This window comes from Heterodontus francisci, unplaced genomic scaffold (genome assembly GCF_036365525.1).
Source record: "Heterodontus francisci isolate sHetFra1 unplaced genomic scaffold, sHetFra1.hap1 HAP1_SCAFFOLD_43, whole genome shotgun sequence".
Taxonomy (NCBI): domain Eukaryota; kingdom Metazoa; phylum Chordata; class Chondrichthyes; order Heterodontiformes; family Heterodontidae; genus Heterodontus; species Heterodontus francisci.
Window position 1 is genome coordinate 12,348,023 of NW_027141852.1, and position 72,089 is coordinate 12,420,111.

Below are 72,089 nucleotides of genomic sequence, written 5' to 3' on the forward strand. Positions count from 1 at the left end.
CAAAATATACTTTATTCATAAAAATCTGGAAAAAAACACTGCAGCCTCACAGCTCCAGCGACCCGGGTTCGGTTCTGGGTACTGCCTGTGTGGAGTTTGCAACTTCTCCCTGTGACCGCGTGGGTTTCCGACAGGTGCTCTGGTTTCCTCCCACAGGCAAAGACTTGCCGGTTGATAGGTAAATTGGCCATTGTAAATTGCCCGAGTGTAGGTAGGTGCTAGGAGAATTGATGGAAGGTGGGGATGTGGTAGGGAATATGGGATTAATGTAGGATTACTGTAAATGGGTGGTTGGTGGTCAGCACAGACTCGGTGGGCTGAAGGGCCTGTTTTAGTGCTGTATCTCTCCATGACTCTATGACATTCCAAAAAGTGTGAAAGAAATCAGTTTTCTTCAACACAGGAGTGAGTTGCCTCACAACCCTTCCAATCCACTTCACCTGCCATGTACATTTTACAGCAAAACCATATTTGGTGTATACAGCCCGATGGGTTTCCCATGGGTCCAGTTCCTTAGTTCACTATGGCAGGAGGACCTTACACAATGGTCTTTCCACATTGAGCCTTTGCAGTGGCTACCCCAAGCTTTAGTGTGTCCCTCAGCACGTAGTCCTGGACCTTGGAATGTGCCAGTCTGCAAAACTCGGCCGTGGACAACGTTTTGCGCTGGAAGACCAGCAAGTTTCGGGCAGACCAAAGAGTGTCTATCACCAAATTGATGGTCCTCCAGCAGCAGTTGATGTTTATCTCGGTGTGCGTCCTTGGGAACAGACCGGAGAGCACAGACTCCTGTGTTACAGAGCTGCTTGGGATGAACCTCGACAAAAACCACTGCATCTCTTTCCACACCTGCTTTGCAAAGACACATTCCAGAAGGAGGTGGGCAACTGTCTCTTCCCCACCTACTCAGCAGAGATGACATCTGTGATTGAAGCAAAAAGCAGAACCGACCTGACGCACAACATGAAACCAGCAGCCAGAACATTATATGACTTGAAATTAGCCAAGGCAGTTGTGCAAAAGACAGTGAGACACTGCACAAATAAACACTGGACAAAATCACAAATGTAACAATGCTTTCAAAAGCAAATCTCCCGAGTATGCTCACACTCGTCTAGCAGAGGTGACTTTGCTGGCTCAGGCACGTTTGCAGATTGGAAGATGACACATTCCCAAGGGTATTCTGTATGGGGAGGTAGCCGGAGACAGAAGACCAGTTGGATGCCCAAAGCCCCACTTCAAGGATGCCTGCAAGCAGGACATGAAGGCCCGAAACATCGATTTTCACACATGGGAGACACTGGCCAACAACAGAGGGAAATGGTGATATTACCCCTGGACTGGTGTGTGCATCACCATGACGATCAGTGACTACAGCAGTTCGACAGCAGGTGCCGACATGGAAAACAGCGACACCTGATAATCCCACCTCATATGTGTCACTTGTGGAAGAACCTGCCTCTCACAGATTGACCTCTTCAGCTATCAAACAAAGTGCACCGTGGGAAACTATCCCATCACCAATGGATTTGCTGCAAGTCCATCATCTCACATAGAAGGAAGGATGACGACGACGACATCTACAACCAGGGCGGCCCATCGTGCCTGTGGCAGCTCTTTCATTTCCTTTCAACTATTTATCAAAATTCCCTTTTCAACCTTACGATTGAGTCTCCTTCCACCATTCTCTCAGGCAATACATTCCAGACCAAAAACAACAACAACTTGTGTGTAAATTTATAGAGCACCTTTAACGTAATACAGCGTCCCATGGCACTTCACAGGAGTGTCGGAAAGCAAATTTGGACCCCAAGCCACACAAGACCGTATTAGAGCAGATGGCCAAAAGCTTGGTCACAGAAGTAGCTTCCATGAGTGTTTTAAAGGAGGGAAGAGAGGTCGAGAGGCAGAGAGTTCAGGGAGGGAAATCTCAGGCTTCGGGCCTGGACTGCTGATGTCACAGCTGCCAGCGGTGGAGCGATAAAAATCAGCGATGCTCAAAAGACCAGAATTGGAGCAGGGCCGGAATCTCGGGGGGAGTGAACCAAATAAAATCCGGTCCTTTGTATCCCCCTCACAGCTTACATTCCCACTTTGCTTTTTGTCATCAATCAATTTTCCTCTTGCAGTTCTATTTCACACCAAGAGATGGCAGTCTCATGCCATTTCACAGCAAGCTGCAAACAAGCTTACTTTACTACCAGTCTAATACTGTGTTGAGTGGACAAGGATGTGTGTGGTGTGCAGCGTGTGGTATGCAGCAAGGTTAGACTCAAACCAAAGAAGCTGCATCACTCCAAGCGGAAGGGCCGCCTGCGCATCAACACGAGCAGAATTTCTTATCCACAGCTGTTACGTAAGTTTCTAAATTCACTTGATAAAGTCCTTCAAAATACTCCGACAGGGGATGCAGAGACCAAGTGGGCCCACATCAGAGATGCCATCTATGACTCAGCTATGATCACCTATGGCAAACGTGTGAAGCAGAATGCAGACTGGTTTAAATCACACTTTGAAGAGCTGGAACCTCTCATCGCCGCTAAGCACATTGCACTGTTGAACTACAAGAAAGCCCCCAGCGAGTTAACATCCGTAGCTCTTAAAGCAGCCAGAAGCGCTGCACAAAGAACAGCCAGGCACTGTGCAAATGACTACTGGCAACACCTATGCAGTCATATTCAGCTGGCCTCTGACACTGGAAACATCAGAGGAATGTATGATGGCATTAAGAGAGCTTTTGGGCCAAACATCAAGAAGATCGCGCCCCTCAAATCTAAATCAGGGGACATAATCACTGACCAACGGAAGTAAATGGACTGCTGGGTGGAGCACTACCTAGAACTGTACTCCAGGGAAAATGTTGTCACTGAGACCGCCCTCAATGCAGCCCAGTCTCTGCCAGTCATGGATGAGCTGGACGTACAGCCAACAAAATCGGAACTCAGTGATGCCATTCATTCTCTAGCCAGCAGAAAAGCACCTGGGAAGCACAGCATTACCCTGAAATAATCAAGAGTACCAAGCCTCCTATACTTCCAGCACTCTACGGACTGCTTTGCCTGTGCTGGGACGAGGGAGCAGTACCACAGGACATGCGCGATGGCAACATCATCACCCTCTATAAGAACAAGGGTGACCGCGGTGACTGCAACAATTACTGTGGAATCTCCCTGTTCAGGATAGTGGGGAAAGTCTTCACTCGAGTCACTTTAAACATGCTCCAGAAGCTGGCTGAGCTTGTCTACCCTGAGGCACAGTGTAGCTTTCGAGCAGAGAGATCCAACATTGACATGCTGTTCTCCCTTTACCAGCTACAGGAGAAATGCCGTGAACAACAGATGCCCCTCTACGTTGCTTTCATAGATCTCACCAAAGCCTTTGACCTCGTCAGCAGACGTGATCTCTTCGGACTACCAGAAAAGATTGGATGTCCACCAAAGCTGCTAAGTATCATCACCTCATTCCATGACAATATGAAAGGCACAATTTAGCATAACGGCACCTCATCAGACCCCTTTCCTATCCTGAGTGGCATGAAACAGGGCTGTGTTCTCGCACCTACATTATTTGGGGTCTTCTTCTCCCTGCTGCTCTCACATACGTTCAACCCTTCAGAAGAAGGAATTTTCCTCCACACAAGATCAGGAGGCAGGTTGCCCGTCTAAAAGCGAAGACCAAAGTACGGAAAGTCCTCATCAGGGAACTCCTCTTTGCTGACGATGCTGCATTAATATCTCACACTGAAGAGTGGCTGCAGAGTCTCATCGACAGGTTTGCGGCTGCCTGCAACGAATGTGGCCTAACCATCAGCCTCAAGAAAAAGAACATCATGGGACAGGACGTCAGAAATGCTCCATCCATCAATATCGGTGACCACGCTCTGGAAGCGGTTCAAGAGTTCACCTACCTAGGCTCAACTATCACCAGTAACCTGTCTCTCGATGCAGAAATCAACAAGTGCATGGGAAAGGCTTCCACTGCTATGTCCAGACTGACCAAGAGAGTGTGGGAAAATGGCGCACTGACACGGAACACAAAAGTCCAAGTGTATCAAGCCTGTGACTAAGTACCTTGCTCTACGGCAGCGAGGCCTGGACAACGTATGTCAGCCAAGAGCGACGTCTCAATTCATTCCATCTTCGCAGCCTCCAGAGAATCCTTGGCATCAAGTGCGGGACCGTATCGCCAACACATCCCCAGCATATACACCCCAGTGAGCCAGTGGCACTTGAGATGGCTTGGCCATGTGTGCACATGGAAGATGGCAGGATCCCCAAGGACACATTGTACAGCGAGCTCATCACTGGTATCAGACCCACCGGCCGTCCATGTCTCCGCTTAAAAGACGTCTGCAAACGCGATATGAAGTCCTGTGACATTGATCACAAGTCGTGGGAGTCAGTTGCCAGTGATCGCCAGAGCTGGCGGGCAGCCATAAAGGTGGGGCTAAAGTGTGGCGAGTCGAAGAGACTTCGCAGTTGGCAGGAAAAAAGACAGAAGCGCAAGGGGAGAGCCAACTGTGTAACAGCCCTGACAACCAATTTTATCTGCAGCACCTGTGGAAGAGTCTATCACTCTAGAATTGGCCTTTATAGCCACTCCAGGCGCTGCTTCACAAACCACTGACCGCCTCCAGGTGCTTACCCATTGTCTCTCGAGACAAGGAGGCCAAAGAAGAAGATTCTTCCACCTCTCTGAGATTTGGCTACATATTTTCTCCTCTATCTCTTCCTGTCTGTTTAGAGGCCTGTAGGACACTCCCAGACAAGTGATTGTCCCCTTTTTGTTTTTAAGTTCTACCCATATGGCCTCATTTGAGGAATTTCTAAGATATCATCCTTCCTTACTGCAGTAATTGACTCCTTGATCAACAGTGCAATGCCACCTCCTCTTTTACCCCTTCACCTGTCTTGCCTGTAGATTCTGTACCCTGGAATACTGAGCTGCCAGTCCAGCCCCTCCCTCAACCATGTCTCTGTGATAGGAATAAGATCATAATCCCATGTGCTAATCATCGCCCTCAATTCATCTGCCTTATTAGTAAGACTCCTTGCATTAAAATAGATGCAATCCAGCCTTGCATTTTTCACTTGTGCCATAGCAGGTCTATATTTGCTCTGCCTTCCAGTCTGACTCAGTTTCTCTTTTAAATTTGACTGTGTTTCACCCCCTACTGTACCTCCACTCTGTATCCGACCCCCCTGCCAAATTAATTTAAACCCCCGCTACCCCCCAAAACAGCACTGGCAACCCTCTCAGCAAGTATGTTGGTCCTGTTCCAGTTCAGGTGCAACCCGTCCAACTTGGACAGGTAGGTCCCACCTTTGCCAGAAACAGACCCAGTGGTCGAGGAAACTAAGGCCCTCCCTCCTGCACCATATCCTCAGCCAAGCATTCATCTGCTCTACCCTCTTACTCCGATACTCATTAGCAATTGGCATTGGGAGTAATCCAGAGATTACAACCTTTGAGGTCCTGCTTTTTAATCTGCTATCTAGCTCCCTAAATTCTGGTTGCAGGACCTCATCCCTCTTTCTACCTATGTCATTGGTGCCAATGTGTACCATGACCTCTGACTGTTCACCCTCCCCCTTGTCCTGCAGCCACTCTGTGACATCCTTGACCCTAGCACCAGGGAGGCAACATGCCATCCTGGAGTCACGTTTTCAGCCACAGAAATTCCCATCTGTACCTCTTACGATAGAATCCCCTATCACTATAGCTCTTCTACTCCTTTTCCTCCCCTCTTGTGCAGCTGATCCACCTGTGGTGCCACAGACTTGGTTCTTGCTGCATTCCCCTGAGAAGCTATTTCCCCCAACAGTATTCAAAGTAGAAAATCTGTTAGAAAGCGAGATGGATCCAGGGGACTCCTTCACTACCTGTCTAGTTCTTCTATTCTGCATGGTGGTCACCCATTCACTTTCTGCCTGAGCAGTCTTTACCTGCGGTGTGACCACCTCCCTATATGTGCTATCCACAATGATCTCAGCCTCGCGGATGCTCCACAGTATCTCCAGCCACCGCTCCAGATCCGAAACGTGGATTTCGAGTAGCTGCAGCTGGAGACACTTCCTGCACACGTGTTCGCCCTGGACACTGGAAGTGTCCCTGACTTCCCACATTGCACAGGAGGATCACTCCACATTGCTGAGCTGCCCTGCCATGACTTACCCTTAATTTATCCCCTTAAATTACCCAAAAATTAAATTATTTACACTAGGGACCTTGATTCTCCCCCAAAAAACACGACCTCCTTTATTGAAAAAACTGTAGACCTTTCCCTTTACTTTTCGTTACTTACCCAGCTATTTAGAATAACTCCCTAACAGCAGATACTCACCAACCAATCACCTTGCAGCCTTCCTGTGACATCACTGCTCACTTTGTTTTCAAACTCCGGCGTGCCTGGACTGCTCTCCGCTTCTCACCCGGAAGGTGAGTGACTGGGCCGCAATCCTCAGGCTCAATTTATCGGCTCCACTCTCGGTGTTCTTCCCACAGGTCCGCTCCTCTCCCGGAAGGTGTGTGACTGGGCCACGATCCTCAGGCTCAATGTATCGGCTCCACTGTCGGTGTTCTCCCCACAGGTCCAGACCTCTCCCGGAAGGTGAGTGACTGGGCCGCGATCCTTGGGCTCAATTTATTGGTTCTGCTCTCGGCGTTCTCCCCACAGGTCCACTCCTCTCTGCTCCGCTCCCGGAAGGAAAGTAAGTCTGGTATCTGTGACGGACAATGAGGAGAAACACAATATAAGGAGATGGTGAAATACATTTTACTCTTTAGACGATATTATTTATTATATTTCAGCTGTTCCTTGTTTTACAAATATTTTTGCGGGTTTTTCAAATTTGTGAATGGGTTTCAGCTCTGACAATTTGCCGCTGCCAATCTCCGCCCCATTTTCTCATTGCCCTTTGATGATCGGCAAAATAGCAGCTCCCTGATTGGTGACATGAACCAGCCAATGAGACTCAACAGACAGTAACCAATCAGAAGTAGCCGGACTGCATTCCTCCAGAAGGTAAAGCAGGGAAGTGCGGGAGGAATTCCTCACTCTTTGTGAAAGTATTTGTGAGATTGTGGAAATGTCTGGAAGAGGAGCAGGGGAGAGACCATGATCCTGTCTCAGGTAAGTTTTTGAGTAAAATGGCTGTAACCAATTCTGTAACTTCAGGCCAGGGAGTGTGTAACATCGTTCGGGTGGTAGTTAAAGATAATGATGGAGATGCACCGGTTGATCGTACCTTCTTCATTAAGAAAATCCTTATTGATTGCTGTGGATTCCAAGCTGTAAGCATCTTCTGCCTGCAGGACTTCCCCAGCTGTGGATATTTTGACGTGACGTTCAAGTACGTGGCGGATGCATCAAGTTCCTGAAGGTGTTCAAGGAGAAGGGAAACCAGGCGCCGCTGTCGATCCTCACAATGGAGCCGCTCTTCACACTGCCATCGCAACGTGACCGGGTGGTGAGAAGCCACCTCTACAACCCCCATGTTCCTGTCATGGATGTACTCACCTTCCTCACCAGGGACGTCGAGGTGGCCGGCGGCAGCACTGATGTCAAGGACCCATTTGGATTTGGACCAGCTAGCGGCAGGTCAAGGTGACCTTGAAGGTCAATGCCAACGGAGCCATCATGCAAACTCCCTCCAGCTTCACTTTCGGGGGAAGTCGAGGCTTCATGGTCTATGCGGAGCAGCCCAGAGTTTGTCGTACCTGCGGCAAATCTGGTCACGTGGCAGCTAACTGCAGCACAGTCGTCTGCAAGAACTGCAAGAAGGAAGGCCATCACACCAAGGACTGTAAACATTGTAAGTACTGCAACCTGTGAGGTGGGGCAGGCCACCTCTACAAAACCTGCCCCAAACGCTGCCTCAGTTATGCTCAGGCAGCAAGGACCAAGGAAAGACCGGGTTAAGGAACGGTGAACATGTCTGGTGCTGGGAGGGAAACAAGCAATCCTCCCCACAGCGATGAAAGTCTATCTGAGAAAGAGAAGAAAGGGGAGGCAGCTGCAACCAGAGACCCAACACCTACTCCGTGCCTGGAAACTCCTCCTCTACAGACAGAATTAATGGAGGAGGAGGCAGCAGATGGACAAACAGGTCAGTGGCAGGTGGTACAAAGGAAGACCACAAAGAAAAAACCTCCAAAAAAAGAACAGGTCACCACCCAAACCAGTGGCAAGAGGAGGCTACCGTCTGAGACAGACTACAGCAGCTCCTCCTCACTGGACGAAGAAGGGCCAGAACGATGGCACCTCCAAAAGAAGCAGCAGAACTCAAAGGAGCTGGAAGATAAAGCCCCCCAGCTCTGGGGCACTGGAAGCTGTGACACGCCCAGCGCACCCCAAACCAAAAGCATAGAACCCAAGGAGATGCTCAGTGCACCCCAGCTCCGGGAGACCGAGAGCAGCGAAGTGTCCTGCGCACTCCAGCTCCAGCTCCGGAAGTCAGGAACAGTGATGTCTTTGAGGAGGGACCGAGGGGAAAGACACCAACAGCAGAGGACAACCCAAGCCTTGCTGCCTACAAGACCCGCCCCCCACCCGCCGATGTCACCCCAGTGGAACAAAACCCTCATGAATAACCATGAGGGGTTTCTGGGCTCAACGAATGTGAAACAGCTTGCGTACACTATGGGTATGCAGGAAAATACTCAAGGACTGGGACTAGCAAGGACACCTGGTGTGGTAAGCAACACCCAACTTTATAGTGGATACAAAGATTGCTTCGATTAACATGCATTGTGTTAAATCCACCACGTGATGTGTTTCAACCTTGGATGACTTCGCAAAGGTCAAAGCCGGCGTACTGTTTCGTCAGGAGTGTGGAATCCTGCACCGCAGCACTTACAGGCAATGGTCACGATGGTGATCCCATGGGACATCGATCTGGTCCAGGGGAAATGATTCCTGTTCCTCCGGCCTGGGGATTCTGCTGCGGGGAGGCAATTTAACCATCTCTGAAGTTAAGATGCTGGTGGGCGGTCGCCTTCTCGTAGCAGATGTAATGTACAACAATGCTCCGCTCCATTTAAGCAACGTATATGCCCCGGTCCAATACAGTGAGCGGCTGACCATCCTCCAGCAACTCACACTGCTACTAGTGACATCCAGGCCGATCATTCTTGGAGGTGACCTCAACTGCATCATTGATGCAGCTGGACAATCTGGCAGTGACGACAGAAAACTGGACGCTACGCCCAGATTCTTAAAAAATGCCAAACTGCACAATGTCTTCAGCAAACCTGCAGACAGAGAGCAGCGTAGATACACCTGGTCAAGATCGGACGGGTCTGCCCGTTCCAGGATTGACTTCCTGTATGTGTCCCCTGCTTTCACGGTCAGATCCACCGACGTCTAGCCGGTGTTCTTCTCCAGCCACTGCCTCTTACTGGCTGACTGTCACTTACAGGATGACCAGCCGGTTGGCAGGGGGACATGGAAGCTCAATGCTACACTACTAACCTCAGAGAACATTGAGCAACTCAAAAGAGATTGAAAAAGTTGGAGAAAAGTGAGACCCTCCTTGAGTATCCGGTGCACTGGTGGGAAGTGATCAAGGTGAATATCAAGAGGTTCTTTATCTCCAAAGGTGTTCAGAGGGCGAGAGAGAGACAAAGGGAAATGTCCCAACTCCCGAAAAGTATGCAGAATCTGCTCCGGCTGCAGTCGATGGGCGTCGAGGTCAAGGAGGATCTCCAAGAGGTGTAGAGCCAGCAGGCCTCGCTCTTTGCCACGGAGGCCTCCAAGATCATCTTCCGGTCCAGAGTCCGCTCCATTGAGCAGGATGAGACGTGCTCGCGTTTCTTCTTCCAAAAGGTACACTGAGAGAGCTCTGTGATCAGCAGCCTGAAGGAAGAGGATGGCTCAGTCACAACTTCACACTCCGACATACTAAGGATTAGCAAATCCTTGAATGCTGGGCTGTAAGACGTGAAGTCTATGGACAGCACGTCCTCCCAGTCCTTCCTGTCATCTATCACAGAGGTCTGAGATGACAGCATTCAGGAGAATCTGGACAAACCGCTAACTCTGGACAAGATGACAAAGGCCATCAAGTCTTTTGAGACGAAGAAAACTCCCGGAAGCGACGGCTTACCAGTTGAGTTGTATTCGGCCCTGTGGTACTGGGTCAGCCCAGACCTGCTGGAAGTGTACGAGAGTATGCTCCTGGCCGGCAGCATGTCAGAATCCATGAGGAAAGGCATCATCACCCTCATCTACAAGCAGAAGGGGGAGAGGGCAGAAATCGGAAATTGGCGGCCCATCTCACTGCTTAATGTAGACTACAAGATTCTGTCCAAAGTCATCGCCAGTCGAGTCAAGTCTGCTCTGGAGTTGGTGATTCACCCTGACCAGACCTGTACTGTACCCAGCAGGAAGATCTCTGATAGTGTCGTGCTACTTAGGGATACGATCGCCTATGTACGGGTCAGGAGGGTGGACACCTGCCTCATCAGCCTGGACCAGGAGAAGGCTTTTGACAGGATATCGCACACATACATGATGGATATGCTCTCCAAAATGGGGTTTGAGGAGGGAATCTGCAATTGGATCAAACTGCTCTACACAAACATCAGTAGTACAGTCCAAAAAATTGGGTGGTAATCAGAAAGTTTCCAATCAAATCTGGAGTCAGACAGGGCTGTCCTCTTTCCCCTGCCTTGTGTGTTTGCTGTATCGAACCCTTTGCTGAGTCTATTTGGAAGGATGCGGGCATAAGAGGGGTGACAATCCCAGGCAGCGGAGTCACTCAGGTCAAAGCCTCCCTGTACATGGATGATGTTGCTGTAGTCTGATCGGATCCGCTGTCCATTCACAGACTGATGAGCATCTGCGACCAGTTCGAACTGGATTCGGGAGCCACTGTTAACCATGGCAAGAGCGAGGCCATGTTCCTTGGAAACTGGGCTGACCGATCCTTTGTCCCCTTCACCGTCAGGTCAGACTACCTGAAGGTGCTGGGGATATGGTTTGTAAGGGCCGGGACGCGCACCAAAACCTGGGAGGAGCGAGTAGCCAGGTAACAACATAAACTGAGCAAGTGGGAGCAGCGATCTCTCCCTATTATGGGTAAGAACCTGGTCATCAGGTGCAAGGTGCTCACGTTGTTGCTGTAAGTGGCATAGGTCTGGCCCATACCCCACTCCTGCGCTGTGGCGATCACCCGAGCCAATTCCCGCTTTATCTGAAGACGCAAAATGGACAGGGTCCAGAGGGACACGATGTTCAAACCTCTGGATAAAGGCGAAAAAATGTACTCAACATCGCCCTCAACCTGATGGCCGCCTTAGTATGTGGCTGCATCAAGCTGTGCGGAGAGCCCCAGTATGCAAACACCAACTGTCACTATGTGCTGAGGTTCTATCTGACCCCGGTGTTGCGAAGGATGGATCTGGTCACATTGCCACGGAACGCTCCATCCAGTTGGACTGTGCGTTCGTGGAAATGTTTGTGTGGAAAAACACCTTTGACCACCAATCCATCAGGCAGTGGTCTGCACGAAATGTCCTCAAGTATATTTTTGGAAAAGAAAAGTCTGGAAGAGGAAAGACCGGCGGGAAAGCTCGGTCCAAGGCCAAGTCTCGCTCCTCCTGGGCTGGACTGCAGTTCCCGGTGGGCCGTGTTCACAGGCTCCTGAGAAAGGGCAACTATGCTGAGCATGTGGGTGTCGGAGCCCCGGTCTATCTGGCTGCTGTGCTCGAGTATCTGACCGCTGAAATCCTCGAGTTGGCCAGTAACGCGGCCCAGGACAACAGGAAGACCCGCAACATCCTCAGACACCTACAGCTGGCTGTCCAGAATGACGAGGAGCTCACCAAGCTGCTGGGAGGGGTGACCATCACTCAGGGCTGGGTGCTGCCTAATATCTAGGCCATGCTGCTGCCCAAGAAAACCAGCGCTCCTGGCACCAAAATCAAGGCAATCTGCCAGGATTTTATCAAATACCCAAAGGTTCTTTTCAGAGCCACCCACAGTATCATTCTTGTAAATCTCCTCTGTACTCTCTCCACAGCAATTATGTCCTTTCTGTAATGTGATGACCAGAACTGTACGCAATACTCCAGCTGTGGCAAAACCACCGTTTCAAACAGTTCTCGCATTACATCCCTGCTTTTGTCGACCAAGAAAGGAAAGCATTCCATATGCCTTCTTCACCACTCTATCTACCTATCCTGTCACTTTCAGGGACCTGTGGACATGCGCTCCAAAGTCTCTCACTTCTTCTACCCATCTCAGTATCTACCCGTTTATTGTGTATTCCCTTGCTTTGCTTGCCCTCCCCAAATGCATTACCTCACACTTCTCCAGATTGAATTCCATTTGCCACTTTTCCGCCCACTCAATTAATCCATTCATATCATTCTGAAGTCCACAGCCATCCTCCTCACTATCAATTGCACGGCCAATTTTTGTGTCATCAGCAAATTTCCCAATCATAGCTCCCACATTTAATTCCAAATAATTAATTTTTTTTTGAAGAGATACAGCACTGAAAGAGGCCCTTCGGCCCACCGAGTCTGTGCCGACCATCAACCATCCATGTGATCCTAATCCTACACTAATTCCATATTCCTACCACACCCCCACCTGTCCCTATATTCCCCTCCCACCTACCGATACTAGGAACAATTTATAATGGCCAATTAACCTATCAACCAGCAAGTCTTTGGCATGTGGGAGGAAACTGGAGCACCCGGAGGAAACACACGCAGACACAGGGAGAACTTGCATACTCCACACAAGCAGTCCCCAGAATTGAACCCGGGTCGCTGGAGCTGTGAGGCTGCGGTGCTAACCGCTGCGCCACTGTGCCGCCCGTGTGGGAATATACACCACAAACAGCAAGGGACCCAACACTGAGCCCTGTGGAACGCCACTAAAAACCGCTTTCCATTTGCAAAAACATCCGTTGACTACTATCCTTTGTTTGCTGTCACTGAGTCAATTTTGGATCCAACCTGCCACATTCCCCTGTATCCCATGGGCTTTCATTTTATTGACCAGACTGCCATGTGGGACCTTATCAAATGCCTTACTAAAATCCATGTAAACCACATCCACCGCACTATCCTCATCAATGTTCCTTGTTACTTCCTCAAAAAACTCAATAATGTTAGTGAGACATGACCTTCCCTTAACAAATCCATGCTGACTATCCCTGATTAATCCGTGCCTTTCTAAGTGGTAGTTTATCCTGTCCCTCAGAATTGATTCGAATAATTTACCCACCACTGAGGTCAGACTTACCACATCCTTTTAAAATAATAGTACAACGTTCGCAGAGCTCCAATCCTCCGGCACCTTCCCCATATCCAGTGAGGATTTGAAGATGATCCTCAGCGCATCCACTATTTACTCCCTGGCTTCCTTTAACAACCTCAGATGCAAACCATCCGGCCCTGGTGATTTATTCATTTTGAAGGATGTCAGACTCTCTAGTACTTCCACTCTCATTATGCTTATCGTATCTAATATTTCACACTCCTCTTCTTTTACTACAATGTCTGCATCATCCCTCTCCTTTGTGAAGGCAGAGACAAAAAACTAATTAAGAACCCCGCCCACATCTTCTGGATCCACACAGAAGTTCCCTTGCACATCTCTGATAGGCCATACCCTTTCCTTAGTTATCCTCTTGCTCTTAATGGACTGATAAAACATCTTTGGGTTTCCTTCAAGTAGTTGTATCCAGTCCACATCCACCAAATCACCTCTCAGTTTTGTAAAATTTGCCTTCCCCCAATTTAGAACTTTTACTTTTCGAGCTGCCCTGCCATTACTTAGCTTTACAAACTCATTATTGCTCGTGTAATAAGTGTAATAAGTAGAATAATTTACCAGTTACTCACCGATCAGCTTCTTCCCCTCTCCCATGGAGGCTGAAAAGGCAGAAGAGACCAAAGAGCACCTCCTTCCCCCAGTCAGTGAAGTCCCTCACACATCAACTCACAGCTTTACACTCTGTCCAAACAGCACTTTCTAATTTGTAATTATTCATAAATTACACTAACGAAAACATTAGTAACCTGACCAATTACAAGGTAGCTATTTGAGGGTTTTTAAACAAAGAGCTTTTTTCCCTATCCCAAAGGCTCTTTTCAGATCCACCCACAGTATCTGAAAGGGCTGATTACTGTCTGAAGTCTGCTGTACCCACACCTCTGTCTATCCCTCTTCATCTAGAACAACCAGCATCATCTTCCATTCCTTTCACCATCATGTGTTTAACTCGCTTCTCCTTATAGACAGTCAGATATCAATGTAATAATGAAATGATCTGTGTCAGTGCTGGCCATTTCCCTGTCCTGATTTCAGACCCTACTCTGGACACTTGTTTCCCATTCCAGGACCTTCTTGTATTAATATTCAGCACCACCTGTCAGTCAGAAACTTGTCTCAATGAACCGATCCTTTTACTGAACTTCCAACTGCTGCTGTCTATTTCTCGAGGGAAAGAGCTGCTCACTGTATAAGGATGTGAGGGGAATGTAACCCGGCTGCTGGTGAGACGGTCCCGTCTTCTCAATCAAAAGCCTTTTATTTTACTACAGTGATTCCCAGATTCCCAGCTGGTCTGTTGAGGATTTTGTTTTCACAGAAATATCTTGTTAAATACAAATCTGATTCCAACATGTCAGTAACAGGACAGAATGGGAACCTTTTAAAAGGATGAAGCAACTATTTCAGTGGCTTCTCACTGTCCCCCTGAAGCCTGTGTGAAGGGGAATTACCAATAGTCTGTAATTTATTACTTCCACACCGAGTTTGAGTTATTTGTCGCGTGAAAGATTGCTGAACGGAGTCTTTTACTGTCAGTTACGGATGAGAAGTTGACAAAAATTGGCAAAATAAAGCTGTTCATAAAATAGCACCAGCAATTTGAGTCGGTAAAAGCAAAATTGTGTTTTAAAAGTTTATTTAAACCGCTACGGGAAAATAGATCTTTATGTACTTTTCCAGTCGATCACTTCTTTTCCACAGTGAAATTGGCGGCTTTCACAAATTAAAATATTCTGCCAGGTTGACAGGTTCAGCCAATGAATTTTTGTATTTTGTGCTTCGATATTCTCTGATTGAATCATTCATGTAAACTAATGGCTGTGTGGCCTAATGGATAAGGCGTCTTCGGTATATTCTATGATGTTATCAGAAGATTGCAGGTTGGAGTCCTGCCACGGTCATTTTGACCCAAAGGGATTATGCAGGGATTTGGGGATTGAGTCGGGGACTGAACAGATTGGAAACCCGACATGGACTCAATGTGGCGAATGGCCTCCTCATGTGCTGTCACTGACTTTATGAGAAGAGGGTGACCAATCAGAAGTGGGCTGGGGTGACAGCGGGTTCAAACTGCAGGAATTCCAGGTCCCTGAATGACTGAGCTGAAACTGCTTAATTTCACTGCAGGAAACACCGTCTCGGGGGAAATAACATCACAAATAATTCCATTTGACTAATTATTCAATTATAAAACAATGTGAAGGTGTGATGTTACTTTTCACTGTGAGGGGAGAATCCGCCATCTGGGTAAATCAGCAACTTTATAACATCGTCTGTAAGTTTAGAAAAGAAACGATGAAAACTCTCCCCATAACCCTGGTGTGGTGGAAAGGCTCAATTCAGAGATTGGAATATAACGAGAGCACAACATAAATCATTAACTGATATTTCCGGCAAAAAACACACCCCAGCTCCCGTTCCCATGTCACTGCTGTCCCTATGAGGCGGTGGGTGACTCTGAAAAGAGACTTTGTTTTGTGTTTCTGCAGGAAAACCACAAAGATCCTCCCAGGCAGTGAAACTCATCTTCCCAGAATCTCCATACCAGATTGAAACAGAAAACACAAAGACAGTGAGAAAGTTCCAGAGAGTTACTGAGCATTAAAACCAATGAAATAAACCAATTCTAGAGAGATGTTGGTGCAGTTTTTTCAGAGCGATTGTGGGTGGCTCTTAAAAGAGCCGTTGTGTTTCGAGTGTTTTCACTACATGGTGGAGTTTTACTTGGAGTTGATGTACTTGGTCACTCACTTTGTCCCTTCTCACATTCCGAGCGCTTTGTTGGGTGGAAATATTTATTCAGGCAGTTTCAACAGCTCAGAGCCGACATTGAGTCAGAAATCAGAAATGGGAGTACGGGACACAGACAAGGAATTTATGCTGGACCTTTAGAAATCTCACTGGTTATATGCCTCAGTTAGAGCGTTGTGTCTAATTCCATGCTCCACACTTTAGCAGGAATGTCAAGGCATTAGAGAGGGTGCAGAGGAGATTTACTGGAATGGTATCAGAAATGCAGGAATTCAGCAAATGTGGAAAGAATAGGGGTCTGGGGTGTGTGAAGCTGGGGTCCTTCTTCTTAGAGCAGAATGGCAGTTAATAGTTGTGTTCAACATTGTGAAGAGTTTTTATAAGAATAAAGAAGTTTGACTGCAATTAGACAGAGACTTGGTGAGATCACACATTATGGGCGACACAGTGGCGCAGTGGTTAGCACCGCAGCCTGACAGCTCCAGCAACCCGGGTTCAATTCTGGGTACTGCCTAGGTGGAGTTTGCAAGTTCTCCCTGTGTCTGTGTGGGTTTTCTCTAGGTGCTCCGGTTTCTTCCCACAAGCCGAAAGACTTGTTGGTAGGTAAATTGTCCATTATAAATTGTCCCTGGTTTAGGTAGGTGGGAGGGAAATATAGGGTCGGTGGGGATGTGGTAGGAATATGGGATTGGTGTAGGATTAGTATAAATGGGTGGTTGTTGGTCGGCACAGACTCGGTGGGCCGAAGGGCCTTTTTCAGTGCTGTATCTCTCTGTGACTCTCGAGATGTGGATGCTCGTTGGGGATATCCAAGAGAGAGATCGATAGGTTTTTGGATACTAAGGGAATCAAGGGATCTGTGCTAGTGTGGTAAGATGGAGTTGATGTAGGAAATCAGCTGTGATCTTATTGAATGGCAGAGCTATTTCGATGGGCCGAATGGCCCACTCCTATTTTTTATGTAACGTTCCATTCCTCTCAGGGAATATTTTATTTTCAAAAAGAGAAATACTGCACACACTGGAAATCTGAATAATAACAGAAGATTCTGGAAACACTCAGCAGTTCCAGCAGTATCTGTGGAGAGAGGAAGGTAGGAGCAATGTTTCAGGTCTATAGAAGGGTCACAGAACTGGACCACTAACCCGAGCTTCTCTTCTCCACAGTTGTTTCCGGACTGGCTGAGTGTTTTCAGTATTTTAGGCTTTTTCTTTCTGTATTTCATCCTTTTCCCACTTGACTATTTGCTGTGAAACTTTCAGCGTTGTGCTCAATTCTTTGTGTCGTTGTGTTTCCTTTATTTGAAGTAATGTAAATAGTATCCTGAAATGAATTTGCCAAATGGTTGGGCAAATTGTTACAACCAGTTTTTGAGCAAGTTCTCCACATGCACAGTGAAGGATTCCTTCACATTTGCGAAGACCATACAGGACTTGCATATCGATAGCAATGCCGTGTCCATGTGTCATTTGACATTGCTCGCCTATTCACCAATGTACCACTTCAGGAAGCCATAGATATTTGCACTGCAGTGCTATATCATGGTGATCTATACCCGTCACCATTGTGTGAATCTGTATTCATTGAACTTATGAACTCGGCAACTTGCACAGTTGATTTCAGTTTTATTGACACCATGCATTGCTGGTGTTGCCATGGGATCCCATCTAGGCCCAGCTCTCACAAACATCTTTGTTGGATTCCATGACAAAACTGTTTTTAAGGGAATGACACCTAACCTCCGACCGCTTGCATATTTCCAATATGTAGATGATACGTTTGCTAAATTTGAATCCGCAGCTGCGTGAAATAATTTCCTTGCACGTCTTCATGGGCTCCATCCGACACTCAAATTCACCTTTGGAATGGAGCAGTCAAATGAGCTCCCTTTCCTTGATGTACTAGTTGAGAAATCTGCTAAGGGGTTTTCTACCACGGTCTACCGCAAACATACCTTCACTGGTCAATACACGCGTTGGGATTATTACAGTTCCACGCGCTATAAAATTGGTCTTATCGACAACCTCATAAATAGGGCTGAGCCATTTGCTCACCATGCAAGCTTGATGCTGAAATAGGGCGAATCAAAGACATCCTGCATTACAATGGCTACACTGATCAGATCATTTCTCACTGTATATCACACAAACTTATAAACGGGCTGAAGGACGTCATTTTGAGCCCTGAAAAGTGCCCAGTCTCCCTCAAATTACCCTGGAAGGGTAATATATCCCCAGTATTTGAGTAACAGGTGAAGCGAGCTGTTTCCTGCTGTTACTATGCAGGAGCAACAAGTGTGGTGTTCGCCACTAACAGGATGCTGCTGTCAAGCAAAAGAGACATCCTGCCTATCACACAAATAAGTAACGTGATATATGAATTTCAATACCTGTGTGATGCTAGGTTTCTAGACCGTACATCCCAAAACTGGCGGATTGTATCAAATAACATGTCCCTTCCGCTGTTCGCAATGGGCCCAACCCAACCAACCCGTGCTTGGAAAACTCAAAACACAGTATCCAACATGAGATGTGATTCCACAATAGGACAACATTTGCTAAATAATTCTCAGTGTGCTAAGAATTACACTGACAACCGATTTAAGACTGTCAGTAGGGCTCGCAGTGTGGTGCACTGGTGTGTACTGTAAGCTACATATATTAATACACAGGGCCCTGTTCTTTGCAGACAGAAAAAACATGCACACATGTTGTGCCAGTTTCAGCTAAACAAAATAAGTGACAGCCATTCACTGGCTCATTCCACAGGGCAATGCCGTGACCAGTCAGAGTCAAGCTGCCTGGTTTAAATTTCAGACAAAGCTGGGCAGTTATCTGTCAGTTACCATAAACTGATGCATTCTGAATGGCAATGCCTCGACCAATCAGAGTTCACTTGCCAACCAATCAGCACTCTCTTCTCATACAGAAGAAAGTTGTTGTTTTCCCTTAAATTGGTATTCTTGTGGATTGCCCTGCTGAGTGCAAGACGAAAACAACTGGCTACCAAAGTTTCGACAACATGTCACTATTTTCACGAAATGATTACTTTTATTTTCAATATAAAAATATAAAGCAATATGAGTGTAACATTTACAGACAAATTCTATTACCTCACATTGCCTGATTCTTTCACACTGACAGACTATGTGAACTACTGTCCCGATTTTGCAGTTCTCACTTCCAGTTAGCAAATGTCAGCAATCTGTGATACAGTGCAGTTTACAGACCAGACCGTCAATCACAACATGCAATAATTGTTCAGCTTATGTTGGACTGGTGGGATTTAGAAATACTAGGAATTGAGATCAGCTGTTATTGTATTTAATTATTTGTTTCATGGGATGTGGACGTCGCCAGCCAGGCCAGCATTTATTGTCCATCCCTAATTGCCCATGAGAAGGTGGTGATGAGCTTCCTTCTTGAACCACTGCAGTCCGTGTGGGGTAGGTACACCCACAGTGCTATTAGGAAGGGAGTTTCCAGGATTTTTACCCAGCGACAGTGAAGGAAGGAATGGCGATATAGTTCCAAGTCAGGATGATGTGTAGCTTGGAGGAGAACTTTCAGGTGGTGGTATTCCCATGCATCTGCTGCCCTTGTCCTTCTAGGCAGTAGAGGATGCAGGTTTGGTAGGTGCTGCCTGACTAGCCTTGGTGCATTGTTGCAGTGCATCTTGTAGATGGTACACACTGCTGCCACTGTACGTCAGTGGTGAAGGGAGTGAATGTTGTGGACGGGGTGCCAATCAAGCGTGTTGCTTTGTCCTGGATGGTGTCGAGCTTCTTGAATGTTGTTGGAGCTGCACCCATCCGGGCAAGTGGATAGTATTCCATCACACTCCAGACTTGTGCCTTGTAAATCGTGGACAGGCTTGGGGAGTCAGGAGGTGAGTTACTCACCGCATGATTCCTACCCTCTGACCAGCTCATGTAGTCACACTATTTATAAGGCTACTCCAGTTCAGTTTCTGTTCAATGGGAACCCCCAGGAAGTTGATAGTGGGGGATTCAGCGATCGTAATGCCGTTGAATGTCAATGGGAGATCGTTAGATTCTCTCTTGTTCGAGATGGTCATTGCCTGGCACTTGTGTGGCGCGAATGTTACTTGCCACTTATCAGCCCAGGTCTTGCTGCATTTCTACATGGACTGCTTCACTATCTGAGGAGTCGCGAATGGTGCTAAATTTTGCAATCATCAGTGAACATCCCCACTTCTGACCTTATGATTGAAGGAAGGTCACTGATGAAGTAGTGAACAAGGTTGGGCCGAAGATACTACCCTGAGGAACTCCAGCAGTAATGTCCTGGAGCTGAGATGATTGACCTCCAACAATCACAACCATTTTCCTTTGTGCTCGGTACGATTCCAACCAGTGCAGAGTTTTCCTCTTGATTCCCATTGACTCCAGTTTTGCTCTGGCTCCTTGATGCCATACTCAGTCAAATGCTACCTTGATGTCAAGGGCAGACACTCTCACCTCACCTCTTGAGTTCAGCTCTTTTGTCCTTGTTTGAACCAAGGCTGAGGTCAGGAGCTGAATGGCCCTGGCGGAACCCAACTGAGCGTCACTGAGCAGGTTATTGCAAAGCAAGTGCCCCGTCGATGACATCTTCCATCACGATACTGATGATTGAGAGTAGACTGATTTGGCAGCAATTGGCTGGGTTGGAATTGTCCTGCTATTTGTGTACAGGACATACCTGGGCAATTTTCCACATTGCCGGGTAGATGCCAGTATTGTACCTGTGCTGGAACAGCTTGGCTCGGGGCGCAGCACGTTCTGGAGCACAGGTCTTCAGTACTATTGCTGGAATATTGTCAGGGCACGTAGCCTTTGCTGTATCCAGTGCCTTCAGTCGTTTCTTGATATCACATTGAGTGAATTGAATTGGCTGAAGACTGGCATCTGTGATGCTGGGGACTTCAGAAGGAGGCCGAGATGGATCATCAACCCAGCACTTCTGGCTGCAGATTGTTTCAAATTCTTCATCCTTATCTTTTGCACTGATGTGCTGGGCTCCCCCATCATTGAGGTTGGGGATATTTGTGGAGCCACCTCCTCCTGTTGGTTGTTTAATTGTCCACCACCATTCATCATTGGATGTGGCAGAGTGTAGATCTGATCCATTGGTTGTGGGATCACTTAGCCCTGTCTATTACATGCTGTTTCTGCTGTTTGGCATGAAAGTAGTCCTGGGCTGTAGCTTCATCAGGCTGATGCCTCATTTCAAGGTATGCCTGGTGCTGCTCCTGGCATGCCCTCCTGCACTCTTCATTGAATTAGGGTTGATACCCCAGCTTGTTGGTAATGTTAGAGTGGGGGAATATGCCGGGCCATGAGGTTATAGAATGTGGTTGACTACAATTCTGCTGCTGCTAATGGTCCACAGCACCTCATGGATGCCCAGTTATACATTGCTGGTTCTGTTCAAAATCTATCCCATTTAGCACAGTGGTAGTGGCACACAACATGATAGAGGGTATCCTCAATGTGAAGACGGGACTTCATCTCCACAAGGACTGTGCAGTGGTCACTCCTACCAATACTGTCATGGACTGATGCATCTGCGGCAGGAAGATTGGTGAGGATGAGTTCAAGTATGTTTTTCCCTCTTGTTCGTTCCCTCACCACCTACCGCAGACCCAATCGAGCAGCTATGTCCGTTAGGACTCGGCCAGCATGGTCAGTAGTGGTGCTACCGAGCCACTCATGGTGATAGACATTGAAATCCCCCAGCCAGACTACATTCTGGACCCTTGCCACCCTCAGTGCTCCCTCCAAGTGGTGTTCATTAGTCTTTCGCTGTCTCTTGCTGGTTTGCTCAGTACCTTTCTCTGTCTGTTCCTTTCTGAGTCCTGATAATATCTTCCTGCTTTTCTGTGTGTCTTTCTCTGCCTGCCTCATTGTCGGTGCTGTTACTCCGTGTCCTTGTGTCATTGCGCAGTGAGGGTGAGTCCGTCAGCATGTGTGTTGCTGAGTCCGGGATTCTTGAGAAATCCGACTACAATCCTATTTTTATAAAAACATTGGGGAAATGAACATATTTCACTAACGGGCAGCCAAAATTTAAAACAGCAGTTAGCAGAGTGGCGCAGTGGAAGCGTGCTGGGCCCATAACCCAGAGGTCAATGGATCGAAACCATTTTCTGCTATTTACGCTTCGTAATAATGCAAACTGTTCACTTTCAAAACATCAAGTATTTCCCCATAATAACAAGATGCTTCTAAAGGCACTCTATTGCAATCAGCTTCTTCCTTCCAGTGAACACATCAATCAGTAACAAATCACATTTGCTCACACGAACACAAGCTGCAAACACGGACCAGCCGAGTCTCTCCCACTTTGTCAACCCCTTCCTGCAGAGCCTCCTCTCCACCACAATGTTGGCCACAATAAAACCAGGACAAATGGTCACAGTGAGGAGACGGTCAGTCACAGAAAATAAAACAATAACAGGGAAAACCTTTACACAACAACAGGGGACATCTTTACACAACAACAGGGGACATCTTTACACAACAGAAAACATATTTACACACCAGGAAATACCTTTAGACAACAGGGAGAACACAATCATACAAATGCCTTGTTTCTCCATCTCAGTCTCGTTGTCTCTCTCTCTGTCCCTCAGTTTTGCTTCCTCACAGTCTATTGGTTTTCTGTGTGTTTTTCCCTCTGTCCCGTTGTCGATGGTGTTACTCAGCGTCCTTGTAACATTGTGTAGCCAGGCTGAGCCTCCCAACACCTGTATTGCTGTAATAAAAACAGAAAATGCTGGAAATGCTCAGTAGGTCTGGCAGCATCTGTGGAGAAAGAAACAGTTAACAGTTCAGATCTGTTTCCTTAGCTCACATTAACTTCGTTCTCTCTCCACAGATGCCGCCAGACCTGCTGACTATTTCAAGCATTTTCTGTTTATGTTTCAGATTTCCAGCATCCGCAGTATTTTGCTTTTGTACGTGTGTTGCTATGTCTGGGACTGTTTGAGTGCAATGCTATTGCTTTATAAACAGCGTTGAAACAAACATTTATCTCGCTAACACACAGCACTAATACACAGCTGGATATAAACAGCAGCCTGCAGCAGAGGGCGCAGTGGAAGTTTATTAACACAAATAATTCACCAACACTATTTACTGCTATCCCCAATCACACCACGCTTCGTCTTAACACGTTTTACTCTTTATTTGCATCAACATCTTCCTTCCAGTAAACACTTCAATTTGGAACACAGCTTCCAAATCACCTTTATTCACAAACCCGAACACACACCAGCCCAGACTTTCCCCTTCCTGTCAACCCATTCCTGCATCACTGCCTCTCCACCAACAGTTGTTGCTAGAATCATACAATCATAGAATGGCGACAGCACAGACGGAGGCCATTCAGCCTGTCGAACCCGTGCTGGCTCTCTGTTAGAGCACTAAAATAAAAGCAAAATACTGCGGATGCTGGAAATCTGAAACAAAAACAAGAAATGCTGGATTCACTCAGCAGGTCTGGCAGCATCTGTGGAAGGGTCACTGACCCGAAACGTTAACTCTGCTTCTCTTTCCACAGATGCTGCCAGACCTGCTGAGTGAATCCAGCATTTCTTGTTTTTGTCTCTGTTAGAGCAACTCACCTCATTTCACTCCCCAGTCAGTTCAATTTTGGAGGTGGGAAAACTTCTCGAAAGAATAATTCGGGACAAAATTAATAGTCCCATGGACAAATGTGGGTTAATTCAAGAAAGCCAGCATGGATTTCTTAAGGGAAAATCATGTTTAACTGTCCTGCTGGAGTTTTTTGATGAGGTAACAGAGAGGGTTGATGAGGGCAATGCTGTTGATGTGGTCCACATGGACTTTCAAAAGGTCTGGCAGCATCTGAAAGGTCACTGACCTGAAACGTTAACTTTGCTTCTCTCTGTACAGATGCTGCCTGACCTGCTGAGTATTTCCAGCATTTCTTGTTTTCATTATGGCACAGAGTTCCCTTTTCAAACTTACAGAATTAACCACAATAGTGTACTCTGAGATTCAAGTTAAATATCAGCCCAATATTTACACACATTATGAGTTTATAAGTTTCAGTATTAATTCCCATAGTGCATCCTGACATATACATTAGATATAACATTACATAAGAACAGAAGAAATAGGAGCAGGAGTAGGCCATTCGGCCCCTCAAGCCTGCCCTGCCATTCAGTAAGATCATGGCTGATCTGCCCCAGACCTCAACTCCTCTTTCATGCCAGCTCTTCATAGACCTCAACTCTCCAATATTTCAAAAAATCTATTCACATCCTCTTTAAATACTTTCAGTGATTTAGTCTCCAATACTGACTGGGGTAGAGAATTCCAGACATTCACTACCCTCTGAGAGAAGAAATTCCTTTGCATCTCAGTTTAAATGAGTGTCCCCTTATTCTGTAGCTATGTCGCCTAGTTTGAGATTCCCCCACTAGTGGAAACATCTTCTCAACATCGACCCTGTTAATAAAAACAAGAAATGCTGGAAATACTCAGCAGGTCTGGCAGCATCTGTGAAGAGAGAAGCAGAGTTAATGTTTCAGGTCAGAGACCCTTCTTCACCCTGTTAAGCACCCTCAGAATCTTGTACGTTTCAAAAAGATCACCCCTCATTCTTCTAAACAGGAATGAATAACCTGTTTAGCCGTTCTTCATAAGTCAACCCCTTCATCCCAGGAATCAGCTGAGTGAATCGCTTTTGAACTCCTCCAATGCCAGTACATCCTTTCTTAAGTCTAAATCTCAAGTGCGTCATCAGATTGAGAGAATCTGAAAGATAGCATAACCTGAGATACAAACTGAGATTTCAGTTTAAAACTCCCCTGGATTGTGAAACTAAAAGATACAATAGCAATTCAATTTGTATAGACTGTGCTTTGGATCATATTCCAGCCCTCATACAGTATCAGACTGGAAGATACTGTAGCAATTCCATTAGTGCAGACTCAGCTCTACATTACAGAGCAGGGAACATATTTAAACAACCAGGAACACTTTTACACAAGACGGATCATATTTACACAACTGAGAAGATCTTTACCCAACAGGGAACCATTTTACACAATAACAGAGAACATCTTTACACAACAGCGAATATAGTTACACAACAGAGAACATATTACACAGCAGGAAATATCTTTAAAAGAACACAGGGAACATCTTTACACAACAGAGAACACAATTACATAAGTCATCAGTCTTTCGCTGTCTCTTGCTGGTTTGCTCAGTACCTTTCTCTGTCTGTTCCTTTCTGAGTCCTGATAATATCTTCCTGGTTTTCTGTGTGTCTTTCTCTGTCTGTTCCTTTCTGCGTCCTGATAATCTCTTCCTGGTTTTCTGTGTGTCTTTCTCTGTCTGTTCCCTTCTGGGTCCGAATGATCTCTACCCGGTTTTCTGTGTGTCTTTCTCTGCCTGCCTCATTGTCGGTGCTGTTACTCTGTGTCCTTGTGTCATTGGGCAGTGAGGGTGAGCCCGTCAGCACGTGTGTTGCTGAGTCCGGGATTCTTGAGAAACCCGACTCCAATCCTATTTTTATAAAAACATTGGGGAAATGAACATATTTCACGAACAGGCAGCTAAAATTTAAACCAGCAGTTAGCAGAGTGGCGCAGCGGAAGCGTGCTGGGTCGAAGGATCGAAACCATTCTCTGCTATTTATGTTTGGTCGGAAGACAAACAGTTCACTTTCAAAACATCAAGTGTTTCCCCATAATAACAAGATGCGCTCGATTGCGATCAGCTTTTTCCTTCTCGTGAACACATCAATCAGTAACAACTCACTTTTGCTCACACGAACACAAGCTGCAAACACGGACCAGCCGAGTCTCTCCCACTTTGCCAACCCCCTTCCTGCAGAGCCTCCTCTCCACCACCAGATGGTGATGTTGGCCACAATAAAACCAGGACAAATGGTCACAGTTCGGAGACGGTCAGCAACAGAAAATAAAACAAAAACAGGGAAAACCTTTGCACAACAACAGGGGACATCTTTACACAACAGAAAACATATTTACACAACAGGAAATACCTTTACACAACAGAGAGAACACAATCATACAAATGCCTTGTTTCTCCATCTCAGTTTCGTTGTCTGTCTCTCTCTCTCCGTTCCTCACTTTTATTTCCTCACAGTCTATTAGTTTTCTGTGTGTTTTTCTCTCTGTCCCGTTGTCGATGGTGTCACTCAGCGTCCTTGTAACATTGCGTAGCCAGGCTGAGCCTCCCAACACCTGTGTTAGAGAACATAGAACATAGAACAGTACAGCACAGTACATGCCCTTCGGCCACGATGTTGTGCCGAACCTTTAACCTACTCCAAGATCAAAACTACCTACATACCTTTCATTGTACTATCATCCATGTACCTATCCAAGAGACGCTTAAATGTCCCTAATGTATCTGCTTCTACTACCACCGCTGGCAGTGCATTCCACGCACCCACCACTCTCTGTGTAAAGAACCTACCTCTGACATCTCCCCGAAACCTTCCTCCATGACCTTAAAATTATGCCCCCTGGTGATAGCCCTTTCCACCCTGGGAAAAAGTCTCTGGCTATCCACTCTATCTATGCCTATCATCATCTTGTACCCCTCTATCAAGTCACCTCTCATCCTTCTTCGTTCCAATGGGAAAAGCCCCAGCACCCTCAACCTTTCTTCGTAAGACATGCCCTCCAGTCCAGACAGCATCCTGATAAATCTCCTCTGCACCCTCTCTAAAGCTTCCACATCCTTCCTATAATGAGACGACCAGAACTGAACACAATATTCCAAGTGTGGTCTAACCAGGGCTTCATAGAGCTGCAGCATAACCTCGCGGCTCTTAAACTCAATCCCCCTGTTAATGAAAGCCAACACACCATACGCCTTCTTAACAACCCTATCAAACTTGGGTGGCAACTTTGAGCGATCTATGGACATGGGCCCCAAGATCCCTCTGTTCCTCCACACTACCAAGAATCCTGTCTTTTAGCCTGTATTCTGCATTCAAATTCGACCTTCCAAAATGAATCACTTCACACTTTTCCAGGTTGAACTCCATCTGCCACTGCTCAGCCCAGCTCTGCACCCTGTCAATGTCCCGTTGCAAGCTACAACAGCCTTCCACACTATCCACAACTCCAGCAACCTTCGTGTCATCGGCAAACTTGCTAACCCAGACTTCCACTTCCTCATCCAAGTCATTTATAAAAATCACAAAGCGCAGAGGTCCCAGAACAGATCCCTGCGGAACACCACTGGTCACCGAGCTCCAGGCTGAATACTTTCCATCTACTACCACCCTCTGTCTTCTATGGGCCAGCCAATTCTGTATCCAGACAGCCAACTTTCCCTGCATCCCATGCCTCCTTACTTTCTGAATGAGCCTACCATGGGGAACCTTCTCAAACTCCTTGCTAAAATCCATATACACCACATCCACTGCTCTTCCTTCATCGATGTGTTTTGTCACATCTTCAAAGAATTCAATAAGGCTTGTGAGGCATGACCTGCCCCTCACAAAGCCATGCTGACTGTCTCTAATCAAACTATGCTTTTCCAACTAATCATAAATCCTGTCTCTCAGAATCCTCTCCAATAATTTGTCCACTACCGACATAAGACTGACTGATCTATAATTCCCAGGGTTACCCCTATTCCCTTTCTTGAACAAGGTAATAACATTTGGCACCCTCCAATCATGTGGTACTACTCCAGTGGACAGTGAGGACGCAAAGATCATCGGCAAAGGCGCGGCAATCTCTTCCCTCACTTCCCGTAATATCCTTGGGTATATCCCGGCTGGCCCCAGGGACTTATCTGTCCTCATGTCTTTCAAAATTTCCAGCACATCCTCCCTCTTAACATCAACCTGTTCGAGCATATCAGCCTGTTCCACGCTGTCCTCACAAACGTCCAGGTCCCCCTCACTAGTGAATACTGAAGCAAAGTATTCATTTAGGACCTCCCCTACCTCCTCCGACTCCAGGCACAAGTTCCCTCCACTATCTCTGATCGGCCCTACCCTCACTCTGGCCATCCTCTTGTTCCTCACATAAGTGCAGAACGCATTGGGATTTTCCTTAATCCTACCCGCCAAGACTTTTTCATGTCCCCTTCTAGCTCTCCTCAGTCCATTCTTCAGTTCCTTCCTGGCTACCTTGTAACCCTCTGGAGCCCTGTCTGATCCTTGCTTCCTCAACCTTAAGTAAGCTTCCTTCTTCCTCTTGACTAGCTGTTCCACATTTCTTGTCATCCAAGGTTCCTTCACCCTACCATCTCTTCCTTGCCTCATCGGGACAAACCTATCCAGCAGTCGCAGCAAGTGCTCCCTAAACAACCTCCACATTTCTGTCGTGCATTTCCCTGAGAACATCTGTTCCCAATTTATGCACCCCAGTTCCTGCCTAATAGCATTGTAATTCCCCCTCCCCCAATTAAATATTTTCCCATCCCGTCCGCTCCTGTCCCTCTCCATGACTACAGTAAAGGTCCGGGAGTTGTGATCACGATCACCGAAATGTTCTCCCACCGAGAGATCTGCCACCTGGCCTTGTTCGTTGCCAAGCACCAAATCCAACATAGCCTCCCCTCTAGTCGGCTTATCTACATATTGAGTCAGGAAACCTTCCTGGACACACCTGACAAAAACTGCTCCATCCAAACTATTTGCACGAAGGAGGTTCCAATCAATATTAGGGAAGTTGAAGTCACCCATGACAACAACCCTGTTACTTCTGCACCTTTCCAAAATCTGCCTCCCAATCTGTTCCTCCGTGTCTCTGTTGCTATTGGAGGGTCTATAGAAAACTCCCAATAAAGTGACTGCTCCTTTCCTGTTTCTGACTTCCACCCATAATGACTCAGTAGACAAACCCTCCTCGATGACCTCCCTTTCTGCAGCTGTGATACTATCCCTGATTAACAATGCAACTCCCCCACTTCTTTTACTTCCCTCCCTATTCCTTTTGAAACATCCAAACCCGGGAACATCCAACATCCATTCCTGCCCCTGTGATCTCCAAGTGTCCGTAATGGCCACAACATCGTAGCTCGAAGTACTGATCCATTCTCTAAGTTCATCACCCTTATTCCTGACACATCTTGCATTAAAATAGACACACTTCAACCCATCATACTGGCTGAAACTTTGCCCTGTCAACTGTCTAACCTTCCTCACAGACTATCTGCACTCTGTATCTGCCTGTTCAATAGCTACCCCATCCACTGATCCGTAGCTCCGGTTCCCATACCTCTGCCAAACTAGTTTAAACCCTCCCGAAGAGCTCTAGCAAACCTCCCGCCCAGGATATTGGTGTCCCTCCAGTTCAGATGCAACCCGTCCTTCTTGTCCAGGTCCCACCTTCCCCAGAAGGTATCCCAATGATCCACATAACTGAAGCCCTCCCTGCTACACCAGCTCTGTAGCCACGTGTTCAGCTGCACTCGCTCTCTGTTTCTAGCCTCACTAGCACGTGGCACCGGTATCAATCCTGAGATTACTACTCTGCTCGTCTTGCCTTTTAGCTTCCAACCTAACTCCTATATTCGCTTTTCAGGTCCTCATCCCTTTTCCTAGCTATGTCATATGTACCACGACTTCTGGCTGCTCCCCCTCTTCCTTAAGAATCCGAAAGACTCGATCTGAGACATCCCTGACCCTGGCACCCAGGAGGCAACATACCATCCGGGAGTCTCGTTCGTGACCACAGAATCTCCTGTCTGTTCCTCTAACCATTGAATCTCCTATCACTATCGCTCTCCTATTCTCCACCCTTCCCTTCTGAGCCGCAGAGCCAGGCTCAGTGCCAGAGACCTGGCCGCTGTGGCTTTCCCCTGGTAGGTCCCCCCCCCACAACCGTATACAAAACGGTATACTTATTATTGAGGGGAACGGCCACAGGAGATCCCTGCACTGTGTGCCTATTCACTTTCCCTCCCCTGACGGTCACCCAGCTGCCTTTATCCTGTGACTTCGGTGTCAGGACTTCCCTATAACTGCTCTCTATCATCCCCTCTGCCTCCCGCATGATCCGAAGTTCATCCAGCTCCAGCTCCAGTTCCCTAACGCGGTCTGTGAGGAGCTGGAGTTGGGTGCACTTCTCACAGGTGAAGTCAGCAGGGACACAAGTGGTGACCCTTACCTCCCACATCCTGCAAGAGGAGTATGCAACTGCCCTAGCTTCCATCCCCTCTGCTCCAAATTGACAACAGAGAATAAAAAAATATAAAGGAAAACCTTACCTTACCAAACCCTCCACACAAGAGTCCTTTTTTTTGGTTGGAGGAGGAGGATGGGTGGGAGACACGACACGTGTAGTGTTTCGGGTTTAGCCACTGCCCGAATATATAAGTTCACTTACCCAGCAGTCCCCGTGTCCGTGTCCGCCGAATCGCCAGGTAAGTACTTTATAGTGAAACGTACCTGCCCGGCTGCCCCCAGGCTCGCACTATCACCGCTACTGCTGATCAAAGGTGTTGCTGTAATAAAAACAGAAAATGCTGGAAATGCTCAGTAGGTCTGGCAGCATCTGTGCAGAGAGAAACAGTTAACAGTTCAGGTCTGTTTCCTTCGCTCACATTAACTTTGTTTCTTTCTCCACAGATGCTGCCAGACCTGCTGACTATTTCAAGCATTTTCTGTTTATGTTTCAGATTTCCAGCATCTGCAGTATTTTGCTTTTGTACGTGTGTTGCTATGTCTGGGACTGTTTGAGTGCAATGCTATTGCTTTATAAACAGCGTTGAAACAAACATTTATCTAGTTAACACACAGCACTAATACACAGCTGGATATAAACAGCAGCCTGCAGCAGAGGGTGCAGTGGAAGTTTATTAACACAAATAATTCACCAACACTATATTTATGCGATCCTCAATCACACCACCCTTCATCTTAACACGTTTTATTCTTCATTGACATCAACTTCTTGCTTCCAATAAACACTTCAATTTGGAACACAGCTTCCAAATCACCTTTATTCACAAACCAGAACACAAGCTGCAAATGCTGCAAACACACACAAGCCCAGACTTTCCCCTTTCTGTCAACCCATTCCTGCATCACTGCCTCTCCACCAACAGTTGCTGCTAGAATCATACAATCATAGAATGGCTAAAGCACAGAAGGAGGCCATTCGGCCTGATGAACCCATGTTGGCTCTCTGCTAAAGCAACTCACCTCGTCTCACTCCCCAGTCAGTTCAATTTCGGTGGTGGGAAAACTTCTCGAAAGAATAATTCGGGACAAAATTAATAGTCCCATGGACAAATGTGGGTTAATTCAGGAAAGACAGCATGGATTTCTTCAGGGAAAATCATGTTTAACTGTCCTGCTGGAGTTTTATGATGAGGTAACAGAGTGGGATGATGAGGGCAATGCTGTTGATGTGGTCTACATGGACTTTCAAAAGGTCTGGCAGCATCTGAATGGTCACTGACCTGAAACATTAACTCTGTTTCTCTCTCCACAGATGCTGCCAGACCTGCTGAGTATTTCCAGCACTTTTTGTTTACATTTCAGATTTCTAGCATCTGCAGTATTTTGCTTTTATTGACTTTCAAAAGGAGTTTGATACAATGCAACACAACAGACTTGTGAACAAAGTTATAACTCATGGAATAAAAGGGACAGTAGTAACATGGACATGGAATTGGCTGAGTGACAGGAAACAAAGAGTAGTGATCAATGGATGTTCTTCGGGCGAGAGGAAGGTTTGTTGTGGAGTTCCCCAGGAGTCAGTGTTGGGACCCTTGCCTTTCCTGATATATATTAATGACCTAAACCTTGGTGTACAGGGCAGAATTTCAAAGCTTATGGATGATACGAAAATTGGAAGCATTGTGAATTTGTAGTAACAATTCTGTGATTCTGTGATTCCAATATTCAAGTCATTTATATATATGGTGGTCCTGACACTGACCCTTGTGGACATCACTGTCCACCATCTTCCATTCTGAAAAACAACTAAATACCACAACTCGCTTTTCTTGATATTTCATACATTTTTTAATCTAAGCAGATACTGACCCTCCTATTCCAGGAGCCTGAGTTTTGTTACCCAGCCTTTTATGTGGTAGTTTGTCAAACGCTTTCTTAAAATCCATATAGACAACATCCATTGCTTTCCCTTCATCAACCATTCTGTTACTTCATCAAAAAAATCAGTTATTTATTAATAGATGCAGTACTGAAACAGGCCCTTCGGCCCATCAAGTCTGTGCCGACCAACAACCACCCATTTATACTAATCTGACATTAATCCCATATTCCCAGTCACAGCCCCACCATTCTTCTCCCACCAACCTGCACTGGGGGCAATTTACAATGGCCAATTTACCTATCAATCTGCAAGTCTTTGGCTGTGCGAAGAAACCCACGCAGTCACAGGGAGAACTCAAACTGCGCACAGGTACTGAACACGGGTCGCTGGAGCTGTGAGGCTGCGGTGCTAAACACTGATCGCCCAAAATGACCGTGGCAGGATTCGAATCGACAATCTTCTGATAACCTTGTTAAATACAGCGAAGTCAGACGCCTTATCCATTAGGCCACACAGCCAATAGCGAAAAAGTAGCAAGGTGCTGAACCTCTCAGTTTTCGGTCTACCCAAACCAAGTTCAAGGCCTGAATAATGAACCAATTGCCTCATTCGTACTGTGAAAAATACAATGATTTAATAGACAAAGTTTTGAAACATTCCTGCCCATAAATCTTGATAACAGAGAGTGTGTGGATCTCCTGACTCAGAATGTTTCATGGATACAGTCCTCAGATCCGACAAGGAACCCCTGAACATCCACAGTAAAGACAGTGTGGATGAGGAAATGTAAGAGCTGGGAGCTGAAACTCAGGGACGGCCGAGCTCTCCTCTCATTGAGCTTGTGTGTCTGCTCTGCTCGCCGCACTTCCGGCTCTACTTTGTTTCCAATGAAAAGATGAAAAGGGCCGTTCGGTTTTCCTCTCACTGACAGCGTGTTTCACTCGGGTTAATATAACCCGGGACTTTTGCTGCTGAAATGAATTCTGCAAGGTCCCAGCAAACACACCGGCTCCCTCCTTTCTCCCCTCTTTCTATCGGATTGTTTTACCAGGAGGGGCTCAATAATAACAAACCCCCTGCAGGGAATGACCGCAAATTGAGCATCCAAATGGGGCAAGTGGGCAGCTTTCTGGGTTCTAGGTTCCCCCTACCCCGCCCCTCCCTCCCTCCAGTCCAAGCCCCTCTTCACTTTCTTTGGGACTTTGATGAGGGTGAAATGGGGAAAGTTCCCATTGATGTTTGAATGCTGAATTGCTGCAAAGTTCTGCGCACGCGCGACATAACCCCGCCCCCCAGTGGGACGTCACAATGAGGAGTGGAGCGCATGCGCATCCTTCCCCAACCCAGTCTGTGAGGCCATTCACTCAATCAGGGGAAGATGCTTTAAATCATCTGCTAATGGAGACTTCCCGGACCCGGGGGAAGGGAACAAACAGCATCTGCTTCCAGCAGCCACTGCTTTGGGAGCGTGTCCGCAGATGTGCTCAGAGATTAGCATTGAGTGGTGGGAAGTTGAGGGGGAGTCGGGGAGTGTTTGCAACAGACACTGTGGAGCAGGAGCTGCTCCCGGAACATGGAGTGAGCCGGGGAAACGGGGAAGGGAGAGTTGATTCTCGGACAGTGTCTGTACAGGCTCAGGGAGACACAATGGGAAGAAATCACTATTGAAAATCACTGACAATTTCACCACCCAAAGGAGAGGGAATTTTCCTGCTTTAGTTCCAGTCTCTCACTGTTTGTTGGATTGTGAACAGTGGGGGGAAAATAGCTGCAAAATAACGATGTGGACAGTTAGACAAAGAACATATATTGCAGATAACAGGTGAGAAGTGTGAAAGGCACATTTTAAATAGTGGCTGCTTGTTTTTTCGTTGAAATAGAAATGTGACTGTGTGAAGGTCACTGCTCTATCGGACAGTCCCAGTCATTGAGCAGTGCAGGGCTTGTGTTGTTTCTGAATGTCACAAACTTCTTGTAAAACCACTGCAAACACCTGGCAAACAGAAGCTGAATACTGCAGTACTGCAGTGGAGTCAGACACTGACACTGTTTGTGTTCCTGGTTTTCATTTCGCGATTGTTCATAATGATTATTATTGGGACGATTACATTGATTGTTTTTGTATCTTCTACCTCACCAATTCTTTCATTCCTGCAGGAAAATACATGAAGGAACCTGACTGGATGTGGTGATTCTTGGACACAAAGAAAAGTGCAGCGAGCTCGTTCCAACACACAGTCGGGACAGGATCACTCCCAAAGCACAGAGATACTGCCAGCTCATCAGTTCCACTGGAACAAATAAAAGTAGTCAGACAGACACTGATCCCAAAATCGAGAGACACATTTTCAATCCAACAGTCAAACAACAGCAGGACAGACAGAAGTTGTTTCCATTTCACTCCAATTCAGTACAGCTGACAGGTTGATACATCAATCACAGTATAAAAACAAACTCACTATCAGATCTAAATAAAGTCTGTCACCATGGTTACATTTTAAATATAAAACTTGAAACAGAACAGACACAATTTACCTCATTGAAAGGTACCGAATGAATGCAAGGAGGCTTCAAGGGGATTTGGACAGGGTAAGTGAATGGGCAAGAACATGGCAGATGGAATATAATGTAAATAAGTGTAAAGTTCTCCACTTTGGCAGAATAAACAGAAAGACAGAGTATTTCTTAAATGGTGAGAGGTTGAGAAGTGTCGATGTCCAAAGGGACCTGGGTGTCCTTGTTCATGAGACACTAAAAGCTGGTGTGCAGGTGCAGCAAGCAATTAGGAAGGCAAATGGTATGTTGGCTTCATTGAAAGGGGATTTGAGTACATGGTTAAACATGTATTGCTTCAATTGTATGAAGTCTAGCTGAGACTGCACCTGGAGTATTCTGTACTATTTTGGTTTCCTTATTGAAGGAAGGATAGACTTGTCACAGAGGGAGTGCAACAGAGATTCACCAGACTAATCCCCTGGGATGGTGGGATTGTCTTATGATGAGAGACTGCAGAAACTGGGCCGAAATTCTCTGGAGTTTCGAAGAATGAAAGGTGATCTCATTGAAACGTACAAAATTCTTATGGGGTGTGACAGGGTAGATATGGATAGGATGTTTCCTCTGTCTAGTGAGTGTAGAACAAGGGGACACAGTCTCAGAATAAGGGCAGGCCATTTGAGACTGAGATGAGCAGGAATTTCTTTACTCAGAGGGTGAGAAATCTGTGGAATTCTTTATCCCAGAGGGCTGTGGAAGATCAATCATTGAACATATTCAAGACAGAAATCGATAGATTTCTAAATACTAACGGGATCAAGGGAAATGGAGATAGCAGGGAAAAATGGCGTAGAGATAGATGATCAGTCACGATCTGTTTGAATATTGGAGCAGGCTTGATGGGCTGAATGGTCTAATGCCCCAATTTCCTATCATCCTTTGAATCCCAATAATGTACATCAGAACGTTAGACCAAGTTATGCATTACATACCTGTTCAAAAATCCCACAGAGATTAAGACTGAAAGATACAGTATCAATTCCATTACTACAAAATGAAGGACTTGGAGCTTGCAGACCAGCCCATGTATAAGATTGAAAGTTATATTTTCATTCACAATCGTTTTCACAGAGCTAAATATTGAATACCAATCCACAACTTGTACAGGACTACCAAATAAAACCTACAACTGTAAAATACAGTTAATCCATATTTTGAATTAAACACAAGGCAAATAAATATTGATACATTAAGAGAGCTGGAAACAGTGAGAGCAGAGTGGAGCATAAAGAGCCCAGGAGAGGGAGCATGAGTTCACTCGGAGAGCAGGGAACAGTGAGAGCAGGCGTCAAAAAAGGCAAAGGAATCCACAATTAATGGGAGAACACTGAATGGTGCAGAGGAAGTGAGGGACGTTGGAGTGAATGTCCACAGATCCCTGAAGTAGCAGGACAGGTCAATAAGGTGGTTCAGCAGGTATATGGAATCCTTTCCTTTATTAACTGAGGTATAGAATATAAGGGTGACCTGTGTCCATGTCAATAAGTCACTGACAGTTAACATGCAGGTGCAACAAGCAATTAGGAAGGCTAATAGTATGTTAGCCTTTATCACAAGAGGATTTGAGTACAGGAGTAGTGAATTCTTGCTTCAATTGTATAGAACCTTGGTTAGCCTGCACTTGGAGTACTGCGTGCAGTTTTGGTCTCCTTACCTTCCGCAGGATATTATTGCCATGGAGGGAGTTCAATGAAGGTTCATCAAACTTGTTCCTGGGATGGTGGGATTGTCCTATGAAGAGAGATTGGGGAAACTGGGGCTGTATTCTCTAGAGTTTTGAAGAATGAGAGGTGATCCCATTGAAACCCACAAAATATTGAAAGGACAGTGAGGGTAGATGCAGCTAAGATGTTTCCCCTGGTTGGGGAGTCGAGAACCAGGGGACGCAATTTCAAAATAAGGGGGAAGCTCCTTAGGACAGAGATGAGGAGAAATTTCTTTACTCGGAGGGTTGTGAATCTTTGGAATTCTGTACCCCAGATGGCTGTGGAAGCTCAGTCATTGAGTATGTTTAAAGCAGAGATTGATAGATTTCGAAATACAAATGACATAAGGGAATATGAGGAAAGTGTGGGGAAAAGGGCATTGAAGTGGATGATCAGCCATGATCATATTGAATGGTGGGGCAGGCTCGATGGGCTGAATGGCCGTCTCCTGCTCCTATGTTTCGATGTTCCTAATTCCACATGATCGGCGAGACACAGCCTCAGGCCGACTTGTCGGGTGTTGCAAACAGATAACACTGCTTCTGATCTTCACCAGAACAGAGAGTGAGATGTAACATTGATCATCAAACAAACTGTGAGAGAATACAACAGAATCAAACACATGGAGAGACACTGTGGAATAACAAATTGATTTGATTGGAAATTTGAATTTTGATTGGAATGGATAAAACACCAGAAACAGCAGATTAAATTGGGATTCTCATCATTATATTGATCTGAGACAGAAAAGAGAAACTGATGGGAAGAAGGAAGAATGGAACTGTTCAGTTTTTTTGAGTTTTTCACTCACCCATGAAAGCTGATTAAAAAAAGATGCAAATAACAGAGAATTTCACCAAAAAGGGAGATTAAATGCTGCCGAAACCTTGGATCGAAGGATGCCCCAACAGATCACCTGTTTAACTGTCTCCTCACTGGGGGATTTCAATCAGTGAGCAATATTATTCTCTACCTTTTTTTTGTTAAATGAACTCAGAACTGTCACTTGGAGTTAATATCTGCATTCCGACTCCTGAATATTTTCTGGACACATTTCCTGCTGAAAGAACGAAGAACTCTTTTCTAATTTACACAATACTATATACACATTCATCAAACCTCTTAAGCTAGCATCCTTGGTGCTGCTCTCTCCTCTCCCAAACCTCATCTCATGTGACTGTTACATCACCACTCTGACAGTGGGAGGGGTTGATCCCACTGTCTTCAGCATTAACCCTTTACATCCTTATACTACACTGTCTGTCCAAACAAATGGGTGGAGGGAACTTCCTTCATTTATTCAAACACTTGAAAATCAACTCAAAGCCATCAGAGAGAGAGAGAGAGAGAGAGAGAGAGAGAGTGTCAGAGCACTTCCTGCATCCAGTCCTGACCCTGTCACACTCAGCAGCTGCTCACCCAGACCCCACTCTCATCAACACTGAACATTGTTACAGAGACCCTTCAAATAATGTTTATAAAAGGCGGAAACATTCAAAGTTCATCGCAGCCGGAATGAATGGAACAAAGTTTAATATCTTCTCACCGTCTCTCATACCCACGAGACATAGGTTTTCTTATTTGGTTCCTTTGATTTTTCTTGTTCCTGATTGACAAATATTCCAAACCTCGGATCAACCCTCCCACTTGCGTCATGTCCCCAGTCTCGGTTAAAAGCAACACATAACGACACAAACACTCTGAAACATACAACGCTGTCACACTTTCCTTCAGTGAGATTAATGTCGAGCTGTTTTCCAGATTGAATGTAACCGTGAACAAATTTGTATCAAAGAAGTTGCCTTTGGCGTATCAGCACTGCATTTCTGGACAAGGAGGAACAGCCATTCCCAACTCACATCCTTCACAAAGGCTGTTTTCTCCTGTGACTGAAATTCATCATGTAATTAGAATTCCAAGTTCAAGTAACAGAGATATAAATGATTGATAAGGAAACTTCGAAAGCATATCACAAATGTGAAATAAGGCTCTGCTGGGAGTTGAACCCAGGCTCTTCTGTTTACCAGACAGGTGCTTTAACCAACTAAGCTGCAGAGCCAAATCACAAATGCTTGCGTAGTTGAAATCAGAGGAGGATCTGTTTATTCTCATCACACTTCTCCACTGGTCACAACATATTTTAACTTTTCCTACTTACTGATACAGTCATATACTCTATTTTTCCCAAAACTGAGAATGGAGGTGGAGGGGCGACATGATAGAGGTTGACAAAGTTATGAGTGGCAGAGACAGAGTGGATAGTCAGAAGCTTTTTCACAGGGTGGCAGAGTCAGTTACGAGGGGACATAGGTTTAAGGCGAGAGTGGCAAAGTTTAGAGGGGATGTGCGAGGCAAGTTCTTTACACAGAGGGTGGTGAGTGCCTGGAACTTGCTGCCGGGGAAGGTGGTGGAAGCAGGGAAGATAGCGATGTTTAAGAGGCATCTTGACAAATACATGAATAGGATGGGAAGAGAGGGATACGGTCCCCTGAAGTGCAGAAGGTTTTAGTTTAGACAGGCATCAAGATCGTCGCGGGCTTTGAGGGCCGAATGGCCTGTTCCTGTGCTGTACTGTTCTTTGTTTTTAGATGTGGTCACCCCACAGCTTAAGTGTATGCAGGGAGAGAGGGAATGGGTGACCACCAGGCAGTCAAAAAGAATCAGGCAGGTAGTGCAGGACACCCCGAGTGCGTCTCACTCTCCAGCAGGTATTCAGTTCTGAATACAGAGGACAATGATGCTTCACCTGGGGAGTGCAGCCGGAGCCAAGTCCATGACACCATGGGTGACTCAGCTGCAAAGGGGAGTACAGGGAAGACTGGAAAAGCCATAGTGATAGGTGATTCAATCGTCAAGGGAACAATCAGGTGTTTCTATGGCCACAGACGTGAATCCAGGAATGGAGTGTTGGCTCCCTGGTGCCAGGGTAAAGGATGTCATTGAGCAGTTACAGAGCATCCTGAAGGGAGAGGGTGAACAGCCAGCAGTGGTAGTCCACATCAGAACCAACAACATAGGTAGATATAAGGATGTTGTGCTGCAGTCAGAACTTAGGGAGTGCGGTAAGAAATTAGCAAGCAGGACATCAAAAGTAATAATCTCTGGATTACTCCCAGTGCCACGTGCAAGTGAGTACAGGAATAGATGGATAAGACAGATGAATGTACAGGAATAGATGGATAAGACAGATGAACGTGTGGCTGGAAAAATGGTGCAGGAGGGAGGACTTTAGATTTTTGGGACAGGTTGGACGGGTTGCACCTGAACCGAGCCAGGACGGAGTTCCTTGCAGGATGTTTTGCTAGTGCTGTTGGGAAGGGTTTAAGCTAGTTTGGCAGGGAGATGGGGACTGGAAGGTAGAGTCAGATGGGACAAAATCAGAAATAAAAATGGAAGGCAGAAAATTAATGGAGTCTGGAAGAGAGAGGAAACACTGATTAGAAAATTCAAAACAAAAAATGTTGGCAGTGCTCAAGGATATCTAAATCAATGCAAGGAGTATAGCAAATGAAGCAGATGAGCTCAGGGCACAGTTAGACACATGGCAGTATGATATCATAGCTATTACACAAACATGGCTAAAGGAGGGACAGGCATGGCAGCTCAATTTTCCTGGTTACAGGGTTTTCAGACGTGAGAGGGAAGGGGATAAAAAAGGAAGGGGAGTGGCAATTTTGGTCAAAGAAACTATTACAGCTGTGAGGAGGGATGATATGTTGGAAGGTTTATCAAATGAGACCGTATAGATTGAGCTGAGGAACATAAAAGAGGCAATCACACTGCTGGGAGTGTACTATAGACCCCTAAACAGTCAGAGGGAGATGGAAGAGCAGATATGTAGGCAAATCTCTGAGAAGTGCAAGAACAATAGGGCAGTAACAGTGGGGGATTTGTACCACCCAAACATTAACTGGGATACTTTTTGTGTAGAGGGAATTGAGGGAGCAGAATTCTTGAGGTGCATTCAGGAGTACTTTTTTAGCCAATATGTAGCAAGTCCAACAAGAGAGGGTGAAGTTTTAGACTTAGTTTTAGGAAATGAAGAGGGGCAGGTGGAAGGAGTGGCAGTGGGACAGCATTTTGGTGGTAGTGATCATAATTCAATCAGTTTTAATATAATTATGGAAAGGACAAGGACAGAACAGGAGTTAGAGTTCTCATTTGGGGCAAGACCAACTTTACTAAGCTGAAGAGTGATTTACCGAAAGTGGACTGGAAACAGGTACTTGACGGTGAATCAGTGTCAGAGCAGTGGGAAGAATTCAAAGGGGAGATTCAAGGGGTTCGGAGTCAACATGTTCCCACAAAGAAAAAGGGTGGGAAGGCCAAATCTAGAGCCCCATGGATGTCAAGGAGTATACGGGTATAATAAGGCAGTAAAGGAAAGTTTATGCCCAACACAGAGAACTGAATACTACAGAAAGCCGAGAGGAGTATAGAATGTGGAGGGGGGAAATCAACATTGAAATTAGGAAAGTTAAGCGAGAGCATTAAAGAATATTGGCAATCAAAATCATGGTGAACCCAAAGATGTTTTCTCAATACATTGAGAGTAAAAGGATAAATAAGGAAAGAGTAGGGCACAGAAAAGATCAAAAAGGTAACCTATGTGCAGAGCAGAAGATGCTGACATTGTTCTGAATAAATGCTTTGCATCTGTCTTCACAAAAGAGGGGGAAGATGCATATATTGTAGATAAGGAAGAGGGGTGTGAAGTATGGATGTGATTCATACAGAGGGAGAGAGGACATATTAATGGGATTAGTGTATATGAAAGTTGATAAATCACGAGCGCCAGATGGAATGCACCTCAGGCTGTTAAAAAGAAGCAAGAGAGGAAATAGCAGAAGAGCTGATCATCATTTTCCAGACCTCACTGGATACAGGTGTGGTGATGGAGGATTGGAGGACTGCTAACGTTGTACCTTTGTTTAAAAAGGGAGTGAGGGAGACCAAATAATTACAGGCCAGTCAGTCTAACATCAGTATTGGGCAAATTATTGGAATCTATTCTGAGAGACAGAATAAAATGTTACTTCGAAAGGCACAGATTAATCAAGGATAGTCAGCATGGCTTTGTTAAGGGAAGATCTTGTCTGCCCAACTAGTTCGAAATTTTGAAGAATTAAGAAGGAAGATAGATGAGGGTAGTGCAGTTGATGTAGTCTACATGGATGTAAATGTAGGGGGTATGAGTTTGCAGATGGCACAAAGATTGGCTGTGTGGTAAATAGCAAGGAGGATAGCTGTAGGCTGCAGGAAGATCTTCATGGTCTGGTCAGATGGGCAGAAAAATGGCAAATAGAATTCAATTCAGAAGTGTGAGTTGCTGCATTTGGGGAGGTCAAACAAGGCAAAGGAATACACAATTAATGGGAGAGTACTGAGAGGTGTAGAGGAAGTGAGGGACCTTGGAGTAAATGCCCACAGATCCCTGAAGGTAGCAGGACAGGTCGATAAGGTGGTAAGAAGGCATATGGAATCCTTTCCTTTATTAGCCGAGGTATACATTTAAGAGCAGGGAGGTTATGCTGGAACTGTATAAATCATTAGTCAGGCCACAATGAATACTGTATGCAGTTCTGATCACCTTATTACAGAAAGGATGTAATTGCACTAGAGAGGGTACAGAGGAGATTCACGAGAATGTTGCCGGGATTGGAAAAATGCAGCTATGATGAAAGACTGGATAGGCTGAGGCTGTTCTCCTTGGCACAGAGAAGGCTGAGGAGAAATCTCATTGAAACATACAAAATTTTGAGGTGCCTGGATAGAGTTGAAGTGAAGGGCCTATTTACCTGAGCAGAGAGGTCAGTGACTAGGGGAAATAGATTTAATGTGATTGGTAGAAAGATTACGGGGGAGATGAGGAAAAGTTTTTTTCAGCCAGAGGGTGGTGGGGGTCTGGAACTCACTGCCTCAATTCATTCAAAAGAAGTTTGGATATACATTCAAGTGCTGTAATCTGCAGGGCTACAGACCAAATGCTAGAAGGTGGAATTAGAATGGGTGGAAAGTTTTTCATCTGGCACAGACACGATGGGCCAAGTGGCCTCTTTCTGCGCCTTAAACTTTCTTTGATTCTGTGATACTATAATTACCCAGCTGTTGTAATGGAAATTGAACTTGTTTCTCTGGACCATTAGTGGAGGCTTCAGGATTACTCGTCCTGTAATGTCACCACAAAACCACCATACCGCTGTATGAGATTTTTTACTGGTTTGATCTGTGGATTTCAGTCTACACAAATGGAATTGATAATCTATTTCACTCTGATAATGTTTGAGATGTTTTTGGCTGGTAAATAATGTGTATCTCAGTCGACTGTATTTTTAAATTCCGCAGTCTGGGTGAGTTCAGGCATCTAATTTACATCACAGTTTGCACTTTCTATCAGCATTACTTAATCTAATACTGTTTTATTTTTGGACTGGCAATGTTTAGATCAATCTACACTCATGGAATTGATACTGTATTTCAGTTTGATATTGTATGAGTTTTTAGAATGGTATATAATATTTAGATCAATCTACACTAATGGAATTGATTCTGTATCTTTCCATTTCACAGTGTGGGTGAGTTCTGAACTGGTATCTAATTTGTGTCTCAGCTTACAATATCTTTCAGCACCTTAGAAACTTTCACTGTAATGAATGTTGGACTTGTATGTAACTTGTATCTCAGGGAACACTATGGGGCTGTTTAAACATCCTTTATCATGAATGGATGTGAGCTTTGAGTATGGTATTTAATTTAAATCTCAGGGTACAGCATTACAAGAGATTCTGTGCCATTCAATCAATAACGTGTGCCAATTCTATCTGATATTTAATTGATAGCGAAGTCTGCATTATATTTAGATTGACACATTGTATTTCAATCTGTTAATGAGGGTGACTTTGACCTGGAATTGATGTATCTGACTGTCAATGGGACTGAATTGGGGTGAAATGGAAACAACTTATTTTTCTCCTGCTTTGTTTGATTGTTGGATTGAAAATGTGTTTCTGGAACTCGGGATCAATGTGGGCCTGACTACTTCTGCAGGCTGAGACTAGGGAACTGATGAACTGTCTATCCCTCTGTACTCTGAGTGATAATGTACCTACTGTGTGTGAGAGGAGCTGGCTGCACTGTTCCTTGTGCCTCGAGTGCAGCAACCATCACATTCATCACGATTCCTTCAAGTATTTGCCTGCATGAAGAAAAAATATGTCTTAACTCAAGAACAGGGGAGGTGCAAAATATCAAAGATGTGAATTTAATTTCGCAATTAATAATCATTAAAAACACCCACAAATGAAAACCAGTGTCAGTATCTGTCTCCACTGAAGTACTGAAGCTCCCAGCTCCTGCATCACAAGTATTCTGGGCAGATCCATCTAGACAAAACAATGCACTGGGGTCGTCCCAACTTCTCTATGCTCTACACATATTTCCAGCCACCCTGCTTCATCTGCACAAATAAACAAAAATAAAGCCCATTCTGTATATCCCTCAATTCGTTTCTTCCCATACAGTTGGTCCACCTCCCCTTAAATGCATCAATACTATTTGCCTCGACCTCTCCCTGTGGTTGCAAATTCCAGATTCTAACCACTCACTACGTAAATACATTTTTCATGAATTCCTCATTGGTTTTATGAATGTCGATTTTATATTTTTGGCTCGTTTCATACACCACAAGTGGAAACGTGTCTCTGTGTATTCTATAAAAGCCCTTCACTATTTCTTCACTTTTTTCATTTGTTAGTGTGATGTAGGCATCACTGGCTATGCCAGCATTTATTGCCCATTCCAAATTGCCCTTGACAAAGTGGTGGTGAGCTGCCTTCTTAAGCCGCTGCAGTCCTTGAGCTGCAGGAATTCCAGCAGTGCTGTTTGGAAGGGAGTTCCAGGATTTTTACCCAGCGACAGTGAAGGAATGGTGATATAGTTCCAAGTCAGGATGGTGTGTGGCTTGGAGGGAAACTTGCAGGTGGTAGTGTTCCCATGCATCTGCTGCCCTTGTCCTTGTTGGTGGTGGAGGTTCTGGGTTTGGAAGGTACTGTCGAAGAAGCCTTGGTGTGATGCTGCAGTGCATCTTTTAGCTGGTACGCACTGCTGCCACTGTGCATCAGTGGTGAATGGAGTGAATATTGAAGGTGGTGGATGTGGGCAATCAAACAGGCTACTTGAGTGTTGTTGGAGCTGCCTTCATCCAGGCAAGTGGACAGTATTCCATCACAATCCTGACTTGTGTCTTGTGAATGGTGGACGGATGTGGGGAAACAGGAGGTCAGTTACTCGCCGCAGAATTCGTAGCCTCTGACCTGCTCTTGCAGTCACAGCATTTATATGGCTGGTCCAGTTCAGTTTCTGGTCAATGGTAACCAATGGTCAATGTTAATGGTGGGGGATTCAGTGATGGTAATGCCATTGAACATCAAGGGGAGATGATTAGATTCTCTCTTGTTTGAGATGGTCATTGCCTGGCACTTATCTGATGCCAATGTTACTTGCCACTTATCAACCCAAGCCTGGACGTTGTCCAGGTCTTGCTGCATCTGGACACGGGCTGCTTCAGTATCTGAGGAGTCATGAATGGTGCTGAACATTGTGCAATCATCAGAAAACATCCACACTTCTGGCCTTGTGATGGAGGGAAGGTCATTGACGAAGCTGCTGAAGATGGTTGGGCCTAGAACACCTCTCTGAGGAATTCCAGCTGTAATGGCCGGAGACTGAGATGATTAACCTGAACAACCACAGCCATCTTCCTTAGTGCCAGGCATGACTGCAAACAGCAGAGCATTTTGCCCTGATTTCTATTTACACTGGTTTTGCTAGGGCTGCCTTGTTGCCATACACGTCAAAGGCTGCCTTGATGTCAAGGGCAGTCACTCTCACCTCACAGAGCCCCATCTCTGGGCAAAAAGTCTCACTTCTCAAGGGGTGTCTCGAGAAGACACAGTGGCGCAGTGGTTAGCACCGCAGCCTCACAGCTCCAGAGACCCGGATTCGATTCTGGGTACTGCCTGTGTGGAGTTTGCAAGTTCTCCCTGTGTCTGTGTGGGTTTTCCCCGGGTGCTCCGGTTTCCTCCCACAGCCGAAGACTTGCAGGTGATAAGTAAATTGGCCATTGTAAATTGCCCCAAGTGCAGGTAGGTGATAGGGAATAAGGGATTACTGTCGGGTTAGTATAAATGGGTGGTTGTTGGTCGGCACAGACACGGTGGGCCGAAGAGCCTGTTTCAGTGCTGTATCTCAAAATAAATAAAAAAATGCAATGTTTCTTTAACTCTAAAATAAAAGCAAAAGTCTGCAGATGCTGGAAATCTGAAATAAACAAAAATGCTGGAAATACTCAGCAGTTTAGGCAGCATTTGTGGAGGGAGAAACACAATTAACATTTCAGGTCTGTGTCCTTTCATTTTACAATATGTTTTATGTCCTGGTAGATAACAGTGCATTCAGTTTGCAGTAATGGAATTAATACTGTGTCTTCCAGCCTGACTATTTGTGAGATTTGTGGAGTGGTGTGTAACATGTAGCTCAGTCTGCTGTCTGGTTACATTATTGAGATTAATTCTGTACTTTACAATCGGGTACTGTTTGTCTGTTCTAACTGACATTGAATTTGTAGTTCAGGCTGCTGTCTTGTGAGAGTGACACAGTGCCTTGCAATCTGACAGTGGATGTGATTTTGGACTGGGATTGATGTATCTACCTGTCAGTGGGACAGAGTTGGGGTGAAATGGAAACAACTTCAGTCTGTCATGCTCTGTGTGACTGTTGGATTGACTGTTAGTCTCTGGAACTTGGGATCAGTGCCAGTCTGACTAGTACTGCTGGCAGTGATTGTGGAACTGATGTCTCTTTTTTCTCTGAATGATACTGTACTTACTGTGTGTGAGAAGCCGGCTGCACTTCCCCTTGTGCTGAGGCATCATTATATTTATTCTGCTTCCTTCAAGTATTTGCCTGTAGAAAGAAAAAGTATTTATTATAATTCAGGAAGAGGTGTGGTGGAAGTTACAAGAGAGACCAAAATAATTATTCAATGAATAATCATTGTGAACAATCACAAAGGAAACCCAGCAATACAAACAAGGGCGGCACAGTGGCGCAGTGGTTAGCACTGCAGCCTCACAGCTCCAGGGCCCCGGGTTCGATTCTGGGTACTGCCTGTGTGGAGTTTGCATGTACTCCCTGTGTCTGCGTGGGTTTCCTCCGGGTGCTCCGGTTTCCTCCCACATGCCAAAGACTTGCAGGTTGATAGGTTAATTGGCCATCATAAATTGCCCCTAGTATAGGTAGGTGGAAGGGAAATATATAGGGACAGGTGGGGATGTGATAGGAATACGGCATTAGTGTAGGATTAGTATAAATGGGTGGTTGATGGTCGACACAGACTCGGTGGGCTGAAGGGCCTGTTAAAGTGCTGTCTCTCTAAACTAAACTAAACTAAACAGTCAGTGTCTGGTTCCACTGCAGTCCTTCAGCCCCCAGCTACTGCATACCAGGGGCTTTGGCCGTTTTACAACAATTAAATGACATCCAGAAACAATCCACTGGGCCATGAATGGGACTGACCGACGGAACAGGGACTTTTACACAGGTCAGATTTCCAGTTCTCGCTCCCATGGTCTAACTGTTCAAGCGAAACCAAACAGCCGCTGTTTAAAATGTGTCCTTCACACTTCTCACCTGGTGCCTATAATAGATTCTCTTTGTGTAACTCCCCACATTCTGACTGTCCGCTTCTATTTCCACACTTCACTGTCCAATAACAATAAACTGCGGGACCAGGCTGGATCGCTCTCTTTGATCTGGCGCGGACACGATGGGCCGAATGGCCTCATTCTGCGCCGGAAATTTTCCATGTTTCTGTTTGCGGAATTGTTGCAGAAATCGGCGCCAGCGCTCCCCTCCCCCAGCACTGCCTGTGAGTGGAAGAAGATGGTTTAAAACAGCCGCGAATGGAGAGATCCCGGTCCCTGGGAAAGGGAGCAAACAGCAGCCTCCTTCCAGCAGCACATCGCTTTGGGAGCGTGTCCGCAGATTGACTCAGAGATCAGCATCGAGTCCGGGGCCAGTTCAGGGGGAGGCGGGGGCTGTTTGTAAGAGGCGGATTGGAGCTGGAACTGGTCCCGGAACATGGAGTGAGTGGGGGAAGGGAGAGGCCATTCTCGGGTTGTGTGTCGATGGGGGATGGAGACAGAATGGGATGAACCTTTTACTGCAATGCAGTCAAACAATGATAATATTTGTATGACTGGGCTTCCTTTGTGGGGGCTCATTATTATTTGAGAGATTAAATTCATTAAAACTCTGTATCTTTGATCTCACCTGTATTTTAGTTACAAACATACTTTTGTTCAAACAGGGAAATAATTGAATGAATCAGAATAAATGTGATGTTTCCTCCACCAAGTTACAAGGAAGAGAGTCACCAGCTCCTTCTCACACACAGTCCGTACATTATCACTCACAGAGCGCAGAGACACAGACAGGTCATCAGTTCCACAGTCTCAGACGGCAGATATAGTTCCAGAGACACATTTTCAATCCATCAATCAAATAGACCAGGAGAGACAGACGTTGTTTCCATGTCACCCCAACTCAGTACCACTGACAGGTAGATACACAAATCCCAGTCCAAATTCTCACCCACTATCAAATTATCAGTGTGTCAATCCCACAATAGTGCAACCTCAGCTACAAATTAAACACACATAGAACTGACACATTGTTCCTGTTTCAAAGTTACAGAATTAACCTCAATAACATTCAAGGAGCAGCTACTGCGTGTCCTTGATAAGTATGTACCTGTGAGGCAGGGAGGAAGTTGTCGAGCGAGGGAGCCGTGGTTTACTAAAGAAGTTGAAGCGCTTGTCAAGAGGAAGAAGAAGGCTTATGTTAGGATGAGACGTGAAGGCTCAGTTAGGGCGCTTGAGAGCTACAAGCTAGCCAGGAAGGATCTAAAGGGAGAGCTAAGATCAGCAAGGAGTGGACACGAGAAGTCATTGGCGCATTGGATCAGGGAAAACCCTAAGGCTTTCTATAGGTATATTAGGAATAAAAGAATGATGAGAGTTAGATTAGGGCCAATCAAGGATAGTAATGGGAAGTTGTGTGTCGAATCAGAGGAGATAGGGAAGTGCTAAATGAATATTTTGTGTCAGTATTTACAGTAGAGAAAGAAAATGTTGTTGAGGAGAATACTGAGATTCAGGCTACAAGGCTAGATGGGATTGAGGTTCACAAGGAGGAGGTGTTAGCAATTTTGGAAAGTGTGAAAATAGATACGTCCCCTGGGCCAGATGGGATTTACCCTAGGATTCTCTGGGAAGCTAGGGAGGAGATTGCAGAGCCTTTGTCCTTGATCTTTATGTCGTCATTGTCGACAGGAATAGTGCCGGAAGACTGGAGGATAGCAAATGTTGTCCCCTTGTTCAAGAAGGGGAGTAGAGACAGCCCTGGTAATTATAGACCTGTGAGCCTTACTTCGGTTGTGGGTAAAATGTTGGAAAAGGTTATAAGAGACAGGATTTATAATCATCTTGAAAAGAATAAGTTCATTAGAGATAGTCAGCACGGTTTTGTGACGGGTAGGTCGTGCCTCACAAACCTTATTGAGTTTTTTGAGAAGGTGACCAAACAGGTGGATGAGGGTAAAGCAGTGGATGTTGTGTATATGGATTTCAGTAAGGCGTTTGATAAGGTTCCCCACGGTAGGCTATTGCAGAAAATACGGAAGTATGGGGTTGAAGGTGATTTAGAGCTTTGGATCAGAAATTGGCTAGCTGAAAGAAGACAGAGGGTGGTGGTTGATGGCAAATGTTCATCCTGGAGTTTAATTACTAGTGGTGTACTGCAAGGATCTGTTTTGGGGCCACTGCTGTTTGTCATTTTTATAAATGAACTGGAAGAGGGTGTAGAAGGGTGGGTTAGTAAATTTGCAGATGACACTAAGGTCGGTGGAGTTGTGGATAGTGCCAAAGGATGTTGTAAGGTACAGAGGGACATAGATAGGCTGCAGAGCTGGGCTGAGAGATGGCAAATGGAGTTTAATGCGGAAAAGTGCGAGGTGATTCACTTTGGAAGGAGTAACAGGAATGCAGAGTACTGGGCTAATGGGAAGATTCTTGGCAGTGTAGATGAACAGAGAGATCTTGGTGTCCAGGTGCATAAATCCCTGAAGGTTGCTACCCAGGTTAATAGGGCTGTTAAGAAGGCATATGGTGTGTTAGCTTTTATTAGTAGGGGGATCGAGTTTCGGAGCCACGAGGTCATGCTGCAGCTGTACAAAACTCTGGTGAGACCGCACCTGGAGTATTGCGTGCAGTTCTGGTCACCGCATTATAGGAAGGATGTGGAAGCTATGGAAAGGGTGCAGAGGAGATTTACTAGGATGTTGCCTGGTATGGAGGGAAGGTCTTACGAGGAAAGGCTGAGGGACTTGAGATTGTTTTCGTTGGAGAGAAGGAGGAGGAGAGGTGACTTAATAGAGACATATAAGATAATCAGAGGGTTAGATAGGGTGGAAAGTGAGCGTCTTTTTCCTCGGATGGTGATGGCAAACACGAGGGGACATAGCTTCAAGTTGAGGGGTGATAGATATAGGACAGATGTGAGAGGTAGTTTCTTTACTCAGAGAGTAGTAAGGGCATGGAACGCCCTGCCTGCAGCAGTAGTAGATTCACCAACTTTAAGGGCATTTAAGTGGTCATTGGATAGACATATGGATGAAAATGGAATAGTGTAGGTCAGATGGTTTCACAGGTCGGCGCAACATCGAGGGCCGAAGGGCCTGTACTGCGCTGTAATGTTCTAATTCTAATTCTAATTCTAAAAAAAAACATCTTCTGAGATCCAATATTTACACAGGTCATTATGAGTTTATTATCAGTATTAATTCCCATAATGTGTCCAGACATATACATTAGATACAAGTCAAAATCTCAAGTGCATATTCAGATTGAGAGATTCTGAAATATAGTATAACCTGAGATACAAACTCAGATTCCAGTTTAAAACTCATCCGGATTGTGAAACTAAAAGATACATTATAAATTTGATGAGTTTAGTCTGAGCTATAAATTACATACCAGTTCTAAAACCTCATAGTGTCAGATGGAAGATACTGTACAATTCCAGACTGAGCTCATTTTACACACAAGTCCAAGATTCTCCCTCATACTGAATGGCATTGATCAAATTGATTAGTACAGCCTGAGTTACATTTGCACATCAATCCTGTATCAGATTGAAAGACACATTATCTTTCACTATTATGTTCACAGTGACAGATATTTAATACTTGGCAAAACTTCAAACATATTGTCTGCTTAAAACCAACCACATCAGTGGCCTGTTGCTGTGCTGACATTTTATGTAGAATGAATCCAGACTTGCAAACAGTCCCAGGGATGGAAGGTTATATAATGATATATAGATATTGACCAGATATTGACAGATAAAGTGATGCTGAAACACATGCTCAGTGCCAGATGCTGAAAACTATAGGTTGATTATTGCACTCACTCACAGTACCTCAGCCTGAGTCATCTAAAGCAACCTAACACACAAATAGTAGCACTGAGAGATTGAGAAAGTGTCCAAAACTCACATAGAGTACCAGGCACTGACAGATACAAACTGAAAACTATCCACACATGGATATGGGATTGGCTAACTCACAGAAAACAGAGAGTGGGGATAAATGGAGCATATTCAGATTGGCAAACTGTAACTAATGGAGTGCCACAGGTACAGTGCTGGGGCCTCAACTATTTATGGTCTATATTAATAACTTGAGTGAAGGGACCAAGTATATTGTTGCCAAATTTGTAGATGGTACAAAGATAGGTAGGAAAGAAAGTTGTGAGGAGGACAAAATGTGTCTGCAAAGAGATATAGATAGGTTAAGTCAGTGGGAAAACATTTGGCAGATGGAGCATAATATGGGGAAATGTGAGATTGTCTACTTTGGCAGGTAGAATAGAAAAACAGAATATTATTTATATAGAGAGAGACTGCAGAATGCTGCTGTACCAAGGAATCTGGGTGTCCAGGTACATGAATTACAAAAATGTTAGCATGAAGGTATCGCAAGTAATTGGCATTTTTAGCATGGAGAATGGAGTATAAAAGTAAGGAAGTTTTGCCATAACTTTACAGGGCAATAGTGACATCCCATCCCCATACAGTTTTGGTCTCCTTAAATAAGGAGGAATCTACTTGCATTGGAATCACTTCAAAGAAGGTTCACTCGGCTGATTGCTGGGATGTTTGATTGTCTTATGAGAAAAAGTTGAGCAGGCTGGGCCTATACTCACTGGAGTTTAGAAGATTGAGAGGTGATCTTATTGAAACCTGTAAGATTCTCAGTGGGCTGGACAGGTAGATGCTGAGAGGATGTTTCTCCTTGTGGGGGATTGTAGAATTAGGGGCCAGAGATAAAGATGAGCAGTCGCTCTTTCAAGAAGGAGATGAGGAGGAATTTCTTCTCTGAGAGGGTTGTTAATCTTTGGAGTTCTGCTCTCCAGAGGACTGTGGAGGCTGTGTCATTGAATATATTCAACGCAGCAATAGACAGATTTTTGATCTACAACACAGTCAATGGTTATGGGGGCAGGCAGGAAAGTGAAGTTAAGGCCACAATCAGAACTGCCATGATCTTATTGAGTGGCAGAACAGGCTTGATGGGCCAAATGGTCTACTCCTGTCCTATTTCGTATCTTCTTATGTTCTTACACACACACACACACACACAACCAATGTGTGGTGGATCGAGAATTAATCCCACTTTCATACACAATACCAGTGACTGAAAGGTACAGAATTAATCCCACAGATAGATACAGTACCACCGACAGGTACAGAATGAATCCCATGCTCACAGTCAGCACCCAGGATCGAAAGATACACGTGATTTCTACCCTCACATAACAATATAAGGCTGAGTTACAGAATGATTTCCACATTCATACTGGGCACCAATGACTGCGAATTAATTCATCCCACAATCACACACATTACCAAAGGCTGACAGATACAGAATTAATCCCACACTCCTATGTAGTAGCAAAGACTGACACATACAAAATCATTCTCAAATACTCCTTCAGTACCTGGCAGATTCAGTGACTGCCAAACTCACATAAATCACCACAGACTGACAGATAAAGAATGAACTCACACACACACTGAGATACTGACAGATATACCTTGAATTCCACACATACAGAACCACTGACAGATTAAGACTAAGTCCAAAATCACATAACATTCCAGAGACTGACAGAATGAATCAAATACTCATACACAGTGCCACTGACAGAATGTATTCCACACTCACATACAATACCGAAGACTGACAGATACAGAATGTATCTCACACTTTCACAAAGTACCAGTGAGTGACAGGTACAGAATGAATCCCACATTCACACATGATACTAGAGATGGACAGCTAAAAAACAATAAGACTGCCAGAATAGATAGAATTCACATCAAAATTCTAAAATATGGCAGAGAAACACTCGACACAAATACATGTCTCATTTCCCTCATCTAGAAGGAGGAGAGCATGTCAGGGGATCGCCGTGATGCGGTAATTGTGATCATCTTTAAAAAACGTTGACACGACCGACTGTGTTAACTATAGAGGGGTATCCCTGCTGTCCACCACAGGGAAGGTCATCACAAGAGTCCTTCTCAACTGCCTCCTCCCCGTGGCTGAAGAACTCCTACTGGAATCACAATGTGGATTCTGTCCATCAACAGGCACAGTGAACATAATCTTCACAGCAAGACAACTTCAAGAAAATGTAAGGAGAAGCAGCAACCTTTATACATAGCCTTCTCTGACCTGACAAAGGCCTTCGACTCCACCAACCGAGAGGGATTATGGAATGTCCTCCTCAAACATACTGCACTGCGACATGCAAGCTGTAATTCTTGCCAACGGATCTATCACTGACCCAATCCGAGTGCAAACTGGGGTCAAGAAAGGCTGTGTCATCGGCACCAATGCTCTTTTCCATCTTCCTTGCTGCAACACTCCACCTCATCTCCTCACACTCAAACACAATACCTGACAGAGACAGAATGAATCCATACAGCACCAGAGACTGAGTTACCAAATTACATAAAACACTCAAACACAGTAGTCTAGACTATAAATGAAATTAATTGCACACACACATGCAATAGCAGAGACACAACGACACAGAATCAGTCAATAAGTGTCCTCCCAACAACAGCCAGGACATTTCCAGGAAGCTCCACACAGGGAGCGGCTCTTTCAACAGAAACTGGGGCTGGAGAGAGTCTTTGTGAAATATACTTCCTGATTGCAGTATGGGTGTTTGTGATTGGTTGCAAATATTTAATCTGATTGGATGGCGAAAGAGACCAATTGTAGAATTACAATAAAAAACCATTGTGACATCACTCCCAATCACGCAATCACAATCTTTACTTTCCCCCATCCCTCATTAGCATAGAGCTGTGGGATTGTCTATTTAATCCGCACTCGGAAGGGGTTTGGTTTATTTCTGAGTCTGAAATTGAAACTGAAGATGGTTGAGGAGAAGAAGAAAGCAGCTGCTAAGAAGGGCGCCAAGAAAACTGTGAGTAAACCGTCAGCAAAGGGCGGCAAAAGGCGGAGAAAGTCGAGGAAGGAGAGTTACTCCATCTACATCTACAAAGTGATGAAGCAGGTTCACCCCGACACCGGCATCTCCTCCAAGGCCATGAGCATCATGAACTCGTTTGTGAACGATATATTCGAGCGCATCGCGGGTGAGGCTTCCCGCCTGGCCCATTACAACAAGCGCAGCACCATCGGCTCCTGGGAGATCCAGACCGCCGTGCGCCTGCTGCTGCCCGGGGAGCTGGCCAAGCACGCCGTGTCGGAAGGGACAAAGGCGGTGACCAAGTACACCAGCTCCAAGTAAAACTGCACAATGGACTGAAAAAACATCCCAAACACAACGGCTCTTTTCAGAGCCACCCACAATCTCTCTGAAAAAGCTGCATCCGAACATCTCTATGAAATCATTTTAAGACAATGTGTAACATAATAAATGTCCCACTGCTGTGTTTTTGTCTGCTGTCCCATAAACCGAACTCAAACCCATAATCCGCTCATCCGCCTTTACTTTTTTGCTTAAAGCTGTTATTGTGGTTTTGCACAGCCCCTGAATGACCGCAATAACAGCTGCTTTCAGCGGTAAGGGTCAGACCTCATTCCCTTCACCCTATTCCTGAAATGTGAACCGATTCATCATTTTATTAACAGCAACTCTCCGCAGTGTTACAGCCCGGAATGGGATTATTACACAGCAGACTAAGGGCTGTTTGAGGACTCGATCCGGCTCCCTCTTTTCAGAGAAGGACACTGGGCTCTGATTGAAGATAAACTGAATGTTTCCCTTCAGGGAAATGCTGTGAACAGGGATTTAGTACCGCCCGGGACAGTTTGAAAGCAATTGAAGAAAGATCCACAATTTAAACAACATTTTAAACCCGCGTCTGTAATTGGTGACGGAAAGAGTTGAATAGAACAAAATAAAGAGAAGGGATTTTAAATATTTGACTAAGGATGACATTTATTTTAATCCACTCCTTTCCGACAATGAAATTGGCGGGCTTTTTGAAATTGACAAATTTTCTGCTTCTGATGTTGTGGCGGTAAATCCCGCCCACTTCTGTTTGTCAGTGACCAGATTGGTGAAGAATATAGGCAAATGAAGTGAATTTAGTAGCGACCAATGGGGAGAGTTTTCAGTCTCTAAGTAAAGTAAATGCTGCGGAAATTATTCATTCTTTGTGAAAGTATTTGTGAGATTGTGGAAATGTCTGGAAGAGGAAAGACCAGCGGCAAAGCTCGGGCCAAGGCCAAGTCTCGCTCCTCCCGGGCTGGACTGCAGTTCCCGGTGGGCCGTGTTCACAGGCACCTAAGAAAGGGCAACTATGCTGAGCGTGTGGGTGCCGGAGCCCCGGTCTATCTGGCTGCTGTGCTCGAGTATCTGACCGCTGAAATCCTCGAGCTGGCTGGCAACGCGGCCCGGGACAACAAGAAGACCCGCATCATTCCCAGACACCTGCAACTGGCCGTGCGCAACGACGAGGAGCTCAACAAGCTGCTGGGAGGGGTGACTATCGCTCAGGGTGGGGTGCTGCCTAATATCCAGGCCGTGCTGCTGCCCAAGAAAACCAGCGCTCAGAGCTCCCAGAAAGAGTAAAGCGGCCGAAATGTCATCGAATAAACCAAAGGCTCTTTTCAGAGCCACCCACAGTCTCTGTGAAAGGGCTGGTTCCTGTCTGATTCCAAAATGTCAGTAACAGGACCGAATGAGAACTATTTCAAATGTTTAAGCATCTGTTTCAGTGATTTCTCACTGTCCCCTCAAACCTGTCTAATTTATTACTTCAACACCAATTTTGAGTTATTTGTCCCGTTACAGATTGCTGAATAGAGTCTTTTACCGCCAGTTACAGATAAGTAGACAAAAAATCACAGATTAAAACTACGTAATATATCTAACCCATCACAAACTTTTTTTATTCCGCTTTTATCAGCACAAAGTCGTGGCGCGATTTTACGAACAGCTTTAAACTAACGCCAGATTTTCCATCAATTCGCTTCTTTCCGACACTGAAATTGGCGGCTTTTTCGAATTCAAACTGTCTGCCAATTTAAGCCAGTGATTTGTTGTATTTCCTAATTCGAAGCTCTGCGATTGGTTAAGACATGTGAATGAGAAGAGGGTGACCAATCAGAAGTGAGCTCGGGAGAGCGCGGGCTCAAACTGTGGGAATTCCAGGTCCCTGAATGACTGAGCTGAAACTGATCAGTTTCACAAACCCTGTCAGTTTCAGTGCAGGAAACACCGTCTCGGGGGAAATAACATCACAAGTGGGTCTGGTTCCAGTGACCGATTCAACGGCTGCTGCAAAACTCCCGGATTCCCTCATTGCAGCGAAATCATTTTGAAATTCTATGAAAACAATGAGTGATTCTGGAGGAGTGATGAGGCTTTTCACTGAGGGCATGTGTCGACTGGGGAAATAACTAACTGTCGAGCCTCGGGCACTGTTTACACAGCCCGTTTAGAAAATCAAATCCACTGCACATCCTTGCTGCAACTGAAATGTCAAATTCGGGGATTCCATTTTTTTTCATCCCGAACACAGCAGATTGATTGAACAAAGAATTACAAGTAAAATGCTGCGAATGCTGGAAATCTGAAATATTTCAGATTGATTGAACTGTTCTAAACAGCCTATCCCAGCTCCCGTTTCTCGGTCACTGCTCGCTCTGTGAGGCGGTGGGTGGCTCTTAGAAGAGCCTTTGTTGTGTGTTTGCTGAAAAGGGTCGAATTGTTCAGCCGCCGAATCCGCAGAGAGTGCGGCCGTGCCGTTTCAGAGCGTACACCACATCCATGGCAGTGACCGTCTTGTGCTTGGCGTGCTCAGTGTAGGTGATTACATTGAGTGTGAGACAAATTCCATCCATCTTTTGTACTTTATGAGATTAATTTTGACACTTTCTGGTACATTATGTGACAGCGAGTTTAATTCTACATCTATCTGTCTGTGGTACTGTGTCTGAGTGTGAGATTATTTGAGTATCAGTCTATGAAATTAAATGTGATTGTGTGATTCATTCTGTATGTCAATCATGAGTATTGTATGCGTGGCAGCTTCTGTATCTATCTGCTACTGTGGCTGAATGTGGATATCATTCTGTATCTGTCAGTGTCTGGAACTAAATGTGAGTGTGAGATTCATTCTGTATGCACCACTCATTCCAGTCAGAATGTGACTGTGTGATTCATTCTCTATGTGTCAGTCTAAAGTACTATATATGCCATGGTTTTAATTATGTGTCTGTCATTTTATGTGAGCTTGGGTATCAATGTATATATGTCAATCTCTGGTTCTTTCTGTGAGAGTGAGATTAATTCTCTATCTGCTGGTCTCTGAAATTAATTGATTTCGTGATTCACTCTGTGTCTGTCAGTCTATGATACTGTGAATAAGTGGGGGGTATATATGGTGTCTGTCTGAACTTGGTATTGAACATGATTGTAGGATTCATTGTGTATCTATCAGTATCCAGACTGAATGTGAAATAAGGTTCATTCTGCACATGAAAATCTCTGTTATTCTATGGAAGTGAACTCAAATATGCCTATCAGTCTTTGACACTGTATCTGATTGTGGGATTGACTCAATACCTTTCAGACTTTGCTACTATGCATATGTGTGGTTCAAGTTCTGCATGTCAGTCTATGTTACTCTATGTGAGTGTGGATATCTTTTATGCATCTCAGTCTCTCGCAATGAATGCAAGTGTGGGATTAACTCTCTTTTCAACAGTATCTGGTAATGATTGTGAGCATGTGACTCCTACAGTATCTGTCAGTGTTTTCTATTGTATGTGACTGTGCAATTCTTCCTATGTCTTTCAGTGCCTAGTACAGTGTGTATGGGATTCATTCTGTACCTGTCAGTATCTGGTACTTAATGAGATTGTGGGATTCATTCTGTTGTCTGTCAATCTCTGATCGTGTATGTGAGTGATATCTGTTATGCATATATTATTTTCTAGTACTGGAAGTGAATATTGTATTTATTCTTTACCTGTTAGCCTCTGGTACTACGTATGAGTGTGGGTCTCATTCTGTATCAGTCAGTTTCTGGTACAGTCTGCGTGTGCATATCCAGGGCTCATTTTGCATTTGGCAGTCCCTGGTACTGAATGTGTGTTACAATTTATTTTTTATGTGTCTGTCTCTAGGACAGTCCATTACAGTGGGATGAATTTTGTATCTCCCAGCTACTGGTATTGTCTGCAAACGTGATACATTCTGTATCTATGTGACGCTGGTGCTGTATGAGTGTGGAATTCTTCTGTACCTGTACTTAATATGTATCTACGGGATGCTATTGAGAACTATTTGTTGGACACCATAATGTATCACTATTTTCTTGTCTCACTGGTATTTTAAAATATAAACCACTGCACATTTTAACTGTGTGTTTTACTCAGTTGTGGTCTGAGCTTTTTGGACTAGTATTTAGTCTGCAACTGTATGAACACATTTGTGAATGACAACATATATTTCAAACTCACACATGGCATGCTCAGTATAATCAGAATCATTCAATTGATACGATATCATTCAGTACAGCTCTTGCAGAGATTATTGGATTGGTATGTAATGTGTAGTGCAGTGTGCACTAATTGACATAATACTGTAACTTTCCTTTTGATACTGTATCAGATGTTTGTACTACATTGTAATCTGTCACTCAGTCTGCAGTCTGGGCTACATTATTAGGATTCATTCTGTACGTTTCCATCAGCTGCTCTACCTCATATTTAATTTGTAGCTTAGGGTGCACTCTTGTGGGATTGATCCGGTGCCTTTCAATCTGATAGTGGGTGTGATTTTGAACTGAGATTGATGGATCTACCTTTCAGCAGTACTGAGTTGGGGTGAATTGGAAACAACTTCTGCCTCTCCTGCTTTGTTTGATTGTCTGCTGGATTGAAAATGTGTCTCTGGAAGTTGGGATCAGTGTGAGTCTGACTGCTTCTGCTCTCTGTGACTGTGGAACTCATGGCCTGTCTGTGTCTCTGAGCTCTGGGAGTGATAATGTACCTACTCTGTGTTCGAAGGAGTGGACTGTACATATCCTTGTGCTGGGGAATCATCACAATCCTTCTGGTTCCTTCAAGTATTTCCTGACAGAAAGAAAGAAAAATATCTCTTGTAACTCAAGATCAATTGAGGTAGAAACTAGAAAAGACATGAATGTAATATTTCAATTAATAATCATTATGACCAACCACACAGGATGATCAGTAATACAAAGAATGTCAGTGTCTGATTCCACTGCAGCACTCAGCTTCTGCTGATCAGGTTTTCTTTGGTAGTTTTATAACAATTTAGTGACATCCAGGAACAACCCAACATCTGCACTGCTCCATAAATGAGAATACCTGCTGGAGCAGGGATATTTGCACAAGTCAAGTTTTTAATTCCACCTGGCATTATAATGCAAGAACATAATAACTAGGAGCAGGATTAGGACATTCCGCCACTCAGTCTGTTCCACCATTCAATAAGATCATGGCAGATCTGATCAAAGTCTCAACTCCACTGTCCTGCGTGTCCCAATAACACTTCACTCCCTTGTAAATCAAAAGTCAGTCTAACTCAGCCTTGAATATATTCAATGACCAGCCTCCACCATCCTCTTGGGTAGAGAATTCTAAAGAACAACAACCCATTGAGAGAAGAAATTCCTCTTCAATTCCATCGAAAATGGGAGCCCCCTTATGTTGAAACTGTTCCCCCTCGTTCTTGATTCCCTCATGAGGGGAAACATCATCTCAGTAAATACCCTGTCAAGCCCCTTCAGTATCTTATATGTTTCATAAGATCACCTCTCATTCTTCTAAACTCCAATGAGTGTAGCACAACCAGGTCAAACGTTCCTCATAAGACAACATCTTCATCCCTGGAATCAACCTAGTGATGTTTGCCTGAACTACCTCCAATGCAAGTGTTTTCCTCCTTAAATAAGGAGACCAAAACTGTATACACACTCAAGGTGTGGTCTCACCAACACGCTGTACAGTGGTAGCAAGACTTCCCTACTTTTCTACTCCAACCCCATTGCAATAAAGGCCAAAATTCCAATAGCCTTCCTAATTACTTGCTGTACTTCCATGCTAACTTTTTGTGATTCATATAAGAGGACACTCAGATCCCTCTATACCACAGCATTCTGCAGTCTCTCCCTATTTAATATTCTTCTTTTCTCTACATCATACCAAAGTGGATAACCTCACATTTTCCCACATTATACTTAATATGCCAAATTTTTCCCACACACTTAACCTGTCTTTATCTCTTTGCAGACTCATTGTGTCCTCCGCACAACTTGCTTTCACACCTTTCTTTGTATCAACAGCAAATTTAGTTACAATACACTCGATCCCTTCATCCAAATCATTAATCTAGGCTGTAAGTAGTTGAGGCCCCAGCACTGATCCCTGTGGCACTCCACGAGTTCCAGTTTGCAAACCTGAAAATGACACATTTATCCTAATTCTCTGGTTCTTGTTAGTTAGCATGTACCAGCGACCTGGATTCGATTCTGGGTACTACCTGTGCAGAGTTTGCAAGTTCTCCCTGTGACCGCGTGGGTTTTCGCCGGGTGCTCCGGTTTCCTCCCACAGCCAAAGACTTGCAGGTTGATAGGTAAATTGGCCATTATAAATTGCCCCTAGTATAGGTAGGTGGTAGAGGAATTGAGGGAAGTTGGGGATGTGAGAGGGTAATGGGATTAATGTAGGATTAGTATAAATGGGTGGTTGATGGTCAGCACAGACTCGGTGGCTGGAGGGCCTGTTTCAGTACTGTATCTCTAAATAAATAAAATAAATAATATCGTACCCGTTAACACCACAAGCGCTCAGCTTGTGTAAGAACATTTTGCATGGCACTTTAGCGAATGCCTTTTCAAAATACAAATACATTACATCTACTGGTTCCCCTTCAGTTACCGTGCTTCTTACATCCTCAAAGAACGCTAATAATGTTGGCAAACTTGATTTCCTTTTCATAAATCCATGTTGACTCTGCATGATTGTATTATAATTTTCTAAATGTTCCACAGATTGGAGGGTGGCAAATGTAACCTCACTATTTAAAAAAGGAGAGAGAGAAAAAACAGGGAATTACGGACCAGTTAGCCTTACATCAGTAGTGGGGAAAGTGCGAGAGTCTATTGGAAAGGATGTGGTAGCAGAACACCTGGAAAGCATAAACGGGTTTGGACAAAGACAGCATGGGTTAACGAAAGGGAAATCTTGCTTAACAAATCTACTGGCGTTTTTGAGGATGGAACCAGTAGAATAGATAAAGGAGAACCAGGGGATGTGTTGTTGCTGGATTTTAAGAAGGCTTTTGATAAGGTCCCACATAAGAGGTTCGTGTGCAAAATTAAAGCAGATGGAATTGGGGGTAATATACTGGCATTGATTGATAATTGGTTGACAAACAGGAAACAGAGAGGAGGAATAAACGGGCCTTTTGCCAGGTGGCAGGCAGTGACAAGTGGCGTACTACAGGGATCAATGCCTGGCCCCAGCTATTCACAATATATATTAATGACTTGGGTGAGGGAACATTTCCAGGTTTGCAGACGACACAAAGCTGGGGAGGAAACTGAGTTGTGAGGAGTATGCAAAGAGGCTCCAATGTGATTTGGACAAGTTGGGTGAGTGGGCAAATGCATGGCAGATGCAGTATAACGTGGATAAATGTGAGGTTATTCACTTCGGTTGTAAAAACAGAAAGGCAGATTATTATCTGAATGGTGACAGATTGGGAAAGGGGGAGGTACAAAGAGACCTGGGTGTCCTTGTACACCAGTCGCTGAAAGCAAATATTCAGGTGCAGCAAGCAGTTAGGAAGGCAAATGGTATGTTGGCCTTCATTGCAAGCGGATTTGAGTACAGGAGCAAGGAAGTCTTACTACAGTTATACAGGGCTTTGGTGAGAGCACATCTGGAGTATTGTGTGCAGTTTTGGTCTCCTTATCTGAGGAAGGATGTTCTTGCCATGGAGGGAGTGCAAAGAAGATTTACCAGGCTGATTCCTGGTATGGCAGGATTGACATTGAGGAGAGATTGGGTTGACTAGGCCTATATTCACTAGAGTTTAGAATAATGAGAGGGAATCTCATAGAAACCTATAAAATTCTAACAGGACTAGGCAGGCTAGATGCAGGGAGGATGTTCCTGATGGCTGGGGAGTCCAGAATCAGGGGTCACGGTCTCAGGATACGGGTATGCCATTTAGAACCGAGATGAGGAGAAATTTCTTCACTCAGAGGGTGATGAACCTGTGGAATTCTCTGCAAAGAAAATTACAGCACAGGAACAGGCCCTTCGGCCCTCCAAGCCTGCGCCGATCCAGATCCTCTATCTAAACATGTCGCCTATTTTCTAAGGATCTGTATTTCTTTGCTTCCTGCCCATTCATGTATCTGTCTAGATACATCTTAAAAGACGCTATCGTGTCCACGTCTACCACCTCCGCTGGCAACGTGTTCCAGGCACCCACCACCCTCTGCGTAAAGAACTTTCCACGCATATCCCCCCTAAACTTTTCCCCTCTCACTTTGAACTCATGACCCCTAATAATTGAATCCCCCACTCTGGGAAAAAGCTTCTTGCTATCCACCCTGTCTATACCTCTCATGATTTTGTACTGCAGAAGGCAGTGGAGGCCAAGTCATTAAATATATTCAAGAAGGAGATAGATATATTTCTTAATACAAAAGGGATCAAGGGATATGGGGAGAAAGCGGGAAGAGGGTACTGAATTATATGATCAGACTTGATCATTTTTGAATGGCAGAGCAGGGCCGAATGGCCTACTCCTGCTCCAATTTTTCTATGTTTTCTGCGATGACTGACTAAATCATTGGTTCCAGCATCTTCTCAATGGCAGACATTAGGCTAACAGGCCTATCGTTGCCTGCTTTCTCTTTACTGCTTTCTTGAACAGGGACATTACATTTGCAGTTTAATATCCACTGGAACTGTTGCAGGATCTAGGGAATTTAAGAAGATTACAACCAATGCATCCACTATCTATGCAGACACTTCTTTTAAACCTTAGAATGTAGGCCATCAGATCCAGTGGACTTGTCAACCTTTCGTCCCATTAGTTTTCCAAAAACATGTTTTTCTCGCGATGGTGATGTTTTAAGGTCCCCCCTCCTTACTCCCCTTGATTTTCTACGATTCTTGGGATGTCTTTTGTGTCTACTTCTGTGAAGACAGATGAAAAATTCTTGTTCAGAGTATCTGCCATTTCCTTGCTTCTCTTGGATCAATCGTTCAACGGAAACCGACAGCTGCTGTTTAAAATGTTTCCTTGACACTACTCACCTGGCGCCAGCAATAGGTGTTGTTTGCATAACTGTCCCCATCCCTACTGTCTGGCTCTGTTCCCTGTATTCACTGCTCAATAACAACACAGTGTGAAACTGGAGCTAAACCATGAACATGCATTACAGGTTTGAGGAGAGAAAACAACAATGATTTTCAACAGCAGCTTCTTCCTGCTCTGTCTCCGTTACCTTGTCCACAAACAGCCTGAGAAAGGCTTCTCCTTCCGCGCTCACTCCATGTTCCTGCTCCACTCCGCCTCTTACAAACAGCCCCCAACTCCCCCTGAACTTGCTCCGTAGTCAATGCTGATCTCTGAGCCCCTCTGCGGACAGGCTCTCAAAGCAATGTGCTGGTGGAAGGAGACTGCTGTTTACTCACTTATCCCGGGGCTCTCAGTCTCCATTCCCGTCTGTTTCAAACAAACTTCTTCCGCTCACTAATTAAATGACGCAGAAGGACACGGCTGGAGGAGGCGCATCGCGCATGCACTTCTTTCCCCACTCATTGACAAAAAAAAATAAATTGGAATAAAAGCAAAATACTGCGGATGCTGGAAATCTGAAATAAAAACAAGAAATGCTGGAACCACTCAGCAGGTCTGGCAGTATGTGTGAAAAGTGAAGCAGAGTTAACGTTTCGGGTCAGTGACCCTTCATCGGAACTGACAAAAATAAACTGGAACTTTCCCCAGTTCAGTTTTCTCCGAGTTTGAGCAAAGGAACTGGGGCTGTGGGGAAAGGTCAGAGAACGTTTCAAGCTGGGGGATTCCCCCTTTCTGAAGCTCAGTTTGACATCATTCCCTGCAGTGTGTTTGCTCTTCATTCACCCGTCTTCTCAAAGCAATCCTCCGAGGGAGTCGCTGTGTTTGCTGCGATCGCGCAGGAGTTAATATCTGACAGTAACAGTCCCAGATTAAAGTCATCACATTGAAACTGTCCCTCTCTGACAGTCATATCGAACGGTGTGAGCTGAGAGATTACAGAGATCAACAGGGCCAAGAGCGTTAAATTTGGAACATTGTTCACCTCACTCTCTAACTGTTCCCCAGAGTCTAGGAATAATAATGTGTCTGTTTCTGAGACAATATCAGTTAGAGATGAGACTGCACCGTCTGTCTCCCACGGATCTTTCAAGATAAAATGAGGCTTCCAGGTCAGCCTGTAACTGCTGATGGAGATCTCTCTCTCTCTCTCACTTATTCACTTTCAGCTCTGTCTCTAGTGCTCTATAAAAACGTGGGACCCAGTTATTGGGTGTGATATGGACACACGAATAGAAAATGCACTATTGACACTCCCTCTCTAATGCTGTACATATGTTTGGGATACCATTATTTAGGATGATATGTATGCACTTTATTGTGTTACTAATACTGTCTCTGATGATACATAAGAATGTGTAATACAGTGTGATATGGACACACTGTTACGAATGGCCGGACTGATTCTCTCTCTCTCTGTGGTGCTGTATATGAAAAGGGGATAATGTTAGTGAGCATCATAGAATCATAGAAGGTTTAAGGCAGAGAAAGAGACCACTTGGCCCATCATCGTATGCGGCAGCCGAAAAACAGTGAACGTAAAGGAATGGCAGGGGGGCTTCAACCTCGAGAGTGCACCTCCTGTGCTATGTGGAAGCTCCTGGATGCTTCCCGTGTCCTGGAGAACCATTTGGCGGTCATCACCTCGTAGCAGATGTAATGTACAACAATACTCCGCTCTCGTTGATTGACGTCTACGCCCCGGATCAATGCAGCGAGCAGCTGACCGTCTTCCAGCATCTCCCACTGCTGCTGGTGACGTCCAGGCCGGTCATCCTAGGCAGTGACTTCAACGGCATCATCGATGCACCTGGATGATCCAGCAGAGACGACAGCAAACTGGATGCTATGTCCATATTCTTAATAGAAACAGAAAAAGATGCCAAACTGCACGACGTCTTCAGCAAACCTGCAGACAGAGCGCAGCATAGATACACATGGTCAAGAAAGGACGGGTCTGCCCATTCCAGGATTGACTTCCTATTTGTGTCCCGTGTTTTCACGGTCAGATTCACCGACGTCAAGCCGGTGTTCTTCTCCAAGCATTGCCTTTTACTGGCTGACTTTCACTTACAGGATGACCAGCGGGTTGGCAGGGGGACATGGAAGCTCAATGCTACACTGCTAACCCCAGAGAATGTTGAGGAACTCAAAAGAGATTACAAAGGTTGGAGGACCGTGAAACCCCACCTTTGAGTCTCCAGTTCACTGGTGGGAAGCGATCAAGGAGAACATCAAGAGGTTCTTTATCTTCAAAGGGGTTCAGAGGGTGAGAGAGAGAGACAGATGGAAATGTCACGACTCCAGAAAAGTATGCAAAATCTGCTCTGGCTTCAGTCGATGGGGGTCAAGGTCAAGGAGGACCTTCATGAGGTGAAGAGCCAGCAGGCCTCGCTCTTTGCCACGGAGGCCTCCAAGATCATCTTCCAGTCCAGAGTCCGCTCCATTGAGCAGGATGAGATGTGCTCGTGTTACTTCTTCTAAAAGGTACACAGAGAGAGCTCTGTTATCAGCAGCCTGAAGGAAGAGGATGGCTCGGTAACGTCTTCGCAGTCCGACATACTAAGGACCAGCAAATCCTTTTATGTTGGGCTGTATGATGCGAAGCCCACAGACAGCAGAGCCTCCCAGTCCTTCCTGTCATCTATCACAGAGGTCTTAGATGACAGCAGGAGGGAGAGACTGGACAAACCGCTAATTCTGGATGAGCTGACTAAGGCCATCAAATCCTTCGAGATAAATAAAACTCCCGGAAGCGACGGCTTACCGGTTGAGTTGTATTTGGTCCTGTGGGACTGGGTCGGCCCGGACCTGCTGGAAGTATACGACAGTATGCTCCCAGCCGGCAGCATGTCAGAATCCATGAGGAAAGGCATCATCACCTTCATCAACAAGGGGAAGGGGGAGAGGGCAGAAATCAGAAATTGGCGGCCCATCTCACTGCTTAATGTCGACTACAAGATACTGTCAAAAGTCATAGCCAGCGAGTCAAGTCTGCTCTGGAGTTGGTGATCCACCCTGATCAGACCTGTACTTTACCCACTCAGGGACACGATCACCCACATACGGGACAGGAGGGTGGACACCTGCCTCATCAGCCTGGACCAGGAGAAGGCTTTTGACAGGATATCGCACACCTGCATGATGGACGTACTTTCCAAAATGGGGATTGGGGAGGGAATCTGCAATTGGATCAAACTGCTCTGCACAAACATCAGTAGCACAGTCTCAATCAATGGGTGGGAATCGGAAAGTTTCCCGATCCAATCCGGAGTCAGACAGGGTTGTCCTCTCTCCCCTGTCTTGTTTATTTGCTGAGTCTATCAGGAAGGATGCGAGCATAAGAGGGGTGACAATCCCAGACATTGGAGGCACTCAGGTTAAAACCTCCGTGGACATGGATGACGTCGCGGCGTTCTGCTCGAACCCGCTGTCTGTGCGCAGAGATGAGCATCTGCGACCAGTTCGCACTGGCCTTGGGAGCCAACGTTAACCACGGCAAGAGAGAGGCCATGTTCTTTGGGAACTGGGCTGACCGATCCTTTGTCCCCTTCACCGTCAGGTCAGACTACCTGAAGGTGCTGGGGATATGGTTCTGAAGGGCCGTGGCATGCACCAAAACCTGGAAGGAGCGAGTAGCCAGGGTCCAACACAAGCTGAGCATGTGAGAGCAGCAACTCTCTCCATTATGTGTAAGAACCTGGTCATCAGGTGCGAGGCGCTCACGTTGTTGCTGTAAGTGGCACAGGTCTGGCCCATACCCCATTCCTGCGCTGTGGCGATCACCCGAGTCATTTTCAGCTGCATCTCTGGATCCAAAATGGAGCGGGTCCAAAGGGACACGATGTTCAAACCTCTGGAAAAGGGGCGGGCATAATGTACCCAATATCACCCTCATCCTGATGACTACCTTCGTGTGCAGCTGCATCAAGCTGTGTGCAGATCCCCAATACGCCAACACCAAGTGTCACTACGTGCTGAGATTCTCTCTGTCCCCAGTGTGGTGAAGGAAGGGCCTGGTCGCATTGCCGTGGAACGCTCCATCTAGTTGGAATAGTTTCTGTGGAAAACACCTTTGACCACCAATCCATCAGGCAGTGGTCTGCACGGAATGTCCTCAAGGCCCTACGGGAAAAGGAGATGGTGGATCCTGTCGGATGGTTACCAGAGCAGACCGCCAAATCATTTGGCGGAATGCCTCATCACCAGAACTTTCAAACAAGCACCAAGGTGTAGCTTGGCTGGTGGTGAGAAGAGCCCTCCCCGTCAGATCCTTCCTGCACGCCCGAAGTCTCACCGCCTCCGCAAAATGCCCTCGAAGTGGCTGTGGTGGGGATGACATGGTTGCCCAGCTTCTTCTGGAATGTGTCTTTGCAAAGCAGGTGTGGAAAGAGATGCATTGGTTTTTGTCGAGGTTCATCCCAAGCAGCTCTGTAACACAGGAGTCTGTGCTCTGCGGGCTGTTCCCAGGGACACACACCGAGATAACCACAACTGCTGCTGGAGGACTATCAATTCGGTGAAAGACACTCTTTGGTCTGCCCAAAACCTGCTGGTCTTCCAGCACAAAGAGTTGTCCAATGTTGCAGACTGGCACACTCCAAGGTCCAGGACTACGTGTTGAGGGACGCACTAAAGCTTGGGGTAGCCACAGCAAAGGCTCAATGGGGAAAGACCACCATGTAAGCTCCCCCCACCTAGCTGAACTGAGGGGCTGGATCCATGGAAAACCCCTCAAACTGCAGCGGGAAAATTTTCGTTTGCCATAAAATGTATATGGCATGAAAAATGAAATGGAAGGGTTGTGAGGCAACTCACTCCTGTATTGAATGAAACTGACCTCCTTTGCACTGTTTGTATTTTTTGACTTGGTGCTGTTTGAAACTGTTTTGTAATGTATTTTGTACAGATCTTTATGAATAAAGTATATTTTGGAAATAAAAAAAACATTTGTGCAAGTAAGTGTTGTCAATTGTGGCTGCTTGAGCTCTGGGTTTGGAACTTGAGCAGCAGCTGGAGACACTGCTGTGCATTCATGAGGAGAGTTACATGGAAAGCATGTTCTTAGATGTGGTCACCCCACAGCTTAAGAGTACGCAGGGAGAGAGGGAATGGGTGACCACAAGGCAGTCAAAAAGAATCAGGCAGGAAGTGCAGGACATCCCGAGTGCATCTCACTCTCCAACAGGTATTCACTTCTGAATACGGAGGACAGTGATGCTTCACCAGGGGAGTGCAGCCAGATCCAAGTCCATGGCACCATGGGTGACTCAGCTGCAAAGGTGGATACAGGGAAGATTGGAAAAGCCATAGTGATAGATGATTCAATAGTGAAGGGAACAATCAGCTGTTTCTGTGGCCACAGACGTGAATCCAGGAATGGTGTGTTGCCTCCCTGGTGCCAGGGTCAAGGATGTCATTGAGCAGTTACAGAGCATCCTGAAGGGTGAGGGTGAACAGCCATCCTTTGTGGTCCACATCGGAACCAACAACATAGGTAGAAATAAGGATGTTGTCCTGCAGTCAGAATTTATGAAGCGAGGTAAGAAATTAGCAAGCAGGGCATCAAAAGTAGTAATCTCCGGATTATTCCCAGTGCCACGCGCAAGTGAGTACAGGAATAAAAGGATAAGACAGATGAACGTGTGTCTGGAAAGATGGTGCAGGAGGGAGGGCTTTAGATTCTTGGGACAGGTCCCACAGATTGCAGTTGAACAGAGCCTGGACAGAGTTCCTTGCGGGACATTTTGCTGGTGCCTTTGGCGAGGGTTTAAGCTCATTTAGCAGGGGGATGGGAAACGGAAGGTAGAGTCAGATGGGACAAAATCAGAAATGAAAATGGAAGTCACAAAATTAATGGATGAGTCTGGAAGAAAGAGGAAACAAAGGTTAGAAAATTTAAAAAGAGTTTGGCAGTGCTCAAGCATATCTATTTCAATGCAAGGAGTATAGAAAATAAAGCAGATGAGCTGAGGGCACAAATAGACATGTGGCAGTATGATATCACAGCTATTACAGAAACATGGCTTAAGGAGGGACAGGAATAGCAGCTCAACATTCCTGGTTACAGGGTTTTCAGATGTGATAGGGAGGGGGATAAGAAAGGAGGGGGGGTGGCAGTTTTGCTCAAAGTAACTATTACAGCTGTGAAGACGGATGATATGTTGGAAGGTTTATGAAATGAGGCCGTATAGAATGAGCTGAGGAACAAAAAAGGGGCAATCACACTGCTGAGAGTGTGCTATAGACCCCCAAACAAGAGATAGAAGAGCAGATATGTAGGCAAATCTCTGAGAAGTGCAAGAACAATAGGGCAGTAATAGTAGGGGATTTTAACCACCCCAACATGAACTGGGATACTTTTAGTGTGAAAGAAATTGAGGAAGCAGAAGTCTTGAGGTGCATTCAGGAGAACTTATTTAGCCAATATGCAGCAAGTCCAACAAGAGAGGGTGCAGTTTTAGATGTAGTTTTAGGAAATGAAGATAGGCAGGTGGAAGGAGTGGCAGTGGGAGAGCATTTTGGTGGTAGTGATCATAATTCAGTCAGTTTTAACATAATTATGGAAAGGACAAGGATAGAACAGGAGTTAAAGTTCTCAGATGGGGCAAGGACAACTTTACTAAGCTGAGGAGTGAATTAGCAAAAGTGGACTGGAAACAACTACTTGAAGGTAAATCAATGTCAGAGCAGTGGGAAGCACTCAAAGGGGAGATTCCAGGGGTTCAGAGTCAATATGTTCCCACAAAGAAAAAGGGTGGGATGGCCAAATCTAGAGCCCCATGGATTTTATAAGGTAGTATTATAAGACAGTAACGGAAAGCTTATGCCCGACTCAGAGAACTCAATACTGCTGAAAGCCGAGAGGTGTATAGAATGTGGAGGGGGGATATCAACATTGAAATTAGGAAAGCAAAGAGAGGGCTTGAAAGAATATTGGCAATCAAAATCAAGATTCGCACAAAGATGTTTTATCAATACATTAACAGAAAAAGGATAACTATGGAAAGAGTAGGGCCCATAAAAGATCATGAAGGTAACCTATGTGTCGGGGCAGAAGATGTTGGCACTGTTCTTAATAAATACTTTGCATCTGTCTTCACAAAAGAGGGTGATGATGCAGATATTGGAGTTAAGGAAGAAGGGTATGAAGTATTGGATGTGATCAATAGAGGGAGAGAGGACATATTAGTGACAGGACATACACATAGCATATTTGTAAGTTGATAAATCACTAGGGATGGATGAAATGTACCCCACGCTGATAAAAGAAGCAAGAGAGGAAACAGCGGAAGGTTTGACCATCGTTTTCCAGACCTCACTGGATACAGGTGTGATGCTGGAGGATTGGAAGACTGCAAACATTGTACCTCTGTTTAAAAAGGGAGTGAGGGATAGACCGAATAATTACAGGACAGTCAGTCTAACCTCAGTAGTGGGCAAATTATTGGAATCTATTCTGAGTGACAGGATAAAATGTCACTTAGAAATGCACAGATTAATCAAGGAGAGTCAGCATGGATTTGTTAAGGGAAGATCTTGTCTGACCAACTTGATTGAAATTTTGATTGGCTGTGTGGTAAATAGCAAGGAGGATAGCTGTTGGCTGCAGGAAGATCTTCATGGTCTGGTCAGATGCACAGAAAAATGACAAATGGAACTCAATCCAGAGAAGTGTGAGGTGATGCATTTGGGGAGGTCAAACAAGGCAAAGGAATACACGATTAAGAGGAAATTGTTGAGAGGTGTAGAGAAAGTGAGGTACCTTGGAGTAAATGTCCACAGATCCCTGAAGGTAGCAGGACAGGGCGATAAGGTGGTAAGAAGACTATATGGAATCCATTCCTTTATTAGCTGAGGTATAGAATATAAGAGCAGGGAGGTTATGCTGGAACTGTATAAATCATTAGTCAGGCCACAACTTGAGTACTGTGTGCAGTTCTGATCACCTCATAACAGAAAGGATGTAATTGCACTAGAGAGGGTACAGAGGAGATTTACGAGGATGTTGCCGGGACTGGAAAAATGCAGCTTTGAGGAAAGATTGGATAGGCTGGGGCTATTCTCCTTGGCACAGAGAAGGCTGAGGGGAGATCTGACTGGCATGTACAAAATTTGTGGAGTCTGGATAGAATTGAAGTGAAGGGCCTGTTTACCTGAGCAAAGAGATCAGTGACTAGGGGAATAGATTCAAAGTGATTGGCAGAAAGATCACAGGGGAGATGAGGAAAATACTTTTTAGCCAGAGGGTGGTGGGGGTCTGGTGGAATTGATACTGTATTTTAGTTTGATATTGCATCACTTTTTAGAATGGTATGTAATGTTTATATCTATCTGATATTGATTCTGTCTCTTTCAATTTCACAGTGTGGGCGAGGTCTGAACTGGTATTTAATTTGTGTCTCAGCTGACAATATCTTTCAGCACCTTTGAAACATTCACTGCAATGAATGTTGGACTTGCATGTAACTTGTACCTCAGGGTACACCATGGGGATGTTTAAACATCCTTTATAATGAATGGGTGTGAGCTTTGGGTATGATATTTAATTTAAATCTCAGGGTACATCACTAGGTTAGATTCTGTGCCATTCAATCAGTAGCGTGTGCCAATTCTATTTGATATTTAATTGCTAGCTCAGTCTGCATTATATTAGACAGGCAGAGAGACTTGGGCGTACAGGTCCACAGGTCACTAAAAGTGGCAACGCAGGTGGATAAGGTA

The 72,089-nt window shown here is 45.3% G+C and overlaps 1 protein-coding gene and 2 non-coding genes across 3 annotated transcripts; 2 read left to right on the forward strand and 1 right to left on the reverse strand.

Annotated features, from left to right (window-relative positions):
* The first annotated feature begins 22,126 nt into the window (after positions 1 to 22,126).
* On the forward strand, positions 22,127 to 22,198 carry trnam-cau (transfer RNA methionine (anticodon CAU)). Its single transcript has one exon. It is a non-coding gene; the product is annotated as a tRNA-Met (tRNA).
* A 12,438-nt stretch (positions 22,199 to 34,636) lies between these two features.
* Positions 34,637 to 54,293, forward strand: LOC137364976 (histone H2B-like). Its single transcript, XM_068027848.1, has 2 exons — positions 34,637 to 34,672; positions 53,952 to 54,293. Exons 1-2 carry the CDS (start codon positions 34,637 to 34,639, stop codon positions 54,291 to 54,293), a joined length of 378 nt encoding a protein of 125 aa, XP_067883949.1.
* On the reverse strand, positions 38,331 to 38,404 carry trnat-ggu (transfer RNA threonine (anticodon GGU)). Its single transcript has one exon. It is a non-coding gene; the product is annotated as a tRNA-Thr (tRNA).
* Positions 54,294 to 72,089: the final 17,796 nt, after the last annotated feature.

Bases quoted from the DNA above. Each gene is read 5' to 3' on its own strand.
- LOC137364976 (XM_068027848.1), top strand. From the start codon at position 34,637: ATGAATGCAAGGAGGCTTCAAGGGGATTTGGACAGG. The intron at 34,673-53,951 runs GTAAGTGAATGG...GCTGCTAAGAAG, and splicing joins TTCAAGGGGATTTGGACAGG to GGCGCCAAGAAAACTGTGAG.